Source organism: Triturus cristatus, chromosome 2_2, assembly GCF_964204655.1.
Source record: "Triturus cristatus chromosome 2_2, aTriCri1.1, whole genome shotgun sequence".
In the NCBI taxonomy this organism is placed as follows: domain Eukaryota; kingdom Metazoa; phylum Chordata; class Amphibia; order Caudata; family Salamandridae; genus Triturus; species Triturus cristatus.
In genome coordinates this window covers 1121680760-1121752848 of record NC_140582.1, presented here as the reverse complement: position 1 = coordinate 1121752848, position 72089 = coordinate 1121680760, and positions in this window count along the sequence as shown.

Here is a 72089-nt window from a genome sequence, read left to right as displayed (position 1 = left end):
CTGTCTACTCATTATCACAGCATATGTATGCTATACAAGAAAAACATTGGTTCAATAATTATATTGAAAACACGCCATTGTGTACATTTCTCTGAGAGCAAGAGTGCAAGAGTGACTGAGTAAAAAGGTTCTACATCTGTTACCACGATCTCTGAGGGGTCAGGGATGTCATGTTCAGTGGTTGCCAGAAACCATTTGCTCCCTGTTTGGGTTGGGGGGATTTGTGGTGGCACTGTGAGCTAACTTGTCTCTAGGCCAACATATACTAAGGGACATATGGTCCGGGAATGCTGTAGTCACCCCCATATGCAAATAGAAGGAAATTAAGAAGAGTTGGATTGACCTAAGGGAGAAAGCGGTTCACTGGCCTCCAGGCAAAACCTGGAGGCTCAGGAGACTGGCAGTGGTCCTCCCAGCACCCAAATATATCTGTTTCGCTGGGAGAAGAAGGTCTTGGCCATCCTACATTCTGAGGGCTTGATAGGAATATCTGGGGGAGTGGAGTCTAGTAAGTTACAACTCACTAACTGTACAATACCTTAATGTCCAGTTGGCTCTCAACTCAGCTTTTGCAATTTTGTTGTGTACCTGATTACCTATCATGCAATCCTCAAAGTATCAGAGATATGGGTTTGTCTGTCAATGTGTATTGTCGCAGAGACGCTATCATGTTCCAATCTCCATTACATGCCAAATGTTGGAAAGATATCTTGAAGTGTATTACTATAAAAAATATCATCCCAGGATACATGATATCTGTCAATGTATAAATGTATGGTCCAGCTCAACTGCATTTGACAACAGTTGTATAAGACTATCCAATTTGCAGGTGTTGTGAAGTAGAGATTGAAATGACTACAACTACCATGAGACCCTGTTTCTGTAACAGAAAAAAGATGCAATTGTGATTTTGTCCATTTTCACTTGTCTGACATGTTACAACTGATTTTCATTCCTCATGGGGCTAACCAGTTGACAAGTGTTGTGAAGTAGAGCTTGAAATTACAACAACTAGCATGAGGCCCTGTTTCTATACCAGAAAACAAAACGTAGTTGTGATTTTGCCCATTCTTATTTGTCTGACATGTTACAAAACCAATGTTCATTACTCGTGGACTAAGAAATCTACATACAATATTCTACTCAGAGACATTTCTGCCTACTTTGCTTTATGTTGTACTGGCCACCTCAACTGAAACTATGGATGGCATGAGCACAAATATTTGCAAGGCATGTAGGAAGCTCAGCTGACTAGAAGTGGCAGGTGACCAATTGACTCTGCACTGCTCACATGGGGGTTTATTTATGAACCCGTTGCGACACTCTTGTGCCGCCTTTGCGTCACTTTTCGTGACGCAGCTGTGGCGTAAATAATGCACCATGTTGCACCCTATTTACAAAGTGCTGCATCTAGGGAGATGCGTCACTTTCTAATCCCCGGCGCCACATTATACCTGCGTCAGATATAATGAATGCAGACTGGGTGTTCCCATGCAAGAAAGCCTCGTAGAAGTGGCGCACTGAAATCTATCAGATTTCATTGCACCACTTCTAGGACGTCCCTGCATCAAAACCTTATGCCTGCCTCATAGCAGGCATAAGGGTGACGCAGTGCAATAGGTAAAGGCCTCCCTCATGCTTTGCTGGAGTTGCGTCATGCTTAGGACACAACTCCAGCAATGGGTGAGTTTTGCACCGAGTTGTAAGGATTCCTTACACATTTATAAATCCTTGTGACATGGAGTGCAGTGCAGTAAATATGGTGCCTTTGTGGTGTCGCAAGGAGGGCGCAGTGAAAAGTGTTGCATCACTGTTTTGCCGCATTGATGCAACACTTTTCATAGATGATGCCCATGATGACTAATGCTAAATATACAACCAAACTGTGCGATTACTTGTTTTCTTGAACACAAACAGACCTCTCCACTTAAATGTTTATGGGATGTCATGTTCATTCCTTATTCCAAAATGCAACATCTCAGTTCATCTAATGATCTCCTTAATTTAAGTAAATGTATTGATTGTCTCCAAATGCATTGCTAATAAAGTTAATTGCTGCAGAAATATATCGCTATAATAATCTCTACCGATAACAATGTTCTCTATTTCACAACAGCTTCATCTGGTACAGCACCTGGGCAGAACTGCAGTGAAGTGAAGAGACTCCTACTCCACCCCCGGATAAAGCCTTCAGTGATGGCAACACTTCTGGAGATGTGGACATGGATGATGTTGCTGGTCCATCAGGTCAGCCTAAGGCAGACAGCAACAGTGAGTCTCACTGTGCCCACACCAAAACCGCCCACCCCAGCTGCAACACCGCAGTCAACCTGTGTACCTAGCACAGTTACCAGCATCATGTGCCCCCAGTACTTGATCCTGAGGTTACAATCACCAGTGCAGCTAGGGAGGCTCCAAGGCCCAGTGTGAGATGGCACCCTGGGTCATGGGCACAAGGTTGTGGGGGTAAAGGAGGTAGGAGTGGTTCTTCTGTGGTCCCACTGAGTGAAACCACTGGGGCCATTCACATCCATGCCACCATCGACAAAGTTTTGGGAGTCTATAATGAGTCACAAGACATGATGGGCCAGGTATTGGTGGAAATCCGGGAGCTAAATCAGAACAAAAGGGACAAATACCAGGAGCTGGCCACCCACAACGACAACATGGGCTTGATAATTGGGGTGCTGCAGGAAATTAACTCAACCTTGTGAAGGGCTTTTCCACCACCATCTACTCCTTCCTGTGGTCCAACTACATCTGGTCCATTTACATCTGCGGCAGCAACAGGAAGTGAAGCCCTGCCAGAGGAAGACACATCTGCAGTCACCCCTGTCTCCACAGCAGTAGGCCCCCCCACTTTTGCAAACGGGTATATATATACAAAAATACAGGCGGTGCGTCTGGCAAGACATCCGCCAACGCCAGCAAAAAACCTCGACCCTATTGTCCTCCAGACTGTGTAACACATTCACTCTGTGAACTATTTCTGGACTCATTTACCTTTCTGATCGGAGTAGTATTTTAGACTTTGAAATTCAAACAATTTGACATCTACAACTATGGTTTTATTCACCATGACTGACTACTCTATTTTTTCTGTTTGGTTGTGTACAATGTATCTCTTCACCTTTACCACTTCAATAAATACAAAAGTCAGAAACTTATGGCCTGCTGTAGTGTATCTCACATCTAGCAATGCATATATGTACTTCCATCTGAACTGTACAATGGGAAAATGTGTTTAAGCATGGACATGTTGCATGTTCACAATGTTTAACTCAGGATCACAACCATGTCACAATATCACATACATACAACTGTCTTGTCTTATAACATCTAACATTCCATTGTTTCAACCATAGGCTGGCATCATGTCAGAATCATAGCTAACCAAACATGACTAAATTATTCTGTGTCATTGATCACATTTGTATGTGCAGACCTTAACAACAAGAAAGGAGGAAATACATCTGACAATTTCTTATAGAATAGGTCAAATAAAGTTGGTCTATGTCATCAACAAAAGCCATATCGCCTAGCTCATAAAAAGAATCCCACATCACTAACAGCAATATACAGACACATGGCAGTACAACATATTCTGATCACAGGATCATTCCAGTCTAGTGTTGCTTCATCTAGTGGAATGCCACAAACAAATGTCAGTGGTGTGCCACACGCACATTGGCCTACAACGAGGAGACACGCCAACAGCTACATAAGGTAATACACAATGAGAATGTAGCCAATGTGAAGGGACACTAGCTTGAATTGGGCTTACGGCAACATTGTGTTGGAGCACAGGATGGCACACATATTGCATTTCCACCACCAAACAACAAGGAACAAGTTCAATGGATTCCACATTACTTCCAACCAATTGCTATGCAAGCTGTCTTGGTACAGGTTTTGGACACCCAAAGTTTGTGACAGCAATTCCCCGGAACATTCCATGCCCCTTCATACTTCCAAACAGCATAATTTACCTGCAAATGTCACATCTCTGTAATGTACAAATGAAGATTTCATAGTGACGGTACCTAAAACAGACCAAAACAAGGAGATTATCTATCAAACCATACATAAAATACAAATCACTTAATTAACTTCTGGAGAACAGAGTCCATGACATAACACTAACAAAATGTCATGTGTCAAAATCTTCCTCCACAAACACCTTTCCCCGGGAATTTCCAGAGCCTTACCTTCCTAATATTTTCCCTTAATATACACCTCACAACAGGAGCTGCTATACCAGTCAAAGTCATGACATTTCGCAACATACTTACACTCATGAGAAGAAGTTGTCGATGGGATTTTGATGCAAGTCAGCTCCTTCCTCTTCACCACTATCATCATCATTTGGATTTTCATGATCCTCACCCAGTGGCACTTCATGGTCTCCATCCTCTGCGATATAAGGGATGTTCTGTGGCAGGGCAATGTTGTGGAGCATGCAGCATGCTACAGTGATTTGACACACTTTCCCAAGTGAGTAGTGGAGGGCTCCCCAGTGTTGTCCAGACATCTGAATCTGGTCTTCAGGAGCCCAATGTCTGCTACCCTGGCTGCCGTGTTCTTCCATGGGCCTCATTAAAGCAGGCTTCCCCTGGTGTAGTTGGATTCGTCAGCAGTGCTAACAACTATGGAAGGTTGGGATACACTGAGTCTCTTAGGTGAAAGACAGACATACATGCAGCAATACATTACACGCTTTCTGATTCTACTACCTGACATTACTCACATAAAGTTATGAAAGATCATACTTGCCAACAATCCAGGCCCTCTGCGGTATTAGTTGTGATATCAGCTGGGGTGTAGTGATGTTCTACAGTATAATGGAATAACGGGCTGATACAGGGAACTGGGCACTGATGTTTGAGATATAAAAAGCCACTAAGCAGACAACTTGCTCATTGATAGAATGGAAGTGCTACTTGTTACAGTAAACTTGTTTCCTGGCTTGTGCTAGTACTGAGACAATATGGGTGCCATCAATGTCTCCAACCACATATGGTAGAAAGATAAATCCCTAGAAGTCAACCTTCACATTGGCTAAATCCTCACGTCTGCGGAGCTAGATGTAGGTGTCAATGTATCTCATCTTTGCTGAAAGCACATCTTGTAGTGCACCACTGAACATTGACTCTGACATGCCACCAGATATCGGCACAGTGTATTGAAAGGAACATATGTCCAGAAAATGCAATACAGACATACGTTTCTCAATTGGTGGGATACTTGTGGGATTAGTGTTTTGAGGAAGGAGATCAGGATCCATCTGATGACATAAATCCTGTATTGTTTACCTATTCAAATGAAACTTCTTAATTACATCCCTTTCTTCCATAGTCTGAGGGTCTGAAAAGGGGTGGTACACTCGAGGCTGTCGTCTCCTCCCTCTCACAGGGTATCTATGTGTGGAGTGAAAACAATGTTGAACATTGGTCAGTGTCCAGAGTAACATTTAGGAAAAAAAAGCCAAAAGTAATTTGACAAAACATAACTGGTTCAGAAAGCATTTCCCATTATTCACATTATAATTGTTTACTGTCCAACATCCACCTATAATCCCCATTGTGGTCTTCACATGGGTCAGTAACATAAATGTGTACATGCTACATCCAAAATTGTATCATGAGCAACTTAATATTGCACATTTTAAACATTGCTATCAAAATACTGTCACTGTCATTGTACAGTGCACTACACAGATGTTTGTGTAAAGGAAATTACAGGGCACTGGAGTAGTATATACGTAAACATGTTCCAACTCATATGTATTGGTGATGATGCACTTAACTGTCTCCAATACTGCACTTCCAACCGCTAAAATGGCAGATGTTTGACCTCGCATATTGGACAGTCAAAACCTGCCACCAGCGGAAGTCGACCATTGGGTGGGTAGTTTCATCCAGGGCAGACACAGCCATAGGCTAGCATTGGTAATTGTGACAGTAGCCGTCCAATGGCTGTCCGTCTAGGCTGATGAACTCATACATTGTTTGAAAATAACTCACTTGCCTCCTGACACTGCTACTATCAACACCTCCTCCAATTTAGCTGCTGTTTGCCACCTCTATGAGCAATCATGACAGGCCAAGCAGGTGAGAGGGCTATTGTTGTAACATTGTGTGGTTCCATACATAGAACAATCATGTAATGGATTGTCGAGAACTGTACTTTGTGTATTTGACATCACCATTGTAAAGTGTGCTGTGTGGTAAGCCCTAGATTTTACCTGTGGTGCATGCATATATCTATGCATGTATACATGTAATGGTACCTATGATATATTTACTAAGCAGATCATGGTAATTGTGCAAACAAATGTAAAGCCTTTACAGCATGAGCTGTGTATGTATACTGTAAGAAGCAGTTGAAGATGTCGTTAGATATGTGTTCAGTTCCACATATCACTTAGCCCAGATCAGGGCTTGCCAAACTGTTGTCTGGGAGCTAGCTATACCTCACAGACCCCTTCAGAGTGCCACACATCCTTGAGGTCACGTATTGGATGGCCACAAGATGTACATTTATGTATTGAAGTGGTGGAAATGTGATGTTCATGTGGGATTAGTATGCTCAGCCTGCAGAGAGCAAGGCCTGGCAATGAGTTGTGGCCAGACTGGTTCATGGCCAGGCTGGGGAAGAGTTAATGTGGCAATATATCTGATGCACAGACTACTCTCCCTGTAGACCTGAAGATCCTTGGATTTTCCCAAAATGAGTTTTCAGAACCAATAGTAGCCTTGATTGCTTTTACATGGACTACATTTGGAATAGTGACTGAGGCCACCCCCTGACCTGATGCTTCTTTCTATTAACCCACATTGTCAATGTGTGTCATTTACTTATGACAGCCCCCTTACTCCCACAGGTCTGTTGTTACTTTTCCATAATTCATGCTTGCACTGTACAGGCCTATTGACATGTAACAAATTAACAGTGCATATATTTGGTTATTTCAGAAGAAATGTTGATATACGTTGATCACCAGCTTTGTTTCATTCAACCAATCAAACAAGAAATACAATGGTATGTTGATGTCATCCCTGTAACATTGCTACATATGGAAAAAGGTGTGTCCTGTGATGGCAGTACATACACATGAGCTCAATCCCATTAGGTAGTCCACATCACATCACAGTACATGCAGGATGGCCCTGAGCTACATGATGGTAGTGGATTGGCTTAGTCAGTGTAGGACATGACCAGGGATGAGGATAGTTAGCAGATTACTACAAAAGTGTGTATTCATGTTTTTGTCGTGTTCAGCATGTGAGAACTACATATGCTGTGTGTTAACTATTGATTTTTGTTTGTGCTAGATGTATACAACTTGTGTTCCAACAAAAGAGATATCCAAAAACCTGCAGTGATAATCTGTTTATTCATCTTATGAATCCATACAGGTCAACGCCCATCAGAAATGGGCTGTTTGGAAAGCAATTGCATGGAAGGTGCGGACCCCGGAGGGTCTATGGCCGTTGCAGCATCCATTGCAGGAAAAGGTAGGAGGAACTAAGGAACTGGACCCATAGGATTGTGAAGGGTCAGTTCGGAAGTCCTTTGATAGTGAACGGGGCACATGCTGCACACTGACTCCCCCTAACGGCAGACATACTGGCAGTGGCCTGGCCTACCCAGAGTTTGATGGGCAGTTGAGGGCCCAACAGCAGCTACAAGGGGGTAAATCCTGACCAGAAATATACATGTTACATTGCAATCTTGTTTGGGAACAGTCAGCCATTTCCCCATCAACATTGAGGGTGATGCATGTCCAACACACTTGAAGAGTTGTTTAATGTGTGGGTCTGGTAGTATGTGCATGATTATGTGCTTTGCCTATTGTCTTTATGACCAGGAACACAGCAGAGTTCAGTCCACTACCAATTTACTGTCTTGAGCAGACACATGGCTGAGTAAAGTAAGCATCTCATATTCTTGAAGGTTCTGCTTGACAGTTGTACCAAACAGGCCACTTGTCTTCACTCTGTCAGGAGTAATGCTCCCACACTACTGTGTCTCATGTGATGGTAGCCCTATTACACATGACATGGCATACCGTGCACTTATATGCAGTGACGGGACAACATTTCCCTTTTGTAAATTGGGATTACAACAGTGACATGAGTGTGCGAGCATCACTGGTGCCATCAGTGTTAGTGCCTACCTGTTGGTATGTGTACCTTTCCGTGTTGTAGTATCATCTATACTACTGTTTCATAACTAATCTAAGTGTCTTCATAGGTTGATATCTAATTCCATCACAAATGTGTGTGTAGGCCAATCTGTATGTGGAAATGGTCATTTGTGATAGGCATACAGTTTGTGTATTGCCAGAGACAGGACTATATAGACACTGGTAGATGGGTGACACATACCATAAGCCATTGCTCAATGACATTGGTAAGGTCAAAATGATGGAGCAATGGATATGGCAGGTAGACTTACTGTAATTTGTCACTATTGGATTTTCCATGGCATAAATGCAGGAGTATCAGTTATGTGAACTTCACATGTCAATTTGACAATGCTCATTCACTGACTGATGACAGGCATCAGATAGTGACATGCAGAAATTGCGGGTTCAAATGTGAGTTTCTACACTCAGTATTACAATAGGATTTGTGTTTGTGAAAAGATACTGTGATGTACCTCCCCATTAGGACAAAAGTGAAACCAACTCTCCATTTAGTAGCAATTCCCTGAGCCTCAACAGCCTTCAATGGTCTATTGCCTTTTAGGTATGAAATGTAAGAATGGTATTGTCACCAGAACCAAGCTGGATTGAAGATGACCGGAGGCCTGCATAAAACATTAAGGTGTGGATAGTTGTAGACTAAATCTCCCAGATATTTGGGCCATGTGATACATAGCAAAGCTACTTAAGTGCAGTTTCATGAGGATATTCTGACAGTGGACATATGAGCAAGTTTCTATTAGGAAGTGTCATCAGTGTGAAATGAGCATTTCCATGTTACCTTCTTCCTGCTACTGCACATATTGCTGCAACATAGATGTATTACTTGATCATTCTTTCATCATGTTGTGGTATTAGGTATTGTAGCACTCCTATGTTCCGAAACCACGTGATGACCTTTGACTATCATTGTTTTATTTGACTTTTGGTATTTTACTCTATCCTAGCTTAAATGTACAATATAATTATTCCTGTATGTGCCTTTTCCCTTGAAGATGTCTTTTATATAATCTTGTAGTTTTAAAGTGGGAGAGCTTTCACAGAGTAGAACAGCTTTGACAAAGAACAGAACGTATTGAATGTGCATTTGAAAGCACGAGAGAGAGACAGATGTGGAATGTACTTCTTGGTCTTGGAGTGCAGTGTAATAAGCAGTGGGGCTCGAATGTGCATTATGTTGTAGATTGGGAGATGAAGTGTGTGATGATATAGGCAGTGGTGCACAAATGTACATTGTGAAGTATTATGAAGATCCTACTATTGGCTTTGACATGCCCTCATGTCATCTTGAATTCTGACTCTGTCTAGTTTGGGCTTTTTGCGCTCACAGGCAGGTCCCCAGATTACTCACATTGTTTAGGTTATTCACGTTCAAGGTTGTTTTGCTTTCTATGCTTTCGGAGATTGTTGACTGTACTGCTGGACAATTTCATAAGCTTTGTTACGATAAAGGCTGGAACACATGTGAGAGTGCAGAAGGAACTTGCAAACTCTTGTGACTTTGGAATGCTTGCATGGAAAGTGGCCAATTCAACTAAGTTTCCTTGGTGTAGAGGAATGCCTTTCATAACCTTCTAGTGGTTTTTGAGATTATAAAGCTGGTGTGGGTGCACTTGGAAACTGTGATTGGTTTTGGAGTCCGAATGTGGACAGACGCTTCTACTTCAGTACAGCAGAATCCCGGTTTGCTGAGGCTCTTAACCACACCTGTGAATTCCCCAGTCTGGCGTGGGCTAAGATGCAATGTTTGCAGCTGGTGCGGTGATTTGTTTTTGAGTATTGACTTTGTGATGTGTGAGTGAGTCTGAGTGCAAGTTAATCATCTGATGTATTTAGTGTATACATCTTTCTGATTTCTTGCAGAACGTCCATCATATTCTGCTCGTGTTTCATGTTTCATTCGATATTATTATTAGGCCTGGGCAAAGCACTACGCTACGCTCGCGAAGTTTGCGAAGTTCGCGCTACTTCGCTCTACGCGAATTGCACGTAGCACAGTGCGAACACGCGTAGCGTAGTCTTGCGTAGTGCTGCAGTCATTTTTTGCTTGCTCACGGTCCTCAACGTCAAGTTGGCGACCGCGAGCAAGCAAAATGACATCCCTGCGAGACTTTTTCCTTGTTCGCGATCAGCAACATCAAGTTGGCGATCGCGAACAAGGAAAATAAACCTCCCGGCGAGATTCCCAACGCGAGGAGGTCAGGTTTCTCATTGCGAGGGGTCGCGTATGCTCGCGACCGCTCGCGATGAGAAACTACCAGTTCGCGTTGAGAAAGCTGCCGCTCGAGTAAAAATCTCCTCGAGCAGCAGAAAACTACAGCTCGCACTGTGCAAGATGCCATTTTCAATGATTGCACAGTGCCGGTTGCTTGTCCGCACTGTGCAATCATTGAAAACAACATCTTGCACAGTGCGAACTCGCGTAGTGCGAACTGCACTTTGCGTAGCTTCGCGAAGTGCTACTTCGCGAACTACGCCCACCCTTAATTATTATCTGCTTGCGTTTCATTTTATTATTGTTATCTGCTTTCACTTTATGTCATGTATATTCCATGCATTGCATACGTGTGTGTATGTATATATATATATATATATATATATATATATATATATATATATATATATATGGAGTGTCTATATAGGTGTATGAGTGCATATGATAGTCCTCTACTGAGTGACCATAAGTTTCAGTGACTGTACGGGTGAGTGAGTGGATGAGTGTTTAGACGTAAGAGTCAGTGATGGGGTATCTACTTATTGGTGTTGGATTGTCTATGGTTTTGAGAGTGGCAGTATGTAATTTAGAGTGGGTGTATCAAAGGTTATATTAGGGTGTGACAAGAAGCATCAAATGATTACATGAATGACATCATCAGTGATGTCATTTGAGATGTCACCAGTGATGTCATCAGTGATGTCACTGACCATGTCATGAGTGATGTAATATGTGACGTCATCAGCAGTGCATTGCGGGGGCGCAAGTTATAGTTAGCTGAACTAACTATAATGGGGGAATTTCTAGGTTATATTTTCAATTATTATTTGTTTTCATTTTTAGGGGGATTCGCGCACCCTATGCGCACCTTTCTCGATCCCTGCGCGAAACCATCCACGTACGGTATGCGTTGGGTACATGTTTGGTGCGCGATTGCAATGTGACCGGTACGCGATTCCAAGCCTATGCGCGACACGTACGATGCACGTTATGCGACGCTTGCATGCTTCCGCGATACGTCATGTGCGTGTATGACGCGGTGGGAGCGCAAATCCCGCGAAATATTTTACATTTAAAAAAACATATATATATGTGTATTTCATGTGAATATTAATTGAAGACAAACTCTTAACTACTCATAAAAGTAATATATTTTTACTTCTAATCCTATATTCCTTTTAAATTCAATTTTGCGGATGCGCGCTTGGTGCGTGCTGCCTATGCGCACGGTGCGCGGATCCCATGTGACCTGAAAAAAAGAGATTTGATTGGTTCATTACACTACCTATTCTAACTATTGAAAGACCCACCCATTTCAATCATTCTTCTTTGACCTTCTTTGGAGGAGCATCTATTTGCAGAGAAGAAGCTTTTTTGGACTAAGTTTACACTTAGCTCAAACTTTTTTTTTCAAACAATGGCTTCAGGGCAGCAGGCATCTCCAGGATCTCCCCATTCATCTGAGGATGATTTTTTGGAAGAACCACCACGCCCACCAAGATATTCATCTGTGGTGTGGAAATTTTTCACCTTTCCTGAGGGGCAAACAAAAACCAATGCCACCTTAGTAACCTGCAAGATCTGCCAGAGAGTGCTGTCCCGTGGGGATCTGAACAAAAAATATTTCTGCGGAACAACAAGTATGATGAAGCATCTGAGGGCCATCCATCCGGTGAACCTTGCTAGGGAGGAATGCCGCAGAATGAGAGATGTTCCTGCTCCATCAGATCCATCCCAGCCAAGCACTTGAAGGGTGGATCCTTCTGTGCAAAATTTGGACTTCCGTCCACAGTTTCAAAACCTGAAAGTGCTCTGCATAAAATGCAATGCAGTTTTATGCTATGGAGAGCAGTCAATCGATCTTATCTGCCGAAAGCAAGAGAGTCATCATTGCCCTTTTTTTTTTTCCTGAAGTTCATTGTTTTGTTCCTCCAGTTCAGTTTTTTCTTTTTTTTTCAAGAAAAACCCCCCAAAATTAAAAATTGTTCAAAAAACCAAAAAAAAATATAAATGAAAAAAGAAGAAAAAAAAAGTTCTTCTAAGAACTAACTTTCCTGGTTTAAAAAAAGAGCTATATTTGTTTGTTAGTGTGTGAAAGTTTAGATGAATGTATGTGTAGTATGTAATTGACTGAATGAATGCATTAGTAGGGTATGGTGAATGTATAAGTGTAGAACTATGAGTAAGTGCTGCAGCATCACACAGTAACCTCTTTAACTGCAGTGTGCTGCAGTACTTCCGAAGCACAGGGATGCAACATACGTACATAAATATGTTGCAAATCTATGCTTCTCTCTACACGGCTGCTTAAACTGCAGCCATGTGGTGACACAGGCACCCTTGCACCATGGTGCAAGGATTTCTGTGTCATGTGCTGTTTGTTTTTGTGCAGGAAGACACACCTTCCTGCACAAAAACAATCAGAAAACGCAATTTTCTCCTTCAATGTATTCTGAGCATTTTAGCATGCATTAAAGATTAAAAAATGAGGAGAATTGAAAACAATTATCCTTGTTGTGCTCTCCTACACCAATTGGAGAATGGTGCAGCATTCACACACATATCGAGATTTATGATTTCTGATAAATCTGGAGATGTGTCTTGTTCTATGAGTATTCAGTGCAATCACACACAACAACACTTATAGAACACCCCTTTCAACGCAAAGTGGTGTGTATGATGAGGTTGTATTTACATGGAGTAGAAAAAGTACACAGAGTGCCTTTTCCTCTCTTTGTAAATATGAAAGAGTGTCTTGTGCAATAACTATGTTACAAAAAGTGACATATTTCTGTTTTTAAAATTGCTTGCGAATGATAGAAGGTAAGCACAGAGTTTTGTCTACAAAGATGCTGGAAGAAGAATGATTGAAATTATTACGGTCCATCAATAGGTACAATGGGAAATATTATGAACCACTCAAATCTGTTTTTTTGGAGGTCACATGATATCCGATAACAGAGAGATTTCAAAACTACATAGGTATAAACAGAGTGTTTTTAAAAAAGTGTTCAAACTTTGTAGCTTCTTGCAGATCTGCCCATTCTGCATACTAATACTTAGTTAAACTTACCTTCACAGTAATAGAAATTAAAAATGGTACACATTTTTTTCAGATTTTATTTGTAATGTAAATTGAGGTAAATTGCTTATTTTAGAATTAGGATCTGTGAAAGAAAAGAAAAAATAGTTATAACATGTAATAATTCATTTTTTACAACACAGCATAATTTAAACAAAGCAATTTGTTTGCCTTTTTTGCTGTTCTCAGAATATATTGAATTTCACTAGAAATAGTGATATCAATCGTACTCATCACTTAACAGCGGGCAAAAAAAAAACAATCAAAAAGATTGTTTAAAAAAACCCAACATGCTATTCTCAGTAAAATACCAGAAAATACAATTCACACATATATGAAGTGCTTATGGCTAACAAAATGTTATAACTTTAACTTATAAAAACTGTCAATGTTGTCGCTTTAAAATATTCACCGAGTCAATGAGCACGAAAAAGTCCATAATTCAAACATATACCTTTTCTTGAGGCCAAATGGTATTTTTGCACTCCTTTTTATGTAAATTGTCCAATGGTAATCCTATTAAATTATAATAATAAATTCCTCAGAGAGTGAATTATCTTCCTAAAACTTCGAGTTTAACAATATTAGGGTGCCGATTCCGATCCTGTAAAACCCGGGTACGAATGGTCGTACGGAGCGTTTTCTCCGTACGATTCGTACCCGGGATTTCCACCTTACAAACCAGCAAGTACAATTCGTACAGAAATACCATTTCCGTACGAATCGTAAGAAACACCGTACGGCTAAAAAATACATACAATTCTGATCCTGGACAGTGCGTACGCGGCATCCGCACAGAGTCAGGCAGTGTTTTACGGACCAGCAAGTATGATTCATTCCTACAGCACTCCGCACGGCTATATTTTTACGGGAGGCAAAAAGTGCCGGAAAAGCAAAGTACGCTGCGATGCACGACGAAAAGGGGGCCCGGTACGCGACGTACACGCCATCACCCACATCGTACATGTCATCATGTACGGTGCGTACCCCAACATTGCACATGTACGGTGCGTACATATGCGGGTGGGGGGTACGGTCCATACATACATGTGTGGGGGGGTACGGTGAGTACATACGGGGGTGGGGGGTACGGTCTGTACATACACGCGTACGGTCCGTACATACACGGTTGGGGGGTACGGTCCTTACATACGGGGGTGGGGGGTACGGTGCGGACATACGTGGGAGGGGGGAGGCAGGGGGGCCGTACGACTCGTACCCTGGGCACAAGTGTACTCGGGGTAGGGGTCGTACAAATTGCGCTCCGTACTGGGCCTTTTCCATGCGCTTGTCTTTTCGGACGGGCGGTATGGATCGTACTTGCGCGCTCGGACTTCAGTTTTACGATTTGTATGTAAAACTGTCCGGGGACGTCTCGTAGACTTTTCCGAATTGATTCGTATGTATTTTTCACGTACAAATCGTACTTCGCCGTTTGTACGGGACTTGTACGATTCGTACATAAAAAAATACGGATACGAGTCGTACGGTAATTTTTTTTTAACGGATCGGAATCAGCACCTAGGTAGGAATTTGGTAATTCCCTAGGCAAACGTTGTTTGAAAACCAACTGGGAATCATTACAGTGTCCAGCCTTCGTCACATTTTAGATTGGCAGTGTAATGTCCAAATGTTGTGGAAGGACCATTATGGAAAATTATTGCAATTGCTACAAAAGTCCTTCCTGATATTGATAGTTGTGTTGCTACAAATTGCTTTATTGAAGTATCCAATTTTCTTCCATCAGCTGTAGAATGTTGCAGCATTAAAATTATGTATTGTCCATATTTTGTTAAAAATAAGGTGGATAACATTTCAGATTTACATTGGCTACACTCCATGTTTTGATTTGCACCTTTAACTGATTTATTGAAAGACACTGATTTACAGTCTGGTAATGTTAAATACAGAAATCTTTCAGTGTCTACATTAGTGGTACATGTATACATGCAATTTTCACAATAATGTTCCCATTTGTAAGAAAGGCCAAAAATATTTTCTATTTCTACACCTTCATTTTCAAAAATGGTAAGCATATACATTAAAAATTCCGGAGCATCTTGTTGGATATTTTGTGTAAATTGTGTAGAACCAGAACACACATCCAAAAGATTACGAACATCTGAAACAGATTGTATTTTACTTGTATCTGTTGTCAATTTTTCATAAACAGAATGCAACACAGAACAAAATATTTTTTGCCGATTTTGCATAATTTGTTCTTGCAAACCTTCAAGATAAAAAACAACATTGACCACTACATTATCATAGGTGTGACACATGAACTATTTTCAAACTGATAACCAACAATATCTTCAACAGTGTCCGATTTCTTTTTACTTGCAATCACAACAATATCTTGTTCTTTTTCCTTCTCGACACCTTCAGAACAGATATTCTTAAACCTTCTTTTTCGACCAACCACACGCTTTTCAAATACAGGATATTGACCTAAATTTGGATACACCCTTCTTAACCTATTATACTCTTTTACACAGTTTGCATCTGCAGTAACCTTTGTCTCATCAAAATCAATCAAAAACAAACCAGATAATGTTCTGACTCGCGACAAAGCAACATATGCCATACCCTCTTTAAATACGGTAGATCCAATGTTCACCAATGCACTGTCTACACTTAATCCTTGAGATTTATGAATAGTCACTGCATATGCCAGAGAAAATGGAAATTGTTTCCTACGGACTTATAAATCTTTAACACGCAAAAAACGAACTGAACAACGACCAATTTCTTTAATTTCTTGAATCTGATCAAATTTAATTTTTAAAAATTCAATTCCTTCTTTTTTCTGAAAATTAACAAAATCCACCACTTTACCCATTGCGCCATTAACTAAACCCTTTTCTACATCCAAATTACGCCTTAAAATTACCCGACAGTTTACACATGCATATAGTGTCTTTTCTAAACTAGCTGTTTTAGATTTTTTTTTTCTAAAGAATCCAGTTTTGTTTTCAACTTTCCCGTCAAAATAATAGTGATTCCTTCATGCTTTATTTTATCGATGGAGTAGTTTAGAGTTTGTCTTCAAATAATATTCACATGAAATACATATATGTATGTTTTTTTAAATGTAAAATATTTCGCGGGATTCACGCACCCACCGCGTCATACACGCATATGATGTATCACGGAATCGTGCAAGTGTCACGTAACGTGCATCGTACGTGTCGCATATAGGCTTGGAGTCACGTACCGGTCGCTTTGCAATCGCGCTCCAAACACGTACCCAACGCATACCGTACGCGGATGCTTTCACGCTGGGATCCAGAACGGTGCGCATAGGGTGCACGAATCCCCAAAACAATGGAAAAATAAAAAATAAAGTTTTGAAAATATAGTTTAACAAATATTTTAAAAAATATAAAGAAAATTACAATAAAAAAAAAACAATAAAAACAAATAATATTTTTTAATTTAAAAACAATTAATTGAAAAAATAAGTTTAAAAAATGGTGATAAAAAAGTATTTAAAAAAAAAATAATTAAAGGAATTGACACACTGAAATAGAAAAAATTTAGAAATCCAATGAAAATCATTAAACATCATAGCTTTAGAGATAAGTTATAGATAGGAATTAGCATTTAAAAAACCTTTGAAATTCACTGAAAAAACCATAGGTTTCATGCATGTTATAGTTAGGAATTGGCATTTAAAAAACCTTAGAAATTCACTAAAAAAACCATAGGTTTCAGGGGCGTTATTGTTAGCTGGACATTTCCCTCATACAAAACCCTAGAAATTCCCTCGTTATAGTTAGTTCAGCTAACTATAACTCGCGCCCCCGTAATGCACTGCTGATGACGTCACATATTACATCACTCATGACATGGCCAGTGACATCACTGATGACATCGCTGATGACATCTGAAATGACATCACTGATGGCGTCACTGATGACATCATCCATGTGATAAATTAGTGCATCTTCTCACACCCTAATATAACCTTTGATACACCAATTCAAAATTTCAGACGGCCATTCTCAAAACCATAGATACTCCAATACCAATAACTACATACCCAGTCATTGACTCTTAGGTCTAAACAAACATCCACTCACTCACCTGTACAGTCACTCATACTTACAGTCACTTAGTACAGGACTATCATATGCATTTATACACCTATATAGACACTCACACACCGCTAATCATCCATGGAGGTACTCACACACCTAGTCAGTCATGCAAATAATTAATCACACTCCCATTTACTCACCTATACAATTATACACACACAAGTTCACTTACTCATAAAACTAGTCCCACATTCTTACGCTCTTATACAATTACTGATACAAGCACACACTCATCCGTAAAGCCACTCTCACAATCACACACTCTCACATATAGCCAGTTATATACTCTTACACACATATATACTGCCTTTCACATATGTAGTTACTCACACATGTACCACTGAGATATACATTCAATCACTAACACACACATACACACACTCACCCAACCATATAGTCCATTACAGATGCACTCTTAAAACCATGCACCCATAGAATCACCCACTCACACATCTATGCACAGAGTCACACACACCCCACCCACACAAACACTCAGGCATCCATACAGATACTCAGACAACCAATCAATAACCCATATAGACACTCATATAGCTATTCACAAAACCATGCAGCCACTTATACACCAACAGACAGACAGATACAGACATTCACACACTTGAGTCACTAGTCTGCAGTAAGGTACGTTTATTGACTCGCTTATAGAGTCAGTCACGCACCTACAAAATCATCTATTGATTCACTTATACACCCACTCATTCTTCCATAGGCCTTTCCCTATATATATTAATAATATTTAAACTTTTCAGAAACACAGACTCACTGGATGATGTCATCAGTGATGTCATTTGAGATGTCATCAGAGATGTCACTGATCATGTCATGAGTGATGTAATATGTGACGTCATCAGCAGTGCATTGTGGGGGCGCGACTTATAAGTAGCTGAACTAACTATAACGAGGGAATTTCTAGGGTTTTGTACGAGGGAAATGTCCAGCTAACTATAATGCCCCTGAAACCTATGTTTTTTATATATATATATATATATGTATGTATATATATATATATATATATATATATATTCACTTAAAAACCATAGGTTTCACACATGTTATAGTTAGCTGTACATTTCACTCGTAAAAAACCAATGAAATTCCATGTTATAGTTAGATCAGGTAACTATAACTTGCGCGCCCACAATAAACTGCTGATGACGTCACATATTACATCACTCATGACATGGTCAGTGACATCACTCATCACATCAATGATGACATCTGAAATGACACATTGTGGATTGCGGTCGCGCAAGTTATAGTTACCTGATCTAACTATAACGTGGAATTTCATTGGTTTTTTACGAGTGAAATGTACAGCTAACTATAACATGTGTGAAACCTATGGTTTTTTAAGTGAATTAGCAAGGTTTTTTAAATGCTAATTCCTAACTATAACGTGTGTGAAACCTATGGTTTTTTCAGTGAATTTGTACGTTTTTTTAAATGCTAAGTTAGGTATTTATTTTTTATTTTTTTTTCTGGTTTTTCACCCTGCGCACACCCTGCGCGCACGGTCCGCTTCGCGCACCGTGCGCGCACTGTGGGCACTCGGTGCGCTTCGCGCACCGAGCGCCCACGTTGCGCAGTTCATACCATGCACGCCTCGCAGTAACACATTTTTTTTTCCCTTGCGGGTCCTTCGATTTATTTAATAAATGTGATTGTTATTTCGTTTTTTATTTTTTTTATTTTTTTTGTCGCACTCCGCGATTTTTTTTTTTACATTATTAAATGTATTTTTCGTACTTTTTGGTCCTTCGTGGACCCCCTGACAAACGCTAGGGGGTCTGCAACTCTCTCCGTTGCCCCCTTTTCACGTTATCCACCTTTGTTTTTCAGTGCGAGAGACAGAAAATGGCGGCCGACACTTTCTGATTTCGACTGATTCGAATGTTTACAGTCATGTAACCACCAATCAGAATTGAGCTCGCGCACGGCACCGTACGCGTACGGTAAGCTTACCGTAAGCGCACAGAGCGCGCTTACAGATATATATATTTAAATGCTATTTTCTCAGGACCTACTGAACAGACTTACACCAGACCTGCAAAAGGCACATCTCTGACCTGAGGACTACCTCTCTGCCAAATTTCAAGTAATTCTGTTCAGCCGTTCGGGCTGTAGCTCGGACTAAAGGTCCTATGGGAAAATGCATGGAGAAAACGCGTTTTGGGACCCCCCTTTTTTCTCAGCCCCCGCTTGACGAATCCCCCGAGACTTTCAGGGTAGGAGCGGAGCGGAGCGCCCCACCTATTTCGCGAGGATTCGTCAACCGGCGCCAAAGTTATTCCAAATAGAATGTTGCGGATTTCCTATGGAAACACGGTCCTAACTATAACTATCTACTGGCGACCGCCAGTAGATAATACATATATATATCCAATGAAAACCGCTCAAGGTAAGTAAAGGTAAGAGGCCACTTTGGGGAAAACCATGGAAACCTTTATTTGAATACAGCATAGAAATGATGCATTTCATTTCGGCACTGTTAGCCTTATTCAGATGCCGCTGTTGTCTGGAAATAACCCAGCCCCCACCTTTAAGCGTCCTCTGTAGCCTCCATTGGAGGGTAAAGTCCAGTCCCAGGTCACATGGTCGCACTGCCATGGCGATCAACAAAGAACTCCAACTCCCTGAAAGCAGTTTTTCTGGTGGCAGGTTTTTAGGGGAAGGTAACAGGGATAAAGGCGCATTATGTAGGGATGACCAGTCCAGGTAAAATTGATGTCATCAGGCCTCCTTGGGTCCCCTTGACACTCCGAACCTCCGCACAGATATCCACCAGGCTGTGAGTCAAAATGGCAGTGCAAACTGCACCCCGTGAAGTCACGAGCTGCACCTGACAGCATCCCTGGCATCGCCAGTAACGAAGGTCGCCAGCAGGCAGTTATAGTTACATCATAGTTTCCATAGGAAAAGCATTTTTTGATTTGCTAATTACTTTGGCGTTGTTTGACGAATGTTTGTCAAATTCTCAAAAAAAAGGTGTATCGAGGTCAGCCCCTATCCTGAAAGTTTGGGGGTGATTCTTCAAACGGGGGCTGAGAAAAAAAGGGGTCCCAAAAAGTGTTTTCTCCATGTTAATTCCCATAGGAAATTTTATTACAGGTTACAGCCCGAACTGCTGAACAGAATTACACCAAATTTGGCAAGAATGTAGAGCTTGGTTTAGAAAGCAACCTTGTTTTAAATGGTGTAAATCTGTTTAGTAGTTGCTGAGAAATGTAAAAAATAAAAGTCAAAAAATCCTTTTCCATAGGAAACTTTAGGCAAGGCTACAGCCCGAAAAGTTGAACGGAATTACACCAAATTTGGCAAAAAGGTAGTGCTGGATTCAGAAAGTGGCTTTTTTTCAAATGGTGTAAATAAGTTCAGTAGTTGCTGAGAAATTAAAAAAAATAAAGGTTTTGATATCTGGTGCAGTGGTGGGTTCGCGCACCCTCCTGCCCACATGCATCACTGTGATTGGCTGCCAAGACCATGAGCTTCACTGTGATTGGCTGCCAACACTCCAAACCAGGAAGTGACTCGGTAGAATTGAGTCACAAGAAAACAAAGATTTATAGAGAAGAGAAGGGGGCAGATTAGAAACACCCTGACCCTCTAGTGCTGCTCACGGGGGTCCCACAAGGACCTCCAGGCCCCCCAAAAAAAAAATCATCAGCATGCGCACTGGGTGTGCGAATCCGGATAAAAAATTATGTAAAAAATGAGGAGGGGGGTCCCCCAATTCATTTAAATGAGCCTTTGGGTGGGCCAGGTTCTGGGGCAATTCTATAATGATATTGCGGGTGCCTGTAAATTAAGTGCAGAAGGGCAAATGAACCTCCCGATGCTTCGGAGACCGCCACCTCCCCGGGGCTTGTTTTGTTATTTTTGGATGACCTCCAAGCCGTCACCAAGCCTCGGGGATCACCATCCCCGGGGCTTTAATTATGTATGCAGGGGGGGCTTCGCGGGCTCCCCTTTGTCTTGGGGAACACCATCTCTCTGGGGTTTTGAAAATAGAGGGAGCGCTTGATGGCCCTGGGACCGCCACTCTCCAGAACCGGGTCCGGCATAACAAACAACAATGTCCCGGGGGTGGCTCCCCGGGACATTGTTGTTTGTTATGAGAGGATGGAAGCATGTCTTGCACACTGTCATAGCAAACCCTGGTTGCTTTGTTGAAGCGAGAGGAGGAAAACCTTCTCTCGCTTCAATGAAGCAGTGTTAACGCGATGGGTGTGCGGCTCCTTAGTATGAACGCGATGGGTGCGCAACTCCAAGTATAAATAATTGATTTTTTAAATTGTAAACCTAGGTTATATGTTGTGTTATTGGGTGGCTCTAAAAAGAGTCCTTGTTTTTATTGGCAGATTTTTGCTACATGTAAGTGCAGATGCAGAGCCTTAGGTTATTGAGAAGGACTCTGTTTCCCTTATCTGTGAAGTGTGCACCATCACTCATGTAGATGCCATCCATATCGAAATGCAGATTGTTGTTGTATATGGAGTCCATCCTATGGTCTCTGAGATAAGCAGAAACAGCTTTATTGATATTTTTTCTAGCTTTCTCAATCTTAGGACAAAATTGATTGGACCACTTCCATTTCTGTCTTTAGCATATGTTAGAGTATACAAAGACAGTCTGGGGGAAAAGCAACATCAATTCTGCAAAGGATTCCTTCATTAGCATTTCCAGAGCTACCCCTGTCAGTGTGCCTAGGTCATTGCCACCACAGTGCACAATCATGAAGTCAGGGGCTTGAAAATGTAAAAAGGTTTTAACCAAAGGCATTAATTGGTGCCACTTTAATCCTCTTTGTCCAATCAAATTAATGTTCACATTTGGTAAATCTAGATCTTTGTTGTGTTCAGCATACCTTTTGCGCCAGAAAACATAGGTGTGTCCCACAATCCCCACTCTGTTGCTGAAGTAGGCAGTTGCTAGAATGAGAGGTTTCTAAAATGGTGGATAAGATGCAGTTTTTGAAAAAGAAGATAAATGATTGGTTGTGTAAGAACATTGTACAGTGAAAAATAGTGTGCATGGGCCCGATTCACAGAATTAACTTAAGACAAAATCCTAAACTTACTACTTTTGGTATTTAAAGAATGCACTTACTACTTTTGGTATTCACAGAATGCACTTACTACTTTTGGTATTCACAGAATGGATTTACGACTACTAACTTTACGTCCGCACTCGGGCCTGAAATTCCGGCCCGGAGGTGGGGCTTCCGGCCCGGAGGCGGAGCTTCTGGCCCGGAGGCGGGGCTTCTGGGCCGGAGGTGGAGATTTTGGCCATGGCTAAATCTCCGCCACTGGCCGGAAGCCCCACCTCCGGGCCGGAAGCTAGTAAGTGCATCATGGAGTGTGCCAGGATAGCCATGACTGAGAATTTTTTTAGATTCGAAGATCAGATCTTTTTACAAATCTCTGGCACATCCATGGGGAGCGTTTTTGCGCCCAGCCTCGTCAACCTCTATGTTCATCTGTTTGAACAACATTATGTACTGAACCACAGCAACCCATTTCTTAAACATCTGGTGCTGTGGAAGAGATACATCGACGATGTACTGGTGGTTTGGCGGGGCACGATTCAAGAGATCCAGGCCTTTCACATTTGGCTCAATCAACAAAACGCCTTCTTAAAGTTCACCATTGAGCATAGCAAACAAAGATTATCTTTTCTAGATATTTCCATCTTTCCTGTTGGGGATACTCTACACTGTGAACTCTTCAAGAAACCTATGTCAAGAAACTCTTTACTTTTATTTGACAGCTACCATCCCAGGGCCCTCAGAGAGAATCTCCCTGTGGGCCAGTTCCTACGGATCAGGAGGAACTGTTCCACCAGGGATCTCTTTGACAAACATGCCAGAGAACTGGCACTTCAACTTCAATCGCGCCGGTATCCTAAGCGATTAGTGCGTCAGGCGTGGAAGAGGACTTCCAACAACAATCGGGATGCGCTGTTGGACAACAGCATTTCTAGGACTTCTAATGACAGGTTGACCTTTGTAACCACTTTCTCTACTCTATCCAACAGGTTACAGAAAACCGTACGCAAACACTGGCACATTCTTAATGTAGCCTCAGATAACATTCCACCTCCTTTGTTTGCATTTAAAAAGAGTCCAAGTTTACGAAATAGTCTGGTACACACACGACCACCAACACGACCTGCACGTACTGACAACACCCTGTGGTCATTACCCCCCGGTACGAGGTCACTACCCCTGTGGCTCTTGCAGCGCTTGTCCCCAGACAACTAAGGCCACATCAGTCGACATAGGCACAAGTCGTCCCTGGATACTTAACAGCCACACAAACTGCAATTCTGAGTGCGTGATATATATGATCACATGCCCTTGCTCCTTACATTATATTGGGCACTCTACACGCAAAGTCAAGATCCGCATTAGTGAGCATAAGAGCACGATACGATGCAGGAAACAGTCCACCTGCCTCACAGATCACTTTCTGGTCAAACAACACAGTGCCAACGATCTAAGGTGGGTCGTTTTGGAACGACCCTTGATTCCTCAGCATGTAACAGACATTACTCGGTTTCTGTTTCTGCGAGAGCAGCGTTGGATTTTTAAAATGAGAACAGACATGCATGGTCTAAATGACAACATTCCATGGACCTCCATCTAAATTGTCGGTCCTTAGTATCCCCAATTACTCTTTAACACTCTTATAGCATTTTGGGGACTCCATCATGAGCTATTCTTCTGGGTCCCTGACAGCTCATGATTTTCTGTTTTTCTGATCAGCACGTACCCTCATGAAGTTATATCTGTGAGGATTTAATTGTAGGAACATGTTACACATATTTCCCTCGAGACATTGACAAGACAATGACAGTGTCTCGTGTTCTACCCTATTCTGGTTGGAGACCTCCGGAGTGCATGTTTTTTGGTCATTGAGTGGACAGGGGTGGCTGTCCCCGGTCCCCTTCCCCTACACCTTTATCGTCTATTAAATCTACTAATGTCCTTTCGATAGAGTGAGTTATATCACTAATAAGGACCATTGGTTGTCTTTTTGATTGTTGTTGCCTATTCACGAGTTGTGCATGGTATATGTATCCACTGGGTATTTATGCAACCTTCTCAATCTGCAAACAGGGGTTGGTTTACCTAATTACCCCGTGTCTATATCTTGACAGCATTCCCAGCACGGGTGTTTTCTTGGGTCTAGCCCGGATTGAGCCCCCTAGCCTTCTATCGTGCCTTGTGCTTGTTGTATGGCAGACTACGGGGGTTTCACCATAAGCGTTTGGCTCACTTTATCGATACCGTGGTCTACATGTTTTGTGTGTGGCGTTCGCACGAGTCCGCACACTTCTAGTGCTGACCCCCCTCTTCATGCTTTAATTCCCTTTTGCAGAGCATGAATTAATCGTCCTGAGCCTTAGCCCCGCCCTACTCCATCGACAACCTTGCAAACAGTACGCTTGATGTTTGTTTGAGCTCCTTGTATATTGATTTTACTGTGCACTACTCTTGTACTTGTGCTTTTTATATACAGACACGAATCTGTCTGCATGGAACATGGGCGAGTGACCGATTCTCTCGCAGTATCCAGGACTGGGAATAGAGACGAGTGTCCCGATACCGGCTCATGCTCCCATTTGGTGACTGCTGGTTTCTTTGATTAAGTGCACGCCCATGAGCAGGAGAGAGATGCTGCACTCTCTCTCGCAACATTCAGGACTGCGCATGTGCTAGAGACCAGTGTCTCGATACCGGCTCATGTTCGTTTCAGATACGCAGGCTTATATAGAAGATGATTACCTGCACCTGTCTCTCGAGTGAATGATCGCTCCAATTAGAGTGGGTATTTAAAGAGCCCTCCCCTTCCTGCCGTCACCTCCGAGACTGCGTGGAGTCCGGTCTGAGGTATTGATGGACAGGTAAGGAGAGAGGAACTTGAGACTCTGTATAGAGTAGACCTAGGCATCTGGTCTAAGTTTTGTTGTTTGTTGTGTATATTTGGGTAGTAGTCAGTACAATGGAACCACCTATTGTTGAACAACTAATAGAGGTGCAGTAACCCTCTCTGGACTTGATAGTAGAAAGCATGTAGAGAGAGGTTGTGATTTTAGAATCATATGAAGGGTGGCCCCTTATTAGACTGCACCATATACAGTTTTAACAGTGGTTCATTCTTCTGTTCATTGGCATACCGGGATGAGAATATCTGGTTGGTCTGGATGTGGAAAACAGCGACTCTCCCGTATACCTGGCCTGTTTTGCTTTTAGAGCGGTTTCTTAGAGTCATGATTTTTACTGGTGTGGTGGTGTTAAATGGAGAGTAAGGGGTGTAGATAGACAAGTATCCATGCACAACTCGTCTTTTTTACCCTACTTGTTAACAGAGCGGTGCCTCCTTCTCCGAGCAGTCAGCCAGGTGAGGTGAGGCTGTCCTCCCACAGAAAGCTGGGTGAGTTGAATTTATCAATATATATCTTTTCCTTTATTAGTAACCACGCTTTGTTTTTTTTTTGATGAGTAACACAGTGTCTAAAAGTCACTGTAGATTGATGGTCACTGAGGCTGTACTCAAATCTGTGATATACCTCTCTTATGGTTGGATTTTCCCTATTTTTGTAGGAAAGAAGATCAAGTTCTTATACCCAAGCAAAAAGGTTGCTTGTCTGGTAGGGTGGCTGTTGCCACATAATATTTTACGACCTTTCGTTTTTCACTAATTTTTCACTAGATATGTCATTCCTGCAGTAGCCTTATTTTTCATCCATTTAGGTCCTGAAGAAAGCCGGGTCAGTTGACCGTTTCGGCTGAAACATGTCGACCCTATGAGACCAAATCAGGAAATAGTCTATCCTTTTAAGACTATTCGTTTTTTTTAGATATGACACCTGGTCAATCCTTCATAAACATATTTTTTGCCCACGTAGTCATTTTTAATACACTTTCACGTTATAGCACTGCACACATATTTTAGTTTCATTTTGAGTCTTATTAAGTTGGATCACACACTGTGTCAGGAGTCTCTGTATTTTGGGATCAATAGGTCGGGCACTCAGTAGAGCCGGCTGGTTCGATAGTATGGGCCCAGACCTTGACCCCTCAGAGTCTCAGATGACGAAGCTCCGCCAATGAGGGTGGGCTGATGGACTCTTAACTTCTGACACAGTGATGTATTAATTATCCGGAGAGGTTTTTCACTTTGTTTATAGCTTCCGAGTGGCTTTCTGTTCTGTGTTGTTGGACTTAGTACCTTTTTCCAGTTGTTTTCCATTTGTAGTATGCGGCATAATTTTAGGTGTAGCTTTGAAGTTGGTAGTGCATGTGTTCAGTTAAAGTATTTATAATTAGACTAGTTTTTATAAGAGTTTAAAGAGGTATAGTTGAAATATACCACATCATTTTTAGTGTTTGATTTAAATTTGAAGTTTGTTCTGTGAATTTATGAGGTGTACATAGTGTTAAGGTATAGCTATATGCATGCATGTTTTCAGAAATATGGTGTGACTTATAGCAGAGACATGTGAACGGTTCCTGCTTTATATTTGGCTAGGTGTAACATTAGAAGTAGTTGTAAAATGGTAAAGCAGCAGCACAAAAGTGAGGTGTGAGATATGTTTGTAGAGATATTATCACTCAGGCACCTTGTATGCAGTACCGGCTCATGGTTGGAGTGCTGCCGGGCACTGATGTGGGTCAGGGGAGGGGCAGGGTGGGGGTAGTAAGCTGTGGAATACGGCTGCACAGAGTTAAGTACACAAAGAAATAAATAAAACAAATTTCTTTGCGCGCGCAGCATCGCATTTGTGATGCAGCGTGTGCAACGCAATTCATTTTATGGATTTGTTTGTACTTACCTCTGTGCGGCCTTATTCCGCAGTTTACTACCCCCATCCTATCCCTCCCCCGCCCCACTTCAGTGCCCAGCAGAACTCCCACTTTGGGCCATTGCTGCCCTAAGCACTACTCTTGCAGTGCAGCCATCATCATGTCAGTATTCTTGCACTCCTCCAATCACCCATCCAGCACCAGGTACTTATTCAAACACTTGGCCAATAGCCAAACAGTTAATAATGTACTTCTTTGCAGCAATGCAATCATTTAGTCACTAGTCATGTACTCATGCAATGACGTAGGCACTAACATATGCACTGCAACAATCCTCTGTGCACTATCCATTCAGCCTCTAACCAGGTACACACTATTGATTCACTCGTCTAATAAACTAGGTAGTACTCATGCAATCCAGCAAACCCCCTGTCACTCCCCATGCACGCCTCCAATCACCCATCCAGCAGCATGTAGTTTTCCAATGACTCTGAGAAGACCCAAGCACTTATAATTTCACCATGCACTGTTTTTCCAGCACAGTAATCATCTAGTCACTATCCATGTACTTATGCAATGAGTCAGGCAGTAATTTGTGCACTGCAACAATCCTGTGTGCACTATCCATGCAGACCTCTAACCAGCTACACACTAATGATTCACTCCTCCAATTAACCGGGTAATACCTATGCACTACTACAATTCGTCTGTCACTCCCCATGCACTCTTGCGATCAGCCATCCGCCACATGTACTTATCCAAACATTCTGAAAATACCAAAGCAGTTATAAATTCCCCATGCAGACTCTTTGCAGTAGTGTAATAATCCACTCAGTATGCATGTACTCATGCAATTATCCAGGCACTAAATCATAGACTGCTATAATCCCCTAAGTACTAGCCTTGCAGTGCAGTCATCACCCTGTCAGTACCCATGCACTCCTCAAATCACCCATCCAGCGCCATGTAGTTTTCTAATCCCTCCGCCAATACCCAAGGAGTTATAAATTCACCATGGACTCATCATGCAGTACTCTAATCATCCAGTCAGCACCCATGTAGTGATGCAATGGTCCAGGCACTAATACATGCACTGTTACAATCCTCTGAGCACTATCAATGCACTCCAGCCATCGCTCCCGCCACTATTCACGCATTCCTCCAAATACTCAGCCAGTATCATGTAGTTATCCAGTCACTCTGAGAATACCCAAGCACTTCTAAATTCATCATGCACTCTCCTTGCAGTACTGTAATCATCCAGGCAGTACCCATGTACTCATGCAATGATCCAGGTACTAAGCATGCACTTGTACAATCACCTGTGTAGTATCCATGCTGTACTCTAATCTCCTACACAGTACTCATGCACTCTTCCAATACCCAGGTAGTTCTGTTCCACTGCTCTAATCATTGTGGTAGTATCATTGTATATATGTTTATATTTAAACATGTGAATATTTCAAAATAAATATTTTCATTATACTAAATTGTTCTTAAAATTTTTCTTTTTTTACAGATATTATTAAGACAGAGTTACAATGACAAGAAAAGTGCAAACAAAAATACAACAAAGAAAAGAGGCCTATGTAAAGAAAACGGGTAAGGAGCAATTAGATCAAGTACAAAATGGATCATTAAAGAAAAAGGCTTCTGGTAAGAGAAGTAAAGAATTTGTGAAAAAAGTTTTAAAGAGTCTAACACATTTTGAAAATAAAGAAGAGAGACACAAAAGATGTACAGTGAAACAGAAGGAAAAGAAAAATGTACAAGAAAGTGTAAAAATGGATTATCAGAAAATAATACGTTGAATGAAGGAAGAAACAATTTTAAGAGATTCCAAAAAGATTATATAAAAATAGAGTCTTACAAAAAAATTATTAAAAAATGTGAAAAATCAAAGAGATCCGCATGTTACAAACAAAAAAAGGAGATTCTAATCGTGATTGAAAAAGCAATTGAAATGAAAAGTGTTTATCTTAGTTTTAAACAGATTGAAAACTTTAAATACAATAATGAAGTCTATGAAGGACAAATGTAAAAGAAAAAGAATTGTGAATAGATCTAACTTTTGTAAAATATTTTCTGGGGAATGGAAGCATACTTCTAGTACGGAACCTTTTTTTAATGAAGAAAGCTATTTTCTACAAAATACATTAGTTCACGCAGTTGAGACCTGTGGTCATTGTTACAAACTTAAAAATGGTTCTGTAATTCAAAAAGAAAAGATGGTTTCTAGAAATGTGGAAGAAGTAATAGCTGCGGATGTGCAAGGAAGACGTAAAAGGCTCCAGTGTTTACATGGCATTGTAGTAGTATTTTTAGTATACAACAGGAATCTATTGATATATTACTAAATTTTTTAAGAGAATATGGGAAAAAAACTGTGAAACAGAAGATTAAGATATTACAAGGACTGGATCCTTACAAAGTGAGGAAAAACGACAGGGTTGAAAGGTCATTCTCTGGCTTACCTTTCTAGGAAAGTGTGTCAAAGTAACTTTCATCATTTCAGAATGTTAGCAGTACATCATTCAGAAATTTGGAAGTTAGTTAGAAGATTATACTAAGTGAAAAGTCCTTCATTATGTCTAAATGAAATTAATACAGCTCTTTTGCCTGGTTCAGTGTTGGATGTAAAAAATGTTTGTGATGATATAGAGTTACGTTTCTTTGCTGGTCAAGAGGATTGTAGAGAAAGTCAGAGTTTGAATAGTGTCGGTGTTAAAGAAGAGATGGAAGATAATACTGAATTTAACTAAGATATTGTTATTCATTGAACTTTAGGACCAAAAACAGGACTACATTGTGCAAAATGGCCGACATGTACAATACCAGGCTCAGGAATTCAGTCCTATATTTATGTTGAAACTGTTCTTTAGAGCACTTTCACTGTGGAGATTTTAATTGTGAACAATGTGGTATGTAAAACTCAGTAAAAACTGAGCACTTGAATCATCTCTACTTGTCCAGAGAGTGACTTTTTCCATGTGAAAGTTTGTGGCAAAAAAAATAATGTATATATATATTTTTTTTTTTCACGGTTTTCACCACGAACAGCTGATGACCCCCGCCCCTAAATATACCTCTCTTCTTGAAAATGATACATATAATACAGTGGTAGAAGAAATTTATCGCTGATATAAATTGTTGAACTGTTTATCTAATTTGCAACTATAATATATTTTAGTATGAAATAATGACAAGATGATGTTTAGGCAATGGCCGGTTATGAGATGTATGAAACGAGTGCTCTGTGCTGCCACATGAATAGAGTTCGGGTACATTACCCGGTGATGATTTGAATTAGTATAATGGTACTATTAATAGAGTGAAAACATGTTCCAATGTGGGTACATTACCCAAGCACTTTTAGGACTCCCCCTTTCTGTCATTCCATAAGGATATAAATAAAGAATCGACGTTGTATCCAGGAGATATTGTACTTTGGTATCGATAAGTTGAATTGTGACTCGTATTGCTTTTCCTGTCCTTTTCTATTGGGGTATGTAAATAAGTGCATATTCTGGTGATCATTAATATTATTGGTTAACCACAAGCAATATTTACGATGTGACCGAATTCTAATAATTGGCACTTATATAATGGGAATGTCAATGGAGTGGAGCCTTTACGTGTTGCAATGTGAGTACATTACCCTCTGCACTCTGGGTACCTTTTCTGATATTTAATATGAATTTGTCTTATTATTAATGAGATATTGCACTTGGGCATTCATAGGCAGAAATGTGATTGTCATTTCTTTTCCTTGGATTTTCATCGGGCCGTGTAAATAATCGTATTATCATTATTATTATTTATATTTTTTGATCATTAATATTATTGACTGTTCTATAAGCAATTTTATTATTGATGTTACAAAAATTTAAACAAATGAAATGTTTGACGGCGACAGTATTTCTTCACTGTTTATCAACCATGACCTGTATTTCTAAGGGAATTGGGGCACAGGTCACTAACTTGACAAAGGCTTCGCCGAAACGCGTAGTTCTGTTCGTTTAAAGCAATAAAAAAAATTATTGTTTTGTCCTGTGTGTGCCGCTGGATTATTTTCTGGGAACTCTCAGATTTCATCCTTACAAAGACGTAAAAAGCGGAGTTGCGACTGTGGCTGGCACCGGCGTCGATAGGAAGGAGAGCGGGGATTTCGCAACAACTTTGTGGAAACGATATATATATATATATATATATATATATATATATATATATATATATATATATATATATATATATATATATATATATATATATATATATATAACTGTCCTGGATTCCGCCACACGTCCACACGTCCACTTCTGGAAAAACGGAACGGGCCACAAAGATGTGCTGTATTCAATTATTTATTTTCTGAAGGTGCAAGTCTTGCCACAACGCGTTTCAGCCCACCACATGCCTTGATCACATGACCACGATATATATATAGATTGCCACATATATATATACATATATACATATATATATATTCACTGACAAAACCATAGGTTTCATATATATATTCACTGAAAAAACCATAGGGGTGTTATAGTTAGCATTTGAGATGCCATCAGTGATGTCATGAGTGATGTCACTTACCATGTCATGAGTGATGTAATATGTGACGTCATCAGCAGTGCATTTCGGGCGCGCGAGTTATAGTTAGCTGAACTAACTATAACGGGGAAATTTCAATGGTTTTGTACGAGTGAAAAGTCCAGCTAACTATAACGCCCCTGAAACCTATGGTTTTTTCAGTGAATTTCTAAGGTTTTTTAAATGCTAATTCCTAACTATAACGTGCCTGAAACCTATGGTTTTTTAAGTGAATTTCAAAGGTTTTTTTAAATGCTAATTTCTAACTATGCCTACAGGGATAGGACATGTGAAGAAAGAAGAAAACACGCACAGAAAGAAAAAAATAAATGCAGAAAGAAGCACCAGAAGTCCTCAAAGACGAAGAAAGGTGCAGGAAGAAGGATAACGTGAAGAAAGAACAAACAGAAGAGCAGAAAGAAGCCTTGTTGCAAAATCATCCTGTACCCTCAACTTTTTCAGATGGATACTGGGGGTAACTGAGTCTGACTAACCAGTCCAAGAGCTAGTGCTATGTTAAAAGACACTCAGAATACAGTGAAAACACCTACATGCACCAGGGAACACTATGCGTTGGAGTCTCCCTGTGATTAGCATGACCTCCTCTGTAAACCCCTAGTAGATAATAGGGCAGGGGATTAAAACTACCTCTTAAAACACGCCACAGGGAGTGTTTGCACATGTCACCTCAGGCCCCGTCCCCTCCCTTCCCTACTGTGTAAACACCCCTGTGGCCGTTTTAAGTTGGGAGATTAAGTCCCCTTGAATCCTGAGGGTCCCTAGGGTCCAACTAGACCACTAGGTACCTCCAGTAAGCGCCACAGAGCTGCATTGCAGTGAGTTGTAAAAAGTGGCACGGCCTGGACCACCTCTCTGCAACGCAGCTCAGTGGCGCTTACTGGAAGCATCTGGTGGGCTAGTTAGCCCCCAGGGGCCCTCAGGATTGAAGGGGAATAATTTCCCCAACTTAAAACGCGCCATAGGGCGTGTTGGCACATGTCACCTCAGGCCCCGTCCCCTCCCTTCCCCGCTGTGTAAACACACCCTGTGGCCGTTTTTTAAGTTGGGAGATTAAGTCCCCCTGAATCCTGAGGGGCCCTAGGGGCAAAATAGCCCACTAGGTATGTTCAGTAAGCGCCATTGCAGAGAGGTGTAAAAAGGGGCACGGCCTGCACCACCTCTCTGCAACGCAGAGCAGTGGCACTTACTGGAAGCACCTGGTGGGCTAGTTGGCCCCCAGTGTCTCTGAGGATTGAAAGGGAATTATTTCCCCAACTTAAAACGCGCCACAGGGCGTGTTTGCACATGTCACCTCAGGCCCCGTCCCCTCCCTTCACCACTGTGTAAACGGGCCCTGTGGCCGTTCTAAGTTGAGAGATTAAGTCCCCTTGAATCCTAAGGGTCCCTAGGGTCAAACTAGACCACTAGGTACCTCCAGTAAGCGCCACAGAGCTGCGTTGCATAGAGGTGTAAAAGGGGCGTAGCCTCAGAACACCTGTCTGCAACGCAGCTCCCTGGTGCATACTGGAGATACCTGTTGGGCTAGTTGGCCCTCAGGGACCCTCAGTATTGAAGGGGAATCAATTCCCCAACTTACAACTGGCCAGGGGGCGCCTTTGCAGAGTGCTGCAAGGAGGGAACCGTGACCTCCGGTGCGATGCCGGTCTTTTATTTATTTTATTTTTTTAAGAAGGAGGGCTGTGTGGCCCCCCTTCTTTTTCTAATTTATTAACCCTGGGGACCCCATCTCCCAGGGCCTGCACCCTAATTTTTTTTGTTGAAAAATTTGGCCCTCCCAAGGCCTTAATCGGCCCCGGGGACCCCAACCCCCAGGAAATGGCCTTTTTTTTTTTATTCTTTAGGAGGGGGGCTGTGATGCCCCCCTCCACAGGCCACTTATGACCCCGGGGACCCCATCCCCCGGGGCCGGCCTTTTTTTAAAATTATTTTAAAATATATGGGGCAGATTTATGTTTCCTGGCGCATCCCTGCAAATCAGCAAGGATGCGCCAGGAATGATGCGTCACGCAAGTTTACCCTTGCGCCACACATGATGCGCCGCATTTACAATGCGGCGCATCATGGCGCAGGAATAAACAGATGCGTGACGCATCCGATGGCGTAAGGTTGGCGCAGTGCTTCAGTTGCGTCGCAAGCGCGACGCAACTCCAGCACTGTTCCAACCTACCCTATCCCTAACATGGTGCGTCAAGCCTTACGCCTGCTTCAAGCAGGCGCAGGGTTTTGGCGCATCAGCGTTGGGAAAGTGACTCAGTCAAATCTTATAGATTTGACTGAGTCACTTTTCAGGGGCGTTCCTGCGATGGAACGCCCCGCCCTCTGTCGACACGCCCACGTGAAACCTGACGCAGGTTTTCCGTGGCGCAGGGCTTTACATCGTGACGCATCTCCATAGATGCGTCACAATGTATATATGGAGCAATGTGGCGCAGGGTTTACACCGCCGCTGCGTCACAAAAGTGACGCAACGGCGGCGTAAAAGTGGCGCATCTCCAATATACATCTGCCCCTATATATTTATAGAAACACCTAGGACATGCTGGACAAACCGTATGTACCTATCACCATGAAAATTTGTGTGATATTCATTAAAAGGCGACTATGCATACAATGAATCCACGTGGAATGTATGTACACCGCCAGTGAAGCTCTGACGTGTCTGATGCCCTACCATGCCTAATCCCGGTGCCCCCGCCGGTGGGTACTCTCCAATTAGACACCCATGTCGTTTATTTATACAAACATGGGTAGCTATTGACGGGCACATTTAATACACACACACACCAAGCCATTCAAAGGGGATTCGACAAAAATTTGAGCAAACTATGCAAGAAACCCCCCTCACGGTTCACCCCTTCTGTGCCCATGATGAGCTGGACTCGTCATGGAGCACAGTCGCGCTGTGCCCATGACGAGTCCAGCTCGTCATGAGGCATTCCCTGGGAAATCCCTCTGGTGCGGGCACCAGAGGGATTCCCTTTTACTGAAAATAGCCTCGGGAGCTGGGGAAGAGCTTCCCCAGCTCCCGAGGCCCCCCTGCTTTCAGTGTAATGACGATCGGCACGCACGTCGCGCCGACGTCATTACACTGAAACTGAACTGAGCCAAAAGGCTCCTTTCAGTTTCACTTTGTACATGCTCAGAGGGCTATCTCAGCCCCCTGAGCACGTACAAACACGGGAGAGGTATCGTTGGAAAGGGGAGAATCTCCCCTTTCCAATGGTACCCCTCCCAGGTGGATCCCTGCTTGGGGATCACCACTTTTCATTTTTTTTTAGGGTGGGGGCTGCCCGAAATGGGCACGCCAATGCCCCCACCCACCCGCCACCATTACAGCCTTTCTGCTCCCCCTGGGGGGCAGATGGGGCATCGGCCCCCAATCTGCCCCCCACGGGGGGCAAAAAGACCACAAGACACCAGGGAATTGTAAAAAAAATAAAAATAGGGGTGGGGGCTGCCCAAAACGGGCAGGCCCATGCCCCCACCCCACCACCCAATTATCAAAGTCTTTCTGCCCCTCGGGGGGCAGATGGGGCATCGGCCCCTAATCTGCCCCTTCGGGGGGGCAGAAAGCCCACTATACACCAGGGATTTGTTTTCAGTTTTTTTTTAGGGTGGGGGCTGCCCGAAACGGGTACGCCAATGCCCCCACCCACCCGCCATCATTACAGCCTTTCTGCCCCCCCCGGCAGGAGACCCGGGGGAACGCTGGGTGGTAGGAAATTTGTGTCAGCCCCATGATGCCACAACTTTCCCACACAAAAATGTGTGAAAAAGGAGATTTTTTCAGCTAAATTTGAGGTTTGCAGGGCATTCTGGGTAAGGAAACGTTGGGGGATCCTCGCAAGCCATACCTTCCTGGAATCCCCCGGCTGTCTAGTTTTCAGAAATGTGTGGGTTTTGTAGGTTTCCCTAGGTGGCCGCAGAGCACCGGGCAAAAAACCCAAGTGAGCCCCTTGCAAAACCAGGTTGTTTTGAGATAGGCAATTTTCATGTCGCCTCACTACGTTGTGTGCCCTTGCCTGTCGCGGGTACTTGGGCCTCCCACCTGAGTGAGGCACAGTTTTTATCGAGAGACCTGGGGGAACACTGGGTGGTAGGAAATTTGTGTCAGCCCAGTGATGCCACATCTTTCCCACACAAAAATGTGTGAAAAAGGTGATTTTTTCAGCTAAATTTGAGGTTTGCAGGGCATTCTGGGTAAGGAACCTTTGGGGGATCCACGCAAGCCATACCTCCCTGGAATCCCCCGGGTGTCTAGTTTTCAGAAATGTGTGGGTTTGGTAGGTTCCCCTAGGTGGCCGCCGAGCACCGGGCCAAAAACCCAGGTGACCCCCTTGCAAAACCAGGTCGTTTTGAGGTAGGCAATTTTCATGTTGCCTCAATACGTTTTGGGCCCTTGCCTGTCGCGGGTACTTGGGCCTCCCACATGAGTGAGGCACCGTTTTTATTGGGAGACCCGGGGGAACACTGGGTGGTAGGAAATTTGTATCAGCCCGGTGATGCCACAACTTTCACACACAAAAATGTGTGAAAAATGTGATTTTTTTCAGCTAAATTTGAGTTTTGCAGGGCATTCTGGGCAAGGAAACTTTGGGGGATCCATGCAAAGCATACCTCCCTGGATTCCCCTGGGTGTCTAGTCTTCAGAAATGTGTGGGTTTGGTAGGTTCCCCTAGGTGGCTGCCGAGCACCGGGCCAAAAACCCAGGTGACTCCCCTTGAAAAACCAGGTCGTTTTGAGGTAGGGAATTTTCATGTCGCCTCATTACGTTGTGGGCCCTTGCCTGTCGCGTGTACTTGGGCCTCCCACACGAGTGAGGCACTGTTTTTATCAGGAGACCCGGGGGAACGCTGGGTGGTAGGAAATTTGTGTCAGCCCGGTGATGCCACAACTTTCCCACACAAAAATTTGTGAAAAATGTGTTTTCTTTCAGCTAAATTAGAGGTTTGCAGGGCATTCTGGGTAAGGAAACGTTGGGGGATCCACACAAGCCATACCTCCCTGGAATCCCCTGGGTGTCTAGTTTTCAAAAATGTATAGGTTTGCTAGGTTTCCCTAGGTGCCGGCAGAGCTATGGTTCAAAAACTACAGCTAGGCACTTTGCCTAAAAAGGGTCATTTTTTGCAACAAAATTGAGGTGTGTTCACGTTAAGTTCTGTGCCGTTTCCTGTCGCGGGCACTAGGCTGACCCACACAAGTGAGGTACCATTTATCTCGGAAGACTTTGGGGAACGCGGGGTGGGTGGAAATTTGTGGATCCAAGTAGATTCCAGAACTTTCCACCACAGAAATATGGGGAAAATGTGTTTTTTTGGTCAATTTTTTAGGTTTGCAAGGGATTCTGGGTAACAGAACCTGGTGGGAGGCAGTCAAGTCACCCCATCCTGGATTCCCCTGAGTGTCTAGTTTAAAAAAATGTATAGGTTTGTAGGTTTCCCTAGGTGCCGGCAGAGCTATGGTTCAAAAACTACAGCTAGGCACTTTGCCAAAAAAGGGTCATTTTTTGCTACGAAATTGAGGTGTGTCCGCCTTACGTTTTGCGCCATTTCCTGTTGCGGGCACTAGGCCGACCCACACAAGTGAGGTACCATTTTTCTCGGAAGACTTTGGGGAACGCGGGGTGGGTGGAAATTTGTGGATCCCCTTAGATTCCAGAACTTTCCACCAGGGAAATGTGGAGAAAAGGTGATTTTTTGGCAATTTTTTGGGTTTGCAAGGGATTCTGGGTAACAGAACCTGGTGGGAGGCAGTCAAGTCACCCCATCCTAGATTCCCCTGGGTGTCTAGTTTTCAAAAATGTATAGGTTTGCAAGGTTTCCCTAGGTGCCGGCAGAGCTAGGGTTAAAAAACTACAGCTAGGCACTTTGCTAAAAAAGGGTAATTTTGCATTGTGAAAATGTGGTGTGTTCACATTGGGTTTTTAGCCGTTTCCTGTCGTGGGCACTATGCCTACCCCTACAAGTGAGGTACCATTTTCATCGGGAGACTTAGGGTAAATCAGATTTGTAAAGGAACTGTTATTACCTATTGACGTTTGATGCATTTCTGCCTTCGAAATGAAAGACATTGTGTAAAAAAGAAGTCATTCTAAAAAATGACTGATAATTCTCATGCTAGTATGAGTATCCCATTTTCGGAAATGTGCAAATATATACTGTTTTTAAACTCTATATTTTGTTCCCATTTCATAAATACATAGGTGTCTTTCATACCGATTTTTCCATGTACACATTTTTACAGAATAATTACTATATACCCGGTACATAATAAAAAACCATTGCAAGTTGCTGCTTAGTTTTTGGCTCTGGGTTCGTCGGGTTCTTACAAGTCCTATTTATCCCCACAGCCAGTAATGTCCAGTGGATGTAACGGTATATTGCTTTCAAAAAGCTGTCAAAATTAGAAGAAGTTACAGGTGAAAATGTTGACACAAAAGGCGCTTTTTTACAACAAATTTTCAATTTATCCTATATTTAACTGTTAGTTTCTATAAAGAAACCTTGATGCATCTACACAAATGACCCCTTGCTGAATTCAGAATTTTGTCTACTTCTCTGAAATGTATAGCTTTCCAGGATCCATTATTGCTTTTGTACCCATTTCTACCATTAACTGGAAGGAGGTTGAAAGCACAAAAAATAGCAAAAATAGGCTATGTCCCAGAAAAATGCCAAAACTGTGTAAAATATTTTGGGTTTCTGACAAAAGTCTGGTATCCCCTAAAATCTGGGAAAATTGTGATCTCAGCCCCACAAACCCTTTTTTGATAACATTTGCAGGGAAAAACCCAGATGCTTTCATTTGCAGCCCTTTTTTACCATTTCCCCCCCCAAAAAACTAAATTTTGCTGTATTTTGGCTCATTTCTGTGACCCCTCCAGGGGAATCCACAAACCCTGATTACCTTCAGAATTCCCATGATGTTGGAAGAAAAGGACGCAAATTTGGCGTGGATACCTTATGTGGTCAAAAAGTTACAGGGGTCTCAGCGGGCACTACCCCAAATAGCCAAAAAAGGGCGTTGCACAGGAGGGGGAAAAGGCCTGGCAGCAAAGGGGTTAATAAAACCCACATCCACCGTCGGATGTGTAATACTTTTTATTTTACTCTCTGGAAAGGAGACGAACCTCACTTGAGAGTCACAGCGTGTTCCTGGCTGAGCCCAATGCTGTGTTACACCCACCAGTGCCCGCCGAGTGCCACACACCTCTGTGTTGTATTCCACCAGCTAGTGCATATGCTATGACACTCTCTAGCCCATGTGCACTGTAACACCACCCCGTGAATATGTCATGCCACATTTGCCTTCGCACGGTTTATATTGCCCCATCTAACGTGCCTTCCTCGATGCCTATGTTATAACGCACAGCGTTATGCCATACATATTACAATCTGGGATCCATATCTTTGTCACAGTGCATATGCAACGTTACACTCCCCAGCACATATTTTATATTACAACTTTAGATACTAGTTAGGTTACACAACACTGCCCTGTGCATATTACACTCCAAGGTGCATATCGCATAGCACGCGCTAGTGCCTGTGCTATCTCGCGCTCTCCAATGAATCTGTCATTGCGCACAATGTATTGCATATTATATTTCACGCCCCGGTTCATCTTATATCACACTTTTTGGTGCATAGTTTATACCATATACTATATCTAGTTTTCATTTTAAATCGTGCTCTCAGGACTATGTTCTATATAACACTGCGTACACCTACCCTTTTCACAAGCATTACATTTTGCGATGGGGGTGGAGGGCCAGGGGGTGTTTCTGCCAAGTGAGCCCGGAGTCACAGTCACAAACGTCCTCTTCTTCCTGAATAAAAGTGAGATTATGCTGCATACTTGTTCATATTTTAAGTAGGTTGCACAGACACACATTTTAAAAACAATAAAGTTCCTAATACCCACCTTCTCTGAACAGTTAGCTTGCTGCCCCATCCACTTTCTCCCTATCCTCTGTTGTCTGAATCCATGGACTAGCCTCCTCCCTCCTGCCATGCATGGTCTGATGTGCTGCCACTGCCCTCCATTTAGCATGATGTACCAGTCCACTCCTCCTGCCCTCCATTGCCCAATTATATGGCCCATCATTGACCCCCTGCTTAGCCTCTGTGCTTAGCTTGCTGCCCCTATTCTCCTTCCCCCCTGCCCTCTGATGTCTTTGTGCATGCCCCTGCTCCATCCTTTTTGCCCACCATGTTCCATGGACCTGCCACTCCTATCTACTCTTAGTGTTCTGTTGAGCTGCCACTCCCCTCCCACCTGCCTAACATTGTCAGATGACTGTAACCTGTCCCTGCCACCTCCACCCTGCCTGTCCACATGCCATGCCCCTATCCCCTTCCTCCTGTCCTCCATGGTCCATTTTACTGCCACACCATTCTGCCCTCCCTGGTCTGTTGTGCTGCATCTGCTCCTCCTGTCTGCCCCGCGTGGTCTGTTGTGAGGCCCCTTCCCCTGAACTCTCTTGTCTGTTCCCAGGTCCTGACCCTCCCTTTTATCCTCCATGGTCCTTTGTGCATGCCCCTGCACCCTCCTTCTTGCCCATCATAGCCATTGTGCTGCCACTAACCCTCCTGCTTGCCATGCATGGTCTTCTGTGCTGCCATGGCCCCTCCCACCTTCCCTGTATGATCAGCTAGCTGCCCCTGACCCCCTCCCACCTTCCCTCCATGGTCTGCCATCATAGTCTCACTGTTGCTCTACATGGTGTGTCTTGTTTCTAGTGCCCATCCTGCCTGACCTCCATGGTCATCTTGCTGCTCCTGCCCTGCCTCCTTGCCCCCAGCCCTCTGTTTCCATGTGCAGACCCCTATTCCCTCCCTCCTGGCTTGTCTGTTTCATTGTAATGCCCCTAATCCATCCCTCCTGCCCTTTATGGTCTGTTATGCTGCAGCTTTATCTCCTGTCTGTCCATTATGGTCAGCTAGCTACCATTGCCTCTTTCCCCTCTGTTCTATGTTGTCCATGTGCATGGTCCTGTCCCCTCCCTTTTGCTTTCTATGGATTGTTGTGCTTCACTCCTGTCCCACATGCCCTGTGTGGTGTATTGTGCTGCTGCAAACCCTGATGCCTGCCCTGTAGGGTCAGTTTGGTGCACCTCTCCATGTCCCCCCTGTCCTCTGTTATCCCAGTCCATGTCCATACCCCAATTCCTCCTGCCTACCATGATCCAATGTACCATACTTGCAAACATTTTGAACTTGGTAAGAGGGAGATTTTGAAAAAAACTGATTTCCCCTTTGAGTTACATTGAAAAAGAGGAGATTGAAGACAGGAGACAGATCAAATAAAGCCCATTTGAGCTTAAAAACATTGGACGTTTCCTGGCTGAAACGGGTCTGTTGGCATGTATGGTTGTACTACCACTGCCTCTTCCTTCTGCCCACAATGGTCTATTATATTGCAACAGCCTCTCTTGCAAGTCCTGTATTGTTGGTTTGTTTCCCCTGCCCCCCTTTCCACTTCCCTCCATAGTCTGTTGTAGCTGCCACTGCCCTTCATGCCTGCCCAGTGTGGTCAAATTGTTGCCTCTGCACTCTCCTACCTGCCTTCAATTTTCAGAGTCCGTGCCCCTGGCCTCTGCCTCTCAACAGTATCCCAATGAACAACTAGATTGCTAACATTCTATATTTATTACAAAAGTGTGGAAGGCCTGACGTCATCTTGATGTAATCAAAACTGTAATACCTAGAGCATTTCCTTTAGAAATTACATATATGAGAGGGTCTTATTTGCATCAAAATTTTGGTTAGTGCTCTAAAAAACGAAAATGAGGACATATTTTCTGAGTTTTCAAATAGCGACTACGAACTATTAAATTATTTGTGATCTTTATGTTTTTTTATCCAGTTGACCACTTAATTAAATGTTGCACCTAGGGGAGAGGATGTGGTGTTACTTCCAGAGCTGCAAACTTTGCAACTGGGGAACCAGGTTGGAGTTTCTGCTTCAGCACAACATTCTGTGATTCTGGTCAAATCACTTAATCTCCCCATGTCTACAACCAAAATGAATTTGATCTTGTGTGATGTAACCAATGCTCATGTAAAGCACTCCAATACCTGACAAGTCTGCACTATATAAAACTGCAAATACACATAAAATAAGTGTTTTGCACACTTCTGTCATTGGGCTACATGTGGGCTACATCTGGGTGATATTTGGGCTACATTTGGGCACTTTTGTCTCTAGTGGCCATCTTGGGAGATTTATTTGTTATGAAGTTTCCTAATTTCCTCATTTACTGCATTCTCCTCAGTAGGAGATACTTTCAGTTTTTTTTACTTTGGTTCCATCAAGAAGGCATTCAGATGTGTCACACATTTGCCATACATTTTGAATGTTAGCACTCTAGTTGCTCATTAGATCACTGTAGTAAAGCTACTGCTCACCAGGGAAGTCTGTTGCTGGTATTCAAAGTGCATGCTTCAGTCTGCATGTCAGAATTTTGTTTATGAAATAGAAGAGGATTTGAGAAGTCGAAATGTGCCCTAATTTTTCTTTCTCCAGCACTAATCATAATTTCTATGGCAAAATGAACCCCCTCATGTTGTTCCTTTGTAAATTAAATGTTTTAAGTGTTACCACTAGTTTATTCCAATCAAGATGGCTTCAGGTGTGCCATACTTCTGTCATAAGTAAGACTGTTAGCGCACTAGTTGTTCGTTAGAACACTCTGGGACATTCTATCATTGGGCTACATGTGGGCTACATCTGGGTGATATTTGGGCTACATTTGGGCTCTTTTGTCTCTGGTGGCCATCTTGGGAGATTTATTTGTTATGAAGTTTCCTAATTTCCTCATTTACTGCATTTTCCTCAGTAGGAAATACTTTCAGTTTTTTACTTTGGTTCCATCAAGAAGGCATTCAGATGTGTCACACATTTGCCATAAATTCTGAATGTTAGCACTCTAGTTGCTCATTAGATCACTGTAGTAAAGATACTGCTCACCAGGGAAGTCTGCTGCTAGTATTCAAAGTGCATGTTTCAGTCTGCATGTCAGAATTTTGTTTATGAAAAGAAGAGGATTTGAGAAGTCAAAATGTGCCCTAATTTTACTTTCTGCAGCACTAATCATAATTAGGGGTGGGCGGAATTTGCGTAATTGCGTTACGCAAATCTCCGCGAAACGGTAAAAAATCTCAGCGAACACGCAGAAATTCCGTGAACACGCGGAATTGCTTGTTCGCAATGCTTTTTTCCTGTTCGCAATTGCTGTTTGCGTGCTCGAGGAGAAATATCTCGCGAACATGCATTTTGAGAACGCGAACAAGCAAAAATTTCGCGAAATCGCGGAAAGCAGACTTTTGAGCAATTTCGCGTTCTCCGCGGAACGCGAAATTACACAAATTCCGCGAGCGGAGCGGAATTTGCCGCCCAGGCCTAATCATAATTTCTATGGCAAAATGAACCCCCTCATTTCGTTCCTTTGTAAATTAAATGTTTTAAGTGTTACCGCTTTATTCCAATCAAGATGGCTTCAGGTGTGCTATACTTTTGTCATAAGTAAGACTGTTAGCCCTCTAGTTGTTCGTTAGAACACTCTGGGACATTCTGTCATTGGGCTATACTTGGGCTACATCTGGGTGATATTTGGGCTACATTTGGGCTCTTTGGTCTGTGGTGGCCATCTTGGGAGATTTATTTGTCATGAAGTTTCCTAATTTCCTCATTTACTGCATTCTCCTCAGTAGGAAATACTTTCAGTTTTTTACTTTGGTTCCATCAAGAAGGCATTCAGATGTGTCACACATTTGCCATGAATTCTGAATGTTAGCACTCTAGTTGCTCATTAGATCACTGTAGTAAAGCTACTGCTCACCAGGGACGTCTGCTGCTGGTATTGAAAGTGCATGTTTCAGTCTGCATGTCAGAATTTTTTTATGAAATAGAAGAGGATTTGAGAAGTCACTCAAAATGTGCCCTAATTTTTCTTTCTGCAGCACCAATCATACTTTCTATGGCAAAATGAACCCCCTTATTTTGTTCCTTTTTAAATTAAATGTTTTAAGAGTTACCACTTTATTCCAATCAAGATGGCTTAAGGTGTGCAATACGTTTGTCATAAGTAGGACTGCTAGCGCTCTAGTTGTTCTTTAGAACACTCTGGGAAGCTGCAGTAGAACACAAAGGAATCAACTGGCAGTCTCTGCCCTTGTTGGATGTACATGTTTTGCTCAGAATGTCAGACTTCATTCTCACATGACTGAGAAAGATAATGTGAATTTACAGAAAATATGCTCTCAGTTTAGCTTATAGATCACCTTCCAAACCTCTGTGGGAAAAGCATGAGAAAATAGTTTTCTCTCAAACATGATTCATGATATCACAGCAGAAGGCTTTTTCACATGGTAGAATCACCTTAGAACACACCACAATTCCTTAAATGAGTATGGTACCATCAACAAAGGATTTATAATGTAACTAAAGTCTTAAAACCTTCTATTAACTCTAATGCTTTTTAATGAGGTGATATCATGTATATAGGTCCCAAGATGGCTGCCAACACTTCTTGGATGACGTATTGACAGCCAATCAGATCTCACGATGAGATGTGTGGTTAGGCTCCGCCCAGATATATATGTGAGTTTACTTTTGATTTTCTCAGGACCTACTGACCGGATTTACACCATTTAAGCAAAAGGCACGAGTCTGAACTGAGGACTACCTCTTTGCCAAATTTGGTGTAATTCCGTTCAGCAGTTCGGGCTGTAGCTGCGTCAACAGGTCCTATGAGAAAATGCATGGGGAAAACGCTTTTTGGGACCTCCCTTTTGTCTCGGCCCCCGCTTGACGAATCACCGTGAAATTTTCAGGATAAGAGCGGACCGGAGCTGGCCAAAAGTTTCAAAAATTTCGCGAAGATCTGTCAATCGGCGCCAACATTTTTCCAAATAGAATGTTGCGGATTTCCTATGGAAAATAGGTCCTAACTATAACTACCTACTGGCGACTGCCAGTAGGTAATATAATATAAATATATATGCGCATATATATATATATCTCCAATGAAAACCGCTCCAGGTAAGGAAAGGTAAGAGGCCACTTTGGGGAAAGCCTTTACTTGAATACAGAATAGGCATGATGCATTTCGGCACTGTTAACCTTCTTCAGATGCCGCTAGCGAAGGTCGCCAACAGGCAGTTATAGTTAGATCCTAGTTTCCATAGGAAAAGCATTTTTTGATTTGCTAATTACTTTGGCGTCGTTTGATGAATGTTTGCGAAATTCTCCCAAAAATGGTGTATCGAGGTCAGCCCCCATCCTGAAAGTTTGGGAGTGATTCTTCAAACGGGGGCTGAGAAAAAAAGGGGTCCCAAAAAGTGTTTTCTCCATGTTAATTCCCATAGGAAATTTTATTACAGGCTACAGCCCGAACTGCTGAACAGAATTACACCAAATTTGGCAAGAAGGTAGAGCTTGGTTTAGAAAGCAACCTTGTTTTAAATTGTGTAAATCTGTTCAGTAGTTGCTGAGAAATTCAAAAAATAAAAGTCAAAAAATCATTTTTCATAGGAAAATTTAGGCAAGGCTACAGCCCGAAAAGTTGAAAGGAATTACACCCAATTTGGGAAAAAGTTAGTGCTGGATTCAGAAAGTGTCTTTTTTTTTTTAAATGGTGTAAATCCGTTCAGTAGTTGCTGAGAAATTAAAAAAAATAAAGGTTTTGATATCTGGTGCAGCGGTAGGTTCGCGCACCCTCCCACCCACGTGCTTCACTGTGATTGGCTGCCATGACCATGAGCTTCACTGTGATTGGCTGCCAACACTCCAAACCAGGAAGTGTTGGCAGCCATCTTGTGACTCGGTATATTTGAGTCACAAGAAAACAGTTGAAAAAAGATTTATAGAGAAGAAAAGGGGACAGGGAAGAAACACCCTGACCCTCTAGAGCTACTCACGGGGGTCCCACAAGGACCTCCAGGCCCCAAAATGTTTTTTTATTTAAAAAAAAAACATCAGACTGGGTGTATGAATCCAGATAAAAAAATAATGTAAAAAATGAAGCGGGGGCTCCCCCAATTCATTTAAATGAGCCTTTGGGTGGGCCAGGTTATGGGGCAATTCTATCATTATATAGCGGGTGCCTGCGGGGCCTCTGCAGCTCCGGGGACCGCCACCTCCCCAGGGCTATGTAAATTAGGTGCAGGAGGGCACATGGACCTCCCGTTGCTCTGGGGACCGCCACCTCCCCGGGGCTTGTTTTATAATTTTTGGGGGGCCTCCGAGCCGTCACCAAGCCTCAGGGATCACCACTCCCCGGGGCTTTCATTAAATATGCAGGGGGGGCTTCGTGAGCTCCCCTTTGTCTCGGGGAACACCATCTGTCTGGGGTTTTGAAAATAGAGGGAGCCCTTGATGGCCCTGGGGACCGCCACTCTCCAGAGCCGGGTCCTGCATAACAAACAACAATGTCCCGGGGGTGGCTCCCCGGGACATTGTTGTTTGTTATGAGAGGATGGAAGCATGTCTCGCACACTCTCATAGCAAACCCTGGTTGCTTTGTTGAAGCGAGAGGAGGAAAACCTTCTCTTGCTTCAATGAAGCAAAGTGTTAACGTGATGGGTGTGCGGCTCCTTAGTGTGAACACGATTGGTGCGCAACTCCAAGTATAAATAATTTATTTTTTAAATTGTAAACCTAGGTTATATGTTGGGTTATTGGGTGGCTCTAAAAAGAGCCCTTGTTTTTATTGGCAGGTTTTTGTTAGCTACATGTAAGTGCTGATGCAGAGCCTTAGGTTATTGAGAAGGACTCTGTTTCCCTTATCTGTGATGTGTACACCATCACTCTTGTAGATGCCATCCATATCAAAATGCAGATTGTTGTTGTATATGGAGTCCATCCTATGGTCTCTGAGATAAGCAGAAACAGCGTTATTGACATTTTTTCTAGCTTTCTCAATCTGAGGACAAAATTGATTAGACCACTTCTATTTCTGTCTTTTGCATATGTTACAGTATACAAAGACAGTCTGGGGGGAAAGCAACATCAATTCTGCAAAGGTGCCCTTAATTAGCATTTCCAGACCTACCCCAGTCAATGTGCCTAGGTCATTGCCACCACAGTGCACAATCATGAAGTCAGGGGCTTGAAGATGTAAAAAGGTTTTAACCAAAGGCATTAATTGGTGCCACTTTAATCCTCTTTGTCCAATCCATTTAATGTTCACATTTGGTAAATGTAGATCTTTATCAATACCTCTTTGTTCAGCATACCTTTTGCGCCAGAAAAGATAGCTGTGTCCCACAATCCCCACTCTAAACATCTTGTAAGGAAGTCTGGATGCACTGAAAAGATGTCTGTTGCGGAAGTAGGCAGTTGCTAGAATGAGAGGTTTCTAAAATGGTGGATAAGATGCAGTTTTTGAAAAAGAAGATAAATGATTGGTTGTGTAAGAACATTGTACAGTGAAAAATAGGGTGCATGTTTATTTCTTTAAATAGCATGTTTCTTATTGGTTAGTAAAACATGTTTGAAAGGTACAGTAGATAGAATAAGCTCATATTTTGTAAAGTCAACCACAAATGCAGTTTGTATTTTCAACATTGTGTGGTGAGCTTAGAAATGTGCTGAACTTGTGACCTGTGAGTGCAGTGGAGTGTTCCATGATCTCTTACTTTGGAAACAGGTATTGAGCAGAATGGGGGTAGGGTTGAAAGGTAACTGTGGCATTAAAATGTGAATTTGTTATAAATATTAAAGTAATATGTTATTGCAGTGAGATTTTCCAAGTCAGTTGTATGTTTAGAAGTGGTGTGTTATTAAAAAAAAGTGGTACAATTATTTAAAATATATTTTGGAACTCCCGTGTGGATTTGCGGTGCCTTCTTTTTCGGAGCACTTGGAGTCACGACTTCATAAAATTCCAGCAGCAGTTTGGGTTCAGTTAGAAGTCATTTGGCAAGGATTGATATGTGTAACCAATAGAAATGTGTTTTAGAATTTGAAATAATCTGGGAAGCAATGTGATTTGTTATTTACATGTATATGTGTGGAGATAGAGAGGGAAACTTTGCAATTTTTGGTTTTGCTTTGGTGAGAGAAGTGCTATACATGTTGATTGTTTGCATAAGAAAATCTTTTCGGAGTTTCTGATACTTCATAATCTGCAAATCAATTTGAAAGGTGAGTTATAAATTTGTGAAGTGTATTATGTGTTGGCTTTTTTTTTAAAGGTAAAATATAAATCAAGAACTTTGACATGTGATGTTTTTTAAATGTTGCTTGATATAGATTCTGTATAGTATTATGTGTAGTTTGGAATATGGTTTACTGATTATGGTAGTTTATTTCAGTGTGTGGATATGTACATTTGTAGTATACTGCATAATTTTAGGTGTTGCTTTGAAGTTGGTAGTGCATATGTTCAGTTAAAGTATTAGTAATTAGACTCGTTTTTATAAGAGTTTAGAGAGGTATAGTTGAAATATATCACATCATTTTTAGTGTTTGATTTAAATTTGAAGTTAGTTCTGTGAATTTATGAGGTGTACATAGTGTTAAGGTATAGGTATATGCATGCATGTTTTCAGAAATATGGTGTGACTTATAGCAGAGACATGTGAACGGTTCCTGCTTTATATTTGGCTAGGTGTAACATTAGAAGTAGTTGTAAAATGGTAAAGCAGCAGCACAAAAGTGAGGTGTGAGATATGTTTGTAGAGATATTATCACTCAGGCACCTTGTATGCAGTACCGGCCCATGGTTGGAGTGCTGTCGGGCACTGATGTGGGTCAGGGGAGGGGCAGGGTGGGGGTAGTAAGCTGTGGAATACGGCCGCACAGAGTTAAGTATACAAAGAAAGAAATAAAACAAATTTCTTTGCGCACGCAGCATCGCATTTGTGATGCAGCATGCGCAACGCAATTCATTTTATGGATTTGTTTGTACTTACCTCTGTGAGGCAGTATTCTGCAGTTTACTACCCCCATCCTGCCCCACCCCGCCCCACATCAGCGCCCGGTAGCACTCCCACTATGGGCCACTGCTGCCCTAAGCACTACTCTTGCAGTGCAGCCATCGTCCTGTTCGTATCCTTGCACTCCTCCAATCACCCATCCAGCACCAGGTACTTATTCAAACACTTGGCCAATAGCCAAGCAGTTATAAATTTACCTCTTTGCAGGAATGCAATCATTCAGTCACTAGTTATGTACTCATGCAATGACGTAGGCACTAACATATGCACTGCTACAATCCTCTGTGCACTATCCATTCAGCCTCTAACCAGGTACACACCACTGATTGACGCCTCTAATTAACTAGGTAGTACTCATGCATTCCAGCAAACCCCCTGTCACTCCCCATGCACTCCTCCAATCACCCATCCAGTAGCATGTAGTTTTCCAATGATCCGAGAAGACCCAAGCACGTATAAATTAACCATGCACTGTAATAATCTAGTCACTATCCATGTACTTATGCAATGAGTCAGGCAGTAATTTGTGCACTGCTACAATTCTATGTGCACTATCAATGCAGACCGCTAACCAGCTACACACTACTGATTCACTCCTCCAATTACCCGGGTAGTACCTATGCACTACTACAATTCTTCTGTCACTCCCCATGCACTCCTGCGATCAGCCATCCAGCAGCATGTACTTATCCAAACATTCTAAATATACCAAAGCAGTTATAAATTCATCATACAGTCTCTTTTCAGTAGTGTAATAATCCACTCAGTATGCATGTACTCATGCAATGATCCAGGCACTAAATCATAGACTGCTATAATACCCTAAGTACTAGCCTTGCAGTGCAGTCATCACCCTGTCAGTACCCATGCACTCGTCAAATCACCCATCCAGCACCATGTAGTTTTCTAATCACTCTGCCAATACCCAAGGAGTTATAAATTCACCATGCACTCATCATGCAGTACTCTAATCATCCAGTCAGTACCCATGTAGTGATGCAATGGTCCAGGCACTAATTCATGCACTGTTACAATCCTCTGAGCACTATCAATACACTCCAGCCATCGCTCTCGCACTATTCATGCACTCCTCCAAATACTCAGCCAGTATCATGTAGTTATCCGGTCACTCTGAGAATACCCAAGCACTTCTAAATTCATTATGCACTCTCCTTGCAGTACAGTTATCATCCAGGCAGTACCCATGTACTCATGCAATGAACCAGGTACTAACCATGCACTTGTACAATCACCTGTGTACTATCCATGCTGTACTCTAATCTCCTAAACACTACTCATGAACTCTTCCAATACCCAGGTAGTACCGTTCCACTGCTCTAATCATTGTGGTAGTATCATTGTATATATGTTTATATTTAAACATGTGAATATTTCAAAATAAATATTTTAATTATACTAAATTGTTCTTAAAATTTTTCTTTTTTTACAGATGTTTGCATAATTATTAAGACAGAGTTACAATGACAAGAAAAGAGCAAACAAAAAGACAACAAAGAAAAGAGGCCTATGTAAAGAAAACAGGTAAGGAGCAATTAGATCAAGTACAAAATGGATCATTAAAGAAAAAGGCTTCTGGTAAGAGAAGTAAAGAATTTGTGAAAAAAGTTTTGAAAATAAAGAAGAGAGACACAAAAGATGTACAGTGAAACAGAAAGAAAATAAAAATGTACAATAAAGTGTAAAATTGGATTATCAGAAAAAAATATGTTTGAATGGAGGAAGAAACAATTTATAGAGATTCCAAAAAGATTATATAAAAATAGAGTCTAAAAAATGTGAAAAATCAAAGAGATCAGCATGTTTACAAACAAAAAATAGGAGATTCTAAGCGTGATTGAAAAAGCAATTGAAATGAAAAGAAAAGTGTTTATCTTAGTTTTAAACAGATTGAAAACTTTAAATACAATAATGAAGTCTATGAAGGACAAATGTAAAAGAAAAAGAATTGTCAATAGATCTAACTTTTGTAAAATATTTTCTGGGGAATGGAAGCATACTTCTAGTACAGAACCTTTTGTTAATGAAGAAAGCTATTTTCTCCAAAATACATATGTTCACGCAGTTGATAGCTGTGGTCATTGTTACAAACTTAAAAATGGTTCTCTAATTGAAAAAGAAAAGATGGTTCCAAGAAATGTGGAAGAAGTAATAGCTGGGGAAGTGCAAGGAAGACGTAAAAGGCTCCAGTGTTTACATGACATTGTAGTAGTATTTATAGTATACCACAGAAATCTATTGATATATTACTAATTTTTTTCAGAGAATATGGGAAAAAAACTGCGAAACAGAAGATTAAGATATTACAAGGACTGGATCCTTACAAAGTGAGGAAAAAAGACAGGGTTGAAAGGTCATTCTCTGGCATGCCTTTCTAGGAAAGTGTGTCAAAGTCGTTTTCATCATTTAAGAATGTTAGCAGTACATCATTCAGAAATTCGCAAGTTAGTTAGAAGATTATACTAAGTGAAAAGTCCTTCATTATGTCTAAACGAAATTAAGACAGCTTTTTTGCCTGGTTCAGTGTTGGATATAAAATATGTTTGAGATGATATAGAGTTACGTTTCTTTGCTGGTCAAGAGGAGTGTAGAGAAAGTGAGAGTTTGAATAGTGTAGGTGTTGAAGAAGAGATGGAAGATAATACTGATGAGAAGTTTGAAAAAGAAATGACAAAGTTTAAAGTAGTTTCTAGTAAAATTCCCAACTATGTTTGTATTTGTTGCTGACGTAGTCACTTTAAAATACAAACTAGGAATGTAGATGTGTTTTTAAAAAGTGAAAAGGAAAACAATGATAAATGGAGTGAATTTGCTGTTTATTTGATTGTGGGAGATCGTTTTGAGTTGGTAGTCAAGAATGTATTTGTAAATATTGTTACAATAAACTAGAGTACAAAATGCCAGCTACAGCTGTTCATAATGACCTACAATTAGTAGCTATACCTCCAGAACTTAAAGATTTAAATACATGAGTCCATCCTTATTAAATCTGTGCACCCGTTTCAGGCTATAATTCGTATGGAGCCTAAAACAGGTAAGCTGCCTCCAACAGATCTACAAAGAGGTTTAAAAGGAAGGGTTGTGTATTTACCTTTAGATTTTAAGAAACATTTAGAAACTGTTGGTGTAGAAACAGAGGAAAGTGAACCTGTAGTCATTCTTGTTAATGGTGTACCTACAAAAAGTAGGAAAATATGGCAATAGTTAGTAGATGTCACCAAAGTCCAAAAGGCTACATTACATTTGGTGCAAAACAATATTTACTATAAAACTGTAAATGTAGAAAAACAAGAAATATGTTTGGAAGATGAAACTGACATTGCAAGTGGACAAATAGAAAAGGAAAAATTTATGAATATTACACTATACACCCTCTACACTCAAAAGAAGTGTTAGGCGATAGTACTGAATTATTCCAAATGAAAAAAAGCAAAAGGAACTCCTATGACTGTATGGGAAAAATGTTTGGAAGCTCGTTGTTTTCCACAGCTGTTCCCTACTGGAAAAGGTGGACGATATGATGAATGACCTGTTCAGATTCCAGCTTCAGAATATCGTACTTTACGAATGTACTCAGAAGATGCAAGATTTAGACAATGTATTTGTTTCATCTTTTATTTAAAAGTGACCTTTCTGCACTTTCATATGCAGTGAATCACATATTAAAAACAGGGATTCATTTTTCGGATGTTTCTGCAAAGCAATTCATGGACAAAGTTGAAGAAAGAGACAAATAATTTGAAACACAGTTAATTAATTTGATGGCATGTCAACGAGGCACTAATGAATATTAGTATCGACGTCATGGGGAACTGAAATGTATGTTAAGGAATTTAGGAACCCCTATGTGGTTTGTTACACTCAGTTGTGCTGAGTAGAAATGGGATGACTAGATTTTCTACAAGCAAATTCAAATATACAGAAAATTTAATTGAAAACACCTGGAGAACTGTGTTCCCTTGATCCTGTAAATGTGTGCAGATATTTTAATCATAGGTTTGAAGCTATGATGTATTTCATCTGTAATAAAAAGAATCCACCTATTGGTGAAGTTATTGATTTCTTTTGGAGAAAGGAATATCAAGCCAGAGGTGCACCTCATGTTGATATGGTGTTCTGGATCAAGAATGCACCACAATTTTGAACTGACAGTGATGAGACTGTTTTGTCTTTTAATGAACAATATGTTACCTTTACCATACCAAAAGAAAAACAGGAAACAACTTGAGACACCAAATTTTACGTTTTCAAAATCATCGATGTGGAAAATATTGCCAACGGAAATACAAGTCAAAGGAAAAATTTTACACAAAATGTCGATTTGGTTTTCCACGTCCAGTAATTTCCAAAGGAAGGCTGAACAGTTTTATGTCAGCAGTGATGCATACTATCACTGGAAAATCACAAAAAAATACTTATAATATAAAAAGAACAGAAGAATCAAAGTACATTAATTATTATAATCCAGTAATTGACAATGTGGAATGCAAATATGGACATACAATATGTTGCAGATAACTCAATTGCTGTTACCTGGTATGTTACATCATATATTACAAAATCTGAGAAGACAGAATTGAAAGAAATGTGGGAAGACATTTCACAAGAGAAGACACTTAGCAAAAAAATATACAGCTTCAGCTTGAAGATGCTTTCACATCTAGAAATTGGATCCTACGAATGTTCGGATCGATTGATATCTGCAAGATTATATTCAAAGTCAAGAGGAATCATCTAGATAAGTTTACTTCTTGCTGCGACACGAAATCAAGTTTTGAAATCTGTACGAGAAGTTGAGTACTTAGCATTGAATGATCCAGAAAGTACAGATATTCTTAAAACAAATATATTGGATACGTACTATCCAAATAGAAGTCAACACCTGGAAAATATATGTCTATATAAAGTACTGCAATATTAAAGGTTTAAAAAAAAAAAATGTTACGGAAAATATAAATGAAGGAAAATATGCTGTAATTGGATCTGAAGGATGTTTTCTAAAATATGCCAAAGGAAATCTGATTAATCACAGGAAACTAAGTTGCGATACTCCAGATAAAAGGGAGTTTTTCTATTTAGCTCTTCTGCAACTCTTCAAACGTTGGCAGAGTGAAATGGAATTACTTGGAGATTTTGACTGCAATGAAGATTCGTTCAATGCTTGTAAAGATATCATTGAATGTACAATTTTTCCAAATTATCTCCAAATGTTGAAAAAAGAGATTAATCGAGAAAGTACTATTGCAGCTGAAATAGCTAGAGATAGTTCTCAATATAGACAGAGTTCTGCTGCACAAAGTCAAGGTCCACTAGGAGAAGCCATAGTGGAAACGGTGATGCAACAAGCACAACAGGACAATATTGATTGAAAAACTTAGAATAACAACTGAATACTGAACAGAAAGAAATATATCACCAAGTTACACAACAAATAGAACACGGACTACTGCATGAAAAGAGTGGTTGCCAATGTACATCATTTAAACCTATTCTTATGTACATCAGTGGGCAAACTGGAACAGGAAAAAATGTCTTGATTAAATGTTTGTCAAATTATCTACAGAAAACAATGGATTCACATTTATAGTGTGTTCTAACTGCTCCAACTGGATTAGCAGCACACAATATCAAGGGGATTACATTACATTGTTTACTTATGTTACCAGTAGAAGATAAAAATAAGTTGGAATATCACAAGCTATCTGGAGAAGCTTGTTTCGAAGTTTCAAGAGTACTAAAGAAAATGAAACTTCTGATAATTGATGAGATAAGCATGGTTTCAAACTTAATGCTTGCGTTTGTACCTTTGAGAATGCAGCAGATTTAAAAAATAAATTACGATGTTTTATTTGGAGGAAAACATGTAATTGTATTCGGTGATCTGCTACAACTCAAACATGTGAAAGGCCAACCAGTTTTTAACACCCTTCTTCATGAAGACACTAAACAATTGGGAAGTATTGGAAATGTGAACATTTGGACTTATTTTGAATATAAAGAACTTATTAAGAACATGCAACAAGCAAATGACGAAGATTATGGAAAAATTCTCCAAAATATTAGAATTGTTGTCTTAACAAAGGATGGCAATGAAGCTTTAGAAAGTCGGCTACTAACAAACTTGTTTCTGAAAGAAAATATTGCACCTGAAACTATCTACAAAATAATTGCAGAAAAGAACTCTATAATTTGCCTTATGCCAACACTGAAAGATTGCTCTACATTCAATGAAGAACTCTTGAAACTGGAGAATCAATCGATTATGAAAATGGTAGCTACTGATAAAATGGAACATGAAGGAGTAACTATTCTTCTGTCAGAGAAATTATGGTTAAAATTAAACTCTTTGGAAAAATCAATATCTAAGACTGCTGGTTTGGAAAAGACCTTGTATGTATCTGTAAACTGTTGGGTAATATTACGGCTTAATTTAGATGTTGAGAAAGGTTTAGTAAATGGAGCAATGGGGAAAGTTGTTGACTTTGTTAGTTATCCAAATAGAGATGAAATTGAATTTTTGAAAATTACATTTGATCAGATTGAAGAGTTGAAACAGATTGGACGTTGTGGTGTTCGTTTCTTGCAAGTAAAAGATTTGTATGTTCGTAGAAAAGTTTCCTGTTTGTTTAGCATATGCAGTGACCATTCATAAATCTCAAGGTTTAAGTGTTGACAGTGCTTTGGTAAACATTGGAAGTTCTGTGTTTAAAGAGGGTATGGCATATGTTGCATTGTCTCGAGTAAGAACATTAACTGGATTGTATTTGATTGATTTTGATGAGGAAAATGTTAGTGCAGATGTAAATTGTGTAAAAGAATACAATAGGTTAAGAAGACTCTATGCTCCTAACTTAGGTGAATATCCTATTTATGAAAAATGTTTGATACGTCCAAAACAAAAATATGACAAATATTCTAGTGAGGTTGCAAAGAAGAAAATAACTGAAAAGAATGATGAGGCTGGAAAGAAAATGGAAGTGGACATGGTTGCTAATATTGTAGGATATCGGCTAGAAAATAGTTCAGGTATTAACTGCTATGCTAATGTAATCGTGAACGTTGTGTTTTTTTTAGAAAATCTATAGCATGCAATTATGGACAATTGTGGAAAAAGGTTCTGTTCTTTGTTACATTATGATTTGAAAAGTTGAAAACTGATAAAACGAAAATTCATACTGCTTCTGGCGTGCGTAATCTTCTGGATATATGTTCTGGTTCTTCACAATTTACACAGAATGTTCAGCAAGAAGCTCAGGAATTTCTTATGTTAATGCTTGCAGTATTAGAAGATGAAGGAATACAAATTGAAAATCTGTTTGGACTACGTTACAGATGGGATCATACATGTGACAGCTGTTCATTTTCATCTACCACTAAAATAGACACTGAACGATTTATATGTTTGACAATACCAGATTGCAAAACAGTCTCTTTCAATAAATTAGTGAAATCAGCTAATCAAGATATGGAATGTACTCAGTGCAAATCGGAAATGTTGTCAACATTATTTATAGAAAAATTTGGACAATATGTAATTTTAATGCTACCACATAGTAGAGCCGATGGAACAACATTGGAAACCAAAATGAAACATTTTGTGGCAGGTCAAGTATCAATTTCAGGAAGAACTTTTAAAACAGTGGCCATTGTTTTCCATGATGGACCTACTTCAACATCTGGACACTATACTGTGTATTTAAAATGCAATAAAGGATGGACACTTTGCAATAATACACAATTAGAGTTCAAATATCGGTTGCCTAATGAACTACCAAATTCATATCTAATATTTTTTATGCCAAAATTCTGAGAAGATGTCAACATAAATTGCTGAGTATATTTTGGATATTTTCACTACAAATAATTTCAGACACATCATTCGGCCTATTGGGAAGATATCAATATGAATTCAGAAGTATATCTTGGATATCCTCAAATGAAATGTTTTTGGAAACATCATTCGGCCTATTGGGAAGATGTCGAAAATTACGGTTTGAATTATTGATTCTGTTCTTTGATATTGCATTTGGAAAATTGTGTTCAAAAGAAGGTTCTGATATATTTCATCTTTGTATTATAAACAATGTTAATGAGGATGTTCATTTGTGAAAATGTAAATAGATAGTTATTTTTCATATAGTTATTTTGAACACAGATTTGGTTTTTTTGAACAATCTTATTGATTGTATTTTTTTGCCCGCTGTTAACTGATGATCAACATTGAAATCACTGTGTATGGTGTTGTGTTCTTAAAACTATAAAATTAAATGTAATAACAGGATTTGAAAAAGTGATGTCATCTATGATGTCATTTGAGATGTCATCAGTGATTTCATCAGTGATGTCACTGACCATGTCATGAATGATGTAATATGTGAAGTCATCAGCAGTGCATTGCGGGGGAGAGAGTTATAGTTAGCTGAACTAACTATAACGGCGGAATTTCATTGGTTTTGTACGAGCGAAATGTCCAACTAACGATAAAGTCAATGAAACCTATGTTTTTTTCTGTTAATTTCTAAGGTTTTTTCAATGGTAATTATTAACTATAACATGCCTGAAACCTATGTTTTTTTTCAGTGAATATATATATGGTTAGGAATTGGCATTTAAAAAACCCTTAGAAATTCACTGAAAAAACCATAGGTTTCAGGGGTGTTATAGTTAGCTGGACATTTCCCTCGTACAAAACCCTAGAAATTCCCCTGTTATAGTTAGTTCAGCTAACTATAACTCGCGCCCCCGCAATGCACTGCTGATGACGTCACATATTACATCACTCATGACATGGTCAGTGACATCACTGATGACATCACTCATGACATCTCAAATGACATCACTGATGACATCATCCATTGAGTATGTGTTTCTGAACAGTTTTAATATGTTTAATATATATAGGGAAAGGCCTTTTGAAAAATAAGTGGGTGTACAAGTGTGTGAATGGATGATTTTCTAGGTGCGTAACTGACTCTATAAGTGAGTCATTAAATGTATCTTACTATGTGTTGTTGAATATTAAAAAAAACGATTCATATGGAAAATTAAAAAGAAACTAATAGAGAAGTTTTGAAACCTAAAAGAATCAAGGAACTATTCTAATTTATTCTTTACATGTATGTATGTGTGCAGCAACAAAATTATAGACACAACAGCACTAGGAAGAGGAAGAAGCAGGGAGTGGGGGGACGGGGGGAGATGGGCAGAATGGCACACATGCAAAATTAAGTACAGCACAAGTATAGACAAACAATGGCCAAAATGAAACACAGTAAAAAGGAGCACAAGTCACATAACCCACCAACATCACACCACTGAACGAGCATAGAAGTGAAAACCACGCTGTATTCATACAGGATGTGTACAAAGGACAGTTGTTGGTGTTGTGGGATGTCTGCGACCGTGGTCATCATGGATGAGATGCCCAGCATGTGGCACATGGTCGAGTTCACTGTGTGTTATGCTGCCAAACGGCTGCTCCTCCCTCCCATGAGCCCCCACACTTTTGTACAGTGCGCTTTTGAATCTCATGCACTCATACGGCACACCATTGTAATGCCTATTTGCGCATGTCCTGCTACATTCCAACTACAACATCACAGTACCGTTTGGAGGTGGTGCATGCCACTTTACAACATCGACTGCTGCGGCTTTTGAAACAGGCCACACCAGACCACAGACACACTTACCGCACTTCCTGTACACGGACATGTCTGAGACACCCCGTTCCCCTTGCCGGATAGGCACACCCCTCCACTGACCTGTGAACCCCAGACCAGCACACGCCAGTTGTGCATGCAGGAGGATGCGTGCGTAGCTACACATCCAGGCTCACTGCCAACGCTGAGGTGACAGCACACTGTGATGTTGCAGGGCTAGTGCCTATCATGCTAAGACAATGACCACAGAGACACACTTACTAAGATGTGGGTTTGGGGGGCATTGGCGGTCCTGGAGTTGTTGAGATAAGTCTTCTGGCCCTCATGGGTATCCCTGTATCATGCTCATTGACTCTATGGCACCTGTGGGTGTTCTGGTGTGGCTCTTGGCTGTGTTCCCTTTCATGGTGCTGGTAGTTGTCCTGCTTAACACCAGCAGAAAGCAGGTGTAAAATCCCTGGTGCTAACGTGTCTTATCGCAGGAATTTGTTTCGCATTGCAATTGGTGTGAAAGTTGTGATGTGATTTTTTTCGTGTGCAGAACAATATACGAACTGAGCAGTGTATCTCGTCAAGATCCAGCACCTGACGCGCTATTCCCAATCAATATAAATATAATGAGATTTCTTAACAGATTTTGTGTGTACACTGTAAGTGCAGCGAATACCTCAGTGCAATACAATACAGGATTTTAGTATTTTGAATAAATCGGAAAGGTGCACCTCGTGTCTTTTTGCACGGGAACGGCTACTCTCCATTTCATTATCAGCACTTTAACAGAAGTAAAGTTGAGATAAATCTAACACACTATTCAGAAGTTGGTGCAAACTGCAGATATCACCAGTATTCCAGCGATAAGTGCCCCAAAATTTAACACCATGGTGGACTCCATCAAATAACAGTAATAAGAACAAGAAAGAGTCACACAGCAGTTAAGAGAACAACCAAAAACATTATTAATTTTTTTTTCAAACTTTATTTTTTATAATAATAAATATATAAACGATAAACTATTTTCAAACTTTATTTTTTTCTTAACATAAATATAAGCAATAAACTAATAAACAAAATGTAACAACAATATTACAAAACAACAAGGCGGAACACTCCTGCGGGAACCACAGATGTCGACGACAGATCTGGAAAATCAGAAAGATTGTTAAAAAAAAAACAACATGGTATTCTCAACAAAATACCACAAGAAACAAATCACAGATATATAAAATGCATACAGCTAACAAAATTTTATAAGTTTAACTTACAAAAACTGTAAATGTTGCCGCTTTAAAATATTTACCGAATCTGAGGAACATTTTTTGCAGAGGGCACCACGCCCAAAACGTTTTTATTCAGTGGTGAGGAAATGTTTTACTTTTTCCAAGGGGCAAACAAAGACCAATGCCACTTTCGTCACTCGCAAGATTTGCCAAAGAGTTCTGTTACGAGGGGATCCTAACAAAAAATACTCGTGCGGCACAGCAAGTATGATGAAACACCTAAGGACCCTTCATCCAAACAACCTTGCACGAGAAGAGTGCAAACAGATGAGAAAAACTCCTGTTCTGTATCTGTAAAAAAGAATCACAAATACATGTATATTAATAACTTTCAAATGTATACTATTCCATTACTGTACAAACACATTTTATATAAAAACTGACTAAGAAACTATAGCCCTGAACCACAAGTGTGACGATCGTTAAAACACTACATGCATAGTGCGTACTACTTTGAAGCAGTTCATGCCCTAAAGCCTACCTCACTAAAAGACTACATGCTAACTGACTAAATGATTACAGTACTATAAGGAGACACACTGGGTGAGTGACAGGGTGTTTGCTAGAAGAGTATGAATACTAACTAGGGAATTGAAGGTGTGAAACGCAACTGTGTAGGTGATTAGAGGACTGCATAGGCATTTAAAGCAGTCCATGTGCTAAGGCCTGACTCACTGCATGACTACTTGGGTACTGACTGAATGATTAGAGTACAGCAAGGAGAGTGCCTAGGTGAATTTATAAGTGCTAGGCTTTTCGCACAGGGAATGGATTAGTACTTGGTACTGAATGGGTCACTAGAGGAGTGCAAAGGCATTGACAAGTGCTGGACTGTATGGATACTGACTAGGAGATTGAAAGTGTGAAAGACAAGTGTCTAGGTGGTTAGAAGACTGCATGCACAGTGCATAGGGGTTTGAAGCAGTCCATGTGCTAAGGCCTGGCTCAGTGTATTAATACTTAGACACTGACTGAATGATTAGAGTACTGCAAAGATAGTATCTTGGTGAATTTATAAGTGTTTGGGTTTTAGCACGGTGAATGGATTAGTACATGGTGCTGAATGGGTAACTAGAGGACTGCAAAGGGAGTGACAGGGTATTTCGTGGAAGTGTATGGATACTGACTAGGGAATTGAAGGTGAGAAAGACAATTGTGTAGGTGGTTAGAGGACTGCATGCATAGTGGATAAGGGTTTGAAGCAGTCCATATACTACTGAGGCCTGGGTCACTGGATGAGTACTTGGGTACTGACTGAATGATTAGAGTACTGCAAGGAGAGTGCCTGGGTGAATTGATTAGGGTTTGGCGCAGTGAATGAATTATACATGATGCTGAATGGGTCACTAGAGGAGTGCAAGGGGAGTGACAGGGTGTTTGCTGGAAGTGAACGGATACTGACTGGGGAATTGAACGTGTGAAAGACAAGTGTGTAGATGGTTAGAGGACTGCATGCATAGTGGATAGGGGTTTGAAGAAGTCCATGTGCTAAGACCTGGCTCAGTGCATGAATACTTAGGCAGTGACTGAATCATTAGAGTACTGGAAAGAGAATGTCTTGGTGAATTTATAAGTGTTTGGCTTTTAGCACAGTGAATGGATTTGTACATGCTGTTGAATGGGTCCCTAGAGAACTGCAAAGGAAGTGACAGGATGTTTCCTGGAAGTGTATGGATACTGACTAGGGAATTGAAGGTGTATAAGACAAGTGTATAGTATGTTAGAACACTACATGCATACTGCATAGACATTTGAAGCAATCTATTTGGTACTTAGAAACTGACTAAATAATCAGACTACTTCTAGGACAGTGCTTAGGTAAAACTTTTAAATTTTCAGTTCTGCCACAGTGAACAGAATAGTACATGGTACTGCACCTTAGTGTCAAACCCTGACTCATTTTATCAATGCATAAGCAAAGACTAGCTTCTAATGCTACTAAAACTTGACAACATGAGAGGTTTTAAATTAGTTATCTGTCAGCAAATACACGATGTTACCAAACACTTCTCTCACAGTGGTTCCCAAATGCACACAGACTCACAGTGTGATTCTAGAAAACAACCACTATACCTAGGACTTTACCAAAACTCATTCACTACTGTGGAAGGGGTAAGGGGACTGCACCCAATCTACATATTTAAGTACAGCACATCAGTGTCAAAGCATGACTCATTTAATCAACATATAAGTAAAGACTGGATTCTAATGCTACTAAAACTTCACAACATGACAAGTTTTAAAACAGTTATCTGTCAGCAAATACATGATGTTACCAAATGATTCTCTCACACTGATCCCAAATACACACTAACTCACAGTGTGATTCTAGACAACCACCACTATCCCTATGAGTTTACCAAAACTCATTCACTACAGTGCAAGTGGTAAGGGAACTGCACACAATCTACATATTTCATGACTGCAATTTACTGTCAATGCCTGACTCATTTAATGAAAGCATAAGCCATAACAGTCTTCTAATGCTACTAAAACTTGACAACATGACTGGTTTTAAAACAGTTATCTGTCAGCAAATACACGATGTTACCAAATGCTTCTCTCACAATCCTTACCCAAATGCACACAGACTCACAGTGTGATTTTAGACAATCAACACTATCCTAGGAGTTTACAAAAACTCATTCACTAGTCTGGAAGAGTTAATGGTACTGAACACAATCTACATATTTAAGTACAGCACATCAGTGTCAAAGCATGACTGATTTAATCCACGCATAAGCAAAGACTGCATTCTAATGCTACTAAAACTTCACAACATGACAAGTTTTAAAAAAGTTATCTGTAAGCAAATACATGATATCACCAAATGCTTCTCTCACACTGATCCCAAATACACACTAACTCACACTGTGATTCTAGACATGCACCACTATCCCTGGGAGTTTACCAAAACTCATTCACTACAGTGCAACTGGTAAGGGAACTGCACACAATCTACATATTTCAGGACTGCACTTTTCTGTCAAAGCCTGACTCATTTAATCAAATCATAAGCCATAACTGTCTTCTAATGCTACTAAAACTTCACAACATGACAAGTTAAAACAGTTATCTGTCAGCAAATTCACAATGTTACCAAATGCTTCTCTCACAGTGGTTCCTAAATGCACACAGACTCACTGTGTGATTCTAGACAAACAACACTATCCCTTGCACTATACCAAAACACATTTCTTCATCTAGAAGTAGTACTACATTTTAGTATAGAAACATAACATAACTCATTTCACAAATTCATAAATATTGACTGGTTTCTAGTTCTACCAAAATATAAAAACAGCACAGTTATCTGTCTACAAACACATGAAAAACATAAGTGCTTATCACAGAATGGTTTCTACATGCACACACATTATAGAGAAAAAAAGTACTCCGTATACTTTAGCAGAAAAAATACATTAGTCTGATTAAAATCAACATAGTCTACATACATCCCCTCACAATTAAATAACTCATCTTTCAAGTTCTTTTGTAGATTAGGAAGTATATTAATCACTCACCATATTTTCTTTTACAGAATCTCTGCACTGTGCACCTCTCAGCAAAAGCAAAGAATGGAAAAGTTTCCCTTTCATTTTTCACACATATACATGTAAACATCAAATTACAATCCTTTGCACATAAACTCAAAAGCAAACACACATTTCTATTGGTTAAACATTTGAAGCCTTTCCAACTGAAATACATTTCAACCCTTCCCCCAATCTGCCTTCTGCCTGTTACCATAGAAACAGGTCATGGAACACTGCACTGAGCTCACAGGTCACAAGTTCAGCACACAATGTTCCTACACAAGACAGGAAGTGTGCTTGACTTTTCAACATATCAGCTTATCATATATATTGTTCCTTACAATCTGTTTTTGTTAACCAATAACAATCATACCTTTAAAAAACAGAAATATACACCCTACCTTTCATTGCAGAAAGTTGTCATATAACCAATGATTTCTTGTCGTTTTTCCAAAAACTTTGCTGTGGATCCGCGCACCCACCGCGAGAGAATCCGTGTATCCAACGCGATAGGATGCGTGCATTTCCCAGTTTAAAAAAAAAAAAAGGGGCCCCAGGGAGTCCTTCTGGGACCCCCTAAGCACCTCTAGAGGGTCCGAGTATTTCCACTCTGCCCCCATTATATGTTTTACATGAGGATCCGCAGACCCTACCCGCACCGTAAGCGCACCCTCCCCGAACCGAGCGTGCACCCTCCCGATCGCGTGCTGAATGCTAATTGGCTGTCGAGTGTCTGTCTACATTCGAAACCAGGAACTGTTGGCGGCCATTTTCTGTCTCGGTAGAAGCGAGGCTGAAGAAGCAAGGGGAATACGTGTGTAAAACATATAAAGGGGGCAGAGTGGAAATACTCTGACCCTCTAGAGGTGCTTAGGGGGTCCTAGAAGGACCCCCTGGGGTCCCCTTTTTTTTAAACGGCGAAATGCGCGCATGGTGCGCGCATCCTATCGCGTTGGGTGCGCGGATCCACAGATTTTTTTTTTTTTTAAAAGACAAGAAATCATTGGTTGTATGACTACTTTGTACACTGAAAGGTAGGGTGTATATCTCTGTTTTTTAAAGGTATGATTCTTATTGGTTAACAAAAACAGATTGTAAGGAACATTATATATGATAAGCTGATATGTTGAAAAGTGAAGCATACTTCCTCTCTTGTTTAGCAACATTGTGTGCTGAACTTGTGACCTGTGTGCTCAGTGCAGTGTTCCATGACCTGTTACTATGGTAACAGGCAGAAGGCAGATTGGGGGAAGGGTTGAAATGTATTTCTGTTGGAAAGGGTTGAAATGTTTAACCAATAGACATGTGTGTTTGCTTTTGAGTTTATGTGTGAAGGATTGTGATTTGATGTTTACATGTATATGTGTGGAAAATGAGAGGTGCACAGTGCAGAGATTCTGTAAAAGAAAATATGGTGAGTGACTGATATACTTCTTAATATACAAAACAACTTGAAAGATGAGTTATTTAATTGTGAGGGGATGTATGTAGACTATTTTGATTTTAATCAGACTAATGTATTTCTCCTGCTAAAGTGTAGGGAGTACTTTTTTTCTCTACAATCTTATTGACAGTGTGTGTGCATGTAGAAACCATTCTGTGATGAGCATTTGTGTTTTTCATGTGTTTGCAGAGAGATAACTGTGCTGTTTTTATATTTTGTTAGAATTTGAAGCCAGTCATTGTTTATGAATTTGTGAAATGAGTTATGTTATGTTTCTATACTAAAATGTAGTACTTCTTCTAGATGAAGAAATGTGTTTTGGTATAGTGCAAGGGATAGTGTTGTTTGTCTAGAATCACACTGTGAGTCTGTGTGCATTTGGGAACCACTGTGAGAGAAGCATTTGGTAACATTGTGTATTTGCTGACAGATAAATGTTTTAAAACATGTCTTGTTGTCAAGTTTTAGTTGCATTAGAAGGCAGTTTTTGCTTATGATTTGATAAATGAGTCAGGCTTTGACAGAAAAGTGTAGTCCTGAAATATGTAGAGTGTGTGCAGTTCCCTTATCAGTTCCACAGTAGTGAATGATTTTTGGTAAAGTCCTAGGTATAGTTGTTGTTGTCTAGAATCACACTGTGAGTCTGTGTGCATTTGGGAACCACTGTGAGAGAAGCATTTGGTAACATTGTGTATTTTTTAGCAGATAACTCTTTTAAAACCTGTCACGTTGTCAAGTTTTAGTAGCATTAGAAGCCAGTCTTTGGTTATGCATTGATAAAATGATTCTTGCTTTGACACTAAAGTGCAGTACTGAAATATGAGATTGTGTGCAGTTCCCTTACCACTTGCACTGTAGTGAATGAGTTTTGGTAAACTCCTAGGGATAGTGGTGCTTGTCTAGAATCACACTGTGAGTTAGTGTGTATTTGGGAAACGCTGTGAGAGAAGCATTTGGTAACATCGTGTATTTGCTGACAGATAACTGTTTTAAAACCTGTCATGTTGTGAAGTTTTAGTAGCATTAGAAGACAGTTATGGCTTATGCGTTGATTAAATGAGACATGCTTTGACACAAATATGCTGTACTTAAATATGTAGATTGGGTGCAGTACCATTAACTCTTCTAGACTAGTGAATGAGTTTTGGTAAACTGCTAGGGATAGTGTTGCTTGTCTAAAATTACACTGTGAGTCTGTGTACATTTTGGGTAAGGATTGTGAGAGAAGAATTTGGTAACATAGTGTATTTGATGACAGATAACTGTTTTAAAATCGGTCATGTTGTCAAGTTTTAGTAGGATTAGAAGCCAGTCTTTGCTTATGCGTTGATTAAATGAGTCATGCTTTGACACTAATGTGCTGTTCTTAAATATGTAGATTGTGTGCAGTACCATTAACTCTTCTAGACTAGTGAATGAGTTTTGGTAAACTGCTAGGGATAGTGTTGCTTGTCTAAAATCACACTGTGAGTCTGTGTACATTTGGGTAAGGATTGTGAGAGAAACATTTGGTAACATAGTCTATTTGATGAAAGATAACTGTTTTAAAATCGGTCATGTTGTCAAGTTTTAGTAGCTTTAGAAGCTATTCTTTGCTTATGCATTGATAAAATGAGTCAGGGTTTGACACTAAAGTGCAGTACTATGTACTATTCTATTCACTGTGCCAGAACTGAAAATTTAAAAGTTTTACCCAGGCACTAACCTAGTAGTAGTCTGAAGATTTAGTCAGTTTCCAAGTCCTCATGTTGTGAACCGTACATTACCACATAGATTGTTTCAAATGTCTATGCAGTATGCATGCAGTCTTCTAACATACAATACACTTGTCTTTCACATTTTCAATTCGCTAGTCAGTATCCATACACTTCCAGGAAACACCCTGTAACTCCGTTTGCAGTCCTCTAGTGACCCATACAGCATCATGTACTAATCCATTCACTGTGTGAAAACTCAAACACTTATAAATTCACCAAGATAATATCTTTGCAGTACTCTAATCATTCAGTCAGTGCTTAAGTATTCATGCACTGAGCCAGGCCTTAGCACATGGACTGCTTCAAACCCCTATCCACTATGTATGTAGTCTTCTAACCACCTAGACACTTGTCTTGCACACTTTCAATTCCCTAGTCAGTATCCATACAGTCTAGCAAACATCCTGTCACTGCCTTTGCACTCCTCTAGTGACCCATTCAGTACCAAGTACTTTTCCATTCCCTGTGCGAAAAGCTTACCACTTATAAATTCACCTAGGCACTCTCCTTGCTGTACTCTAATCATTCAGTCAGTACCCAACTAGTCATGCAGTGAGCCAGGCCTTAGCACATGGACTGCTTTAAATGCCTATGCAGTATGGATGCAGTCCTCTAATCACCTACACAGTTGTGTTTCACACCTTCAATTCCCGAGTTAGTATTCATATACTTCTAGCAAACACCCTGTCACTCACCCAGTGTGTCTCCTTATAGTACTGTAATCATTTAGTCAGTTAGCATGTAGTGTTTTAGTGAGGTAGGCTTTAGGGCATGAACTGCTTCAAAGTAGTATGCACTATGCATGTAGTGTTTTAACCATCGGCACAATTGTGGTTCAGGGCTATAGTTTCTTAGTCAGTATTTATATAAAATGTGTTTGTACAGTAATGGAATAGTATAAATGTGAAAGTTATTAATATACATTTATTTGGGATTCTTTTTTACAGATACAGAACAGGAGTGTTTCTCATCTGTTTGCACTCTTCTCGTGCAAGGTTGTTTGGATGAAGGGTCCTTAGGTGTTTCATCATACTTGCTGTGCTGCACAAGTATTTTTTGTTAGGATCCCCTCGTAACAGAACTCGTATGCAAATCTTGCGCGTGACGTAGGTGGCATTGGTCTTTGTTTGCCCCTCGAGAAAAGTAGAAAATTTCCCCATCACTGAAGGAAAACATTGTGGGCGTGGTGCATCCTCCAAAAATTCATCTTTAGATTCGGTGAATATTTTAAAGCGACATCATTTACAGTTTTTGTAAGTTAAAGTTAAAAAAATTTGTTAGCTGTGTGCATTTTATATATCTGTGATTTGTATCTTGTTTTTTTTTTGAGAATAGCATGTTGGTTTTTTTTTAACAATCTTTGAGATTGTGTTTTTTTTGCACGCTGTTAAGTGATGAGTACGATTGAAATCACTATTTTTAGTGAAATTTAATATATTCTGAGAACAGCAAAAAAGGCAAAAAAATTTACTTTGTGGAAATTATGCTGTGTTGTAAAAAATGTATTATTGCATGTTATAATTTTTTTTCCTTTTCTTTCACAGATCCAAATTTTGAAATAAGCAATTTTTAAGAATTTAGATTGGAATGAAAATGTGAAAAAAATGTGTACCATTTTTTATTCCTATTACTGTGAAGGTAAGTTTAACTAAGTCTCAATATGCTGAATGAGGAGGTCTGCAAGAAGCTACAAAGTGGAAACATGTTTCTAAAAACACTCTGTTTATAACTATGTAGTTTTGAAATCTGACCATAATCAGATATCATGTGACCTCCAAAAAAAGAGATTTGAGGGGTTCATAATATTTCCTATTTTAGCTATTGAAGGACCGCAATTGTTTCAATCATTCTTCTTTGAACATCTTTGCAGACAAAACTCTGTGCTTACCTTTTATCATTCGCAAGGAAATATGTCACTTTTTGTAACATAGTTATTGTGTAAGATACTCTTTCATATTTACAAAGAGAGGAAAAGGCACTCTGTGCACTTTTTATACTCCATGTAAATACAACCTCATCATGCAGACCACTTTGTTTTGAAAGGGTGTTCTATAAGTGTTGTTATGCATGATTGCACTGAATACTCATAGAACAAGACACATGTCTAGATTTATCAGAAATCATAAATCTCGATATGTGTGTGAATGGTGCACCATTCTAAAATTGGTGTAGGAAAGCACAACAAGGAGAATTGTTTTCATTTCTCCACATTTTTATATCTTCAATGCATGCTGAAATGTTCAGCATACATTGAAGGAGAAAAATGCATTTTCTCATTGTTTTTGTGCAGGAAGGTGTGTCTTCCTGCAGAAAAACAAACAGCACATGACACAGATATCCTTGCACTATGGTGCAAGGGTGCCTGTGTCACCACATGGCTGCAGTTTAAGCAGCCGTGCTGACAGAAGCATAGATTTGCAACATATTGATGTACATATGTTGCATCCCTGTTCTTCGGAAGTACTACAGCACACTGCAGTTAAAGAGCTCACCGTGTGATGCTGCAGCACGTCCTCATACTTTTGTACTTATGCATTCACCATACACTACTAATGCATTCATTCAGTCAATTACGTACTACACATACATTTGTCTAAACTAACACTAACAAAGAAATGTAGCTCTTTTTTAAACCAGGAAAGTTAGTTCTTACAAGAACTTTTTATTTTCTTCTTCCTTCTTTTTATAATTTTTTTGGGGCTTTCTGAACAATTTTTAAATTTTGGGTTTTTTTCTGCAAAAAAAAAAAAACTGGAGAAACCAAACAATGAACTTCAGGGAACAATAAAAAAAGAAAAAAAAACCTAGCAAATGTGATTTTCTTGGCGGCGGCAGATCAGATCGATCGACTGCTCACCAAAGCACAAAGTCGCATTGCACTTAGTGCAGAGCACTTTTAAAAATTGAAATTGAGGACGGATGTCCAAGGTTTGGGCTGATGGATGCACTCTTGATGTGCTCGGCTGCGATGAGGTGGATGGCGCAGGAGTGTTTCTCATCCGTCGGCTCTCTTCTCGTGCAAGATTGTTTGGATGAAGGATCCTCATGTGCTTCATCATACTTGCCGTGCCGCAAGAGTATTTCTTGTTAGGATCCCCTCGCGACAGGACTCTTTTGCAAATCTTGCACATGACCAAGGTGGCATTGGTCTTATTCTGCCCCTCGGGAAAATTAAAAAGTTTCCGCACCACTGAAGAAAAACGTTCTTTGGGTGGTGCCTCCGCCAAAAATTAATCCTCAGAAGTATGAGGTGATGCAGGTGATGCCTGCTGCCCTGAAGCCATTTTTGGTTGAAAAAAGTTTGAGCTAAGTGTAAACTTAGTCTAAAAAATCTTCTTCTCTCCAAAGAGATGGTGCTCTAGAGAAGGTCAAAGAAGAATGATTGAAATGGGTGGGATCTTTCAATAGTTAGAAGAGGAAGTGTAATGAACCAATTAAATCTCTTTTTTTGCAGTTCACATGGGATCCGCGCACCCTGCGCTTACGCAGCACGCACCCAGCGCGCATCCGCAAAATTGAATTAAAAAATGATAGGATTAGATGTAAAAATATATTAGTTTTAAGACTAGTTTAGAGTTTGTCTTCAATTAATATTCACATGAAATACATATATATATATGTTTTTTTGAATGTTAAATATTTCGCGGGATCCGCGCACCTACCGCGTCATAGACGCAGATGACGCATCGCGGAAGCGCGTAAACGTCGCATTAAGTACATCGAACGTGTCGCGTATACGCTGGGAGTCGCGTACTGGTCGCATTGCGATCGCACACTAAACACGTACCCAATGCATACCATGCGCGGATGCTATTGCGTAGGGATCGTGAACGGTGCGCAGATCCAAAAACATTGAAAAAAATATATAAAATAAAGTTTTGCACATATTGTTAAAAAAATATTTTGAAAAATATAAAAAATTATGTTTGAAAAACCCATTAAGTTCAAATAATATTTTTTAATTTTTAAAAGAATTAATTGAAAAAATAAGTTTAAAAAATGGTGCTAAAAAAGTATTTTAAAAAAAATGTAATTAATGAAATTGACACACTGAAATTGAAAAATATACAAATCCAATCAAAATCATTAAACATGATATCTTCAGAAAACCATAGGTTTCATGCACGTTATAGTTAGGAATTGGCATTTAAAAAAACCTTTGAAATTCACTGAAAAATCCAAACGTTTCAGGGGGGTTATAGTTAATAATTGGCATTTAAAAAACCTTAGAAATTCACTGAAGAAACCATAGGTTTCAGGGGTGTTATAGTTAGCTGGACATTTCCCTCGTACAAAACCCTAGAAATTCCCCTGTTATAGTTAGTTCAGCTAACTATAACTCGCGCCCCCGCAATGCACTGCTGATGACGTCACATATTACATCACTCATTACATGGTCAGTGACATCACTGATGACATCACTGATGACATCTCAAATGACATCACTGATGACATCACTGATGACATCATCCAGTGACTGTGTGTTTCTGTAAAGTTTAAATATGTTTTATATATTTATAGTGAAAGGCCTGTGGAAGAATGAGTGGCTGTACAAGTGTGTGAATGGATGAGGAGCCTGAACGTGATCCTCTTGCTGACGGAGAGCCAGTTCAGGTTTCTCAGGTGGGTGGATATGTGGCTGTGGTGAGGGATGTCGAGGATGAGTCGTGCGGAGGCGTTCTGTATGCGTTGGAGTCGTTTCTGAAGTTTGGCAGTGGTTCCTGCGTATAGCGCGTTTCCGTAGTCCAGTCGGCTGGTGATGAGGGCCTGGGTGACGGTCTTTCTGGTTTTGGTGGGGATCCACCTGAAGATTTTTTGGAGCATGCGCAGGGTGTTGAAGCAAGAGGATGAGACGGCGTTGACTTGCTTGGTCATTGTGAGGGAGGAGTCCAGGATGAATCCCAGGTTGCGTGCGTCGTTCGTGGGTGTCGGTGCGGTGCCCAGCGCTGTGGGCCACCAGGAGTCGTCCCAGGTGGATGGGGATTGTCCGAGGATGAGAACTTCCATCTTGTCTGTCCCACAGTCAATGCTGGTACCTCTCTCCCCAATGACAATGACACTCACAGTGGATGTTTTATCTCGCTGGGGGGCATCGTGCTGTATTTTCAATACTTCACCACACTTTTACAAGCAGGCACGAAGCTCCAGATCGAGAGGGCGTGCCGGTACTCGAGGCTTGTAACCCAAGAAAAACATCCAAACCAGGATGTAATATATATATATATATATTCAAATCCAATACTCCACGAAATGAAAAGACCGCTGCAGACCCCCTCCACGGTAAACGAAAATAAGTATATTGGGGAGGGGGCACACATGGCCCCCCTCCCCATGGCTGATTATGGCCCCAGGGACCACCACCTCCCTGGACAACGGGACCAGAAGTAATGAAGATTATCGGTAAGT